The 72,089-nt window shown below is 34.2% G+C and overlaps 1 protein-coding gene across 3 annotated transcripts; it reads right to left on the bottom strand.

The window, feature by feature from the left end:
• Positions 1-58,211: 58,211 nt before the first annotated feature.
• LOC149557646 (uncharacterized) lies at positions 58,212-67,446 on the bottom strand. 3 transcript variants are annotated; one of them, XM_089832246.1, is made up of 5 exons: positions 66,747-67,446; positions 65,445-66,648; positions 60,554-60,748; positions 59,643-60,431; positions 58,212-59,429 (listed from the first exon to the last, which is right to left on the bottom strand). In XM_089832246.1, the coding sequence occupies exons 1-5, from the start codon at positions 67,265-67,267 to the stop codon at positions 58,500-58,502; spliced, it is 3,639 nt and encodes a 1,212-aa protein (XP_089688372.1). In that variant the 5' UTR covers positions 67,268-67,446; the 3' UTR covers positions 58,212-58,499. The 3 variants fall into 3 exon arrangements, with proteins under 3 accessions (XP_089688372.1, XP_089688373.1, XP_089688374.1); XM_089832247.1 differs by having other exon boundaries at positions 59,643-60,416; positions 66,747-67,397; XM_089832248.1 differs by having other exon boundaries at positions 66,841-66,953.
• Positions 67,447-72,089: the final 4,643 nt, after the last annotated feature.

The following is a 72,089-nucleotide window of genomic DNA, read 5'->3' as shown; positions in this document are numbered from 1 at the left end:
TTCTTCTTTTCTTCACTCAAGTATCCTTTCATTATAGCCTTAAGTAGATAATGAATACACTATATCATCAAAGTCTTACTTGTTCTTAGTGCTTCTTTTATACACCATATAACTCAAACATTCTCTAGGTACTCTTGTTATCCTTTCTTTTGAAACCCTCTTTATCAATCAATCAAATGATAGTTTTTAAACTAAATTTGCAATTTTCTTACTAGTATGTAGTAGGTTTGACATCAGTGACAAAGTAATTATTATTCTATGATAGGCTTCATCAATCTCCTCATTTCTATACTTAACAATCTTCTTCAAAAATACTTTCATCTTTCTTCATCCTATCAGCTAGACCAATATTTTATCTCAATCAGATCACCAATCTCACATCCAATAATCCCTTAGAACACTAGTTTTGTCTTATTCACAGGGTAAAAGCACAAACCTATGTCACCCTTTTGTAAAGGAAAAGGCTAACAAAAGTATAACTTTTCACCTTCAATGACATAAAATTTGTAGTATTATTTTGAATTTGAAAATGAAGTAAAGTGATGAAACATGTAGAAATGGATGGAGTTTACCATTATAATTTTTAATAAATATTTGGAATAACAATTGATATATTTTCCTAATTTTTATAGATAATTTTTTCACTACTAAAAAATGTTGAAAATTAGAGGTCTAGTCCCCACCACAAAAGTATATGAAAATAAATGTATTTTACTTTGATCTCATACTATGCTATAGATACCATATATAGCTAGAACAATCCAAAAAAAATGGCTTTAGACCTATATTTTCTCTTTTATAATGATTTAGATTTCAACTCACCTAAAATCAATAGTTTTCATCTCCCACCACATTTTTCAAAACAAATCTATTCTAACTAGGAGAAAAATTATACATTCTTGAAGATGACTCTCGCCTTTAGAATGTCATATAATTTTTAATTTTTTTATATGATTTAATATTTTTTTATTTCTCAAAATGAAAATCTTTTTGAGTGTTAAAATACATGCCTATAGAATTTTTAAATTATAAAATACTATATCTATTTAAAACATTATAAACTCTATATATGAGAATATTCTTGACTCTAAGCTATATAAAATGGTATTTATATATTGTTTTAAAAATATCATAGAAAATAGTAAGAGTTATTGAAATGCCACTTTTTCGAAATAATTTTATTTCCTTAGTAATTGGATACAAACTAGTATAAAACATGCATTTCATAGACATTTCCAATTGGAAAAGTGGAAACCATATATAACTTATCTAGAATGAATTTATCTAGAGATCATATGTTTGAACAAAATTAACTTTTAGATAGAAATACTCAAATTCAATCATACAAGTCAGCCTGAAAGGTGACACAACTTTGTACTTTTACCCCACATTCAAATCCATAATTTAAACAAGGAAAATGATCTTCCTCTATATCCTATCCTCATAATAATTAAATAGGACCTCAATCAGATAAATAGTTATTTGGACAATCATATATTACTGTCTGCTATCAGTAATCAATAGTTATTTCACACATGTGATCAAGACCTCACACACTTCATCATGTTACCAAGCAACTATCTTCTTCTTATAGCTAAATTTTCATGTCATGATTATATCCCTATTAAAAGATATAACATGAAGATCAATAGCTACTTCTTACTTTCTCTATTACGGAACAGTCTTCACCAAACATCACATAACTCATAGATCTATCTTCACAACTTTTCTTGTGCACACAACTACATACTCAAGACTCACTATAGAACATGTCTATAACCACACAATTATCCAACTAATACCAAGTGTCTATACTATCTCAATCTTAGACTAGTGCTCTACTAGCTTTCAGAGAAACAATATTAATACACCAAATAATTGACACAAACTAATCTATCTTCTCCATCCTTTTTCTCTTGAAAATACCAAGTTACCTTGCCAAGCAGACTGAAGCTTGCCAAGTGCTTGGTGGTAAAATAATCCATTCAACTCCAAAAAATCCAAAAATGAGTACTCATGTAGTATATATAGAATGCTCTACTTGACTCCAATTGGCCATGAGATTTCAACCATTGGAAATCAAGCTAGAGCTATGTTTCTACAAGAAACTTCATACAGACCAGAAAACTGGCCAATAATAATAATAATTTTGCAACCCTTATCAAAATGAATCAAATTACTAATTTTCTAATGGATTCAAAAAGAAAAAGAGATAAACTAGCTATCTACATTACATAATTAACTAGTTTAATCCATTAAATCTTGAAAGAACAACTCTTTAGTCATACTATGGTAAAATTTCTTAGAAATTTCTCAAGAGTCCCTTATGCCTCAATCCAATATGAATACCAACCCTTATCTTTGGCATGGCATGGCCTTATATAGGCCTCTTACACATATGGTAGCTGTAAAAACTCTCCAACAATGTCTATGTGCAAAGTTGCACAAAACTTGTCAAACTTGTCATGACAACTTTACAAAAGTGAAAAGTTGTCATGAGCAACATTTTACTTTTTTCTTTCAAATTCTTTCTAGGACCCCAAATGTGTCAATTTGGATCCCTTAGGACTTAATAAGAATATTTTACTTAGTCAACCCTATGACTAGGCTTTCACCCATAACAAACATTTGCTCACCTAAGTCCTATTTGAGTCCCATTTACAAAAATAACTCAACAACTCTTTTTATCCCTCCTAACCTATTTAGATACACCTCATGGACTAGTCTAAGTCCTTATTCTTCAATTTTTTGGTTAATACCATTTACAAGACAAAATTTGAGTGGGGAGAAGCCAAAAACATAGGTGCTCCTAAACCATTTTCCCCCTATCACAACAAAAGAACCTAACCACTAGTGGAAATAAGGTCTAATCCAATGCCCAACCTTTTAAAATCACCTTCATCCACCCTAGTGGCTTCATATTCAGGTTTTCCTCTCCATCTCACTAGGTGTTTCATATATTTTTGGTATTTGGTCTTTTATTTCACCCTTGAACTCAACATTGCATCTACTTGTAGCTTGGGCTTCTCAGGTACATTGAGCTCCTTGGCATCTTTCTCTATTTATGAGATTTTATCATGTTCTATCATATCAAACCCTTTGTATTTGACTAAGTCTTGGATATTGAAAATAGGTGGAATGGAATAATCAGATTAGGAAGATCTAGTTTGTATGCATTCTATCCATGTACTTTTCTAGAACTTTGCAAGGTCCTATCCTTCTCATTTGCAACCTTTTTGTAGCATTCCACTTGATTCTTGCTTTTTCAGATGAACCAAAACTAAATCTCCAATTTCAAACCATAGATCCCTGATTTTTGTATTTGTCTTAGCCTTCAATCTTTGATTAGCTTCTAGAAGTTTTTTCTTGACCTATTCATGTATCTCCTTCATGGACTGGGAAAAGTCATCAGCATGACCACTTACCAATTTTTTATCCTTAAAATCCCTAAGTTCACATACCCATGTGGGATGTAAGACATATACTATCTCAAATGGACTCTTTCCAGTAGTCTTGTTAACACTGTCATTGTAGGAAAACTCTGCCTAAGGTATCATTTGATCCCATACCTATCCATACTCCTTGGTTCAACAGCTTATAAATTTTCCAAGAACGCTAATTACACCTTAGTTTTTCCATCAGGCTAAGGGTGAAAGGCTGATCCAAAATCCAAGTTTTTTCCTAATCTTTTCCATAAGATCTTCCAAAAATGACCCATAAACTTGACATTCCTATCTAAGTCTATGCTTCTAGGTAAACCATGGATCTGACTATCTCCTTGAAGAAAATATGTGTAATATGGTTGGGATTATTAGTAGTTTTTTATGGAACGAAGTAACTCATTTTATCGAACCTATCTACCACTGCAAAAATACTATCCAAGCTAATACTTTCCTTGGATAGACTTACTATACAATCCATACTCAAATATTTCCATGGTCTATTAGGGGTAGGTAAAGGTTGATACAAACTAGTATTAGCAACAGTGTCTTTAGCCTTCTGACATACACCACATTTCTCCACATACCTTCTAACATCTTTTTTCATCTTAGGCAAGTAATAGAACCTTTGCAACAATTCCAAAGTCTTGTTTGAACCAAAATGTCCACTCAATCAACCATTGTTCTTTTCTTGGTTCAGGTCCTCCCTCATTAAGGCCTTAGGAACACATAACTAACTATCTCTAAATAGTAGTCCATCCTACAAAGTGTAATTAGCATATTCACCATGAAAATTATTCTTAAATTCCACACATACCTTGTAGGCTTCTGTAAAATTCTCATCTCCCTCATATAGTGTCTTTAACTCTTTTGTGCCAATGCTTTGTAACTATACCTCCTAAACTATGAGTAGTCTTCTACTGAATGCATCTGCCACTTTGTTACACTATGCCTTCTTATTTTTTATGTTGAAGGTATAGGCATGCATGAAATCCATCCACTTGATATGTCTTAGACTGAGATTCTCTTAAGTATTAATGAAACTAAGGGCTTGGTTGTCTGTGAATACCACAAACTCCTTGGGAAACAAGTAGTGTCTCTACTTTCTAAGGGCTTGCACTAATGGATAAAGCTCTATATCATAGCATGAATACCTAGACTTAGCTTGATTCAACCTTGTACTGAAGAAATCCACTGGTCTTCCTTTCTGACTCAAGACTGCTCCAACTACTATGTTGCCTACATTACACTCCACTACGAAGATAAATTACAAACCAAGTAGTTTTAGGATGGTTTGGGTGGCCATTTCCTTCTTTAACTTCTCAAAAGCTTCAAAAGCTTCCTTTGTCCACTTGAGTTAATTTTTGTGTCCACCTTTAATGGTATCCAAAATGGGTGCACATATCTCACTAAAGTTCCTTACAAACTTCCTATCTAAATGAGCCAAACCATGAAAGCTTCTGACTTTAGTCCCTATCCTAGGTGTTGGCTAGTTTAGTATAGCTTCCATCTTATCTAGATCCATCTTTATGTCTCCTTGCAACACCAAAAATCCTAGGTATACTAGTTCTTATTTCAATAACTCACTCTTTTACAAATTGATGGTTAACTTCTCCTCTTATAGCATCCTCAATACCAACTCAAGATATTTCATATGTTCATCGTTGGTCCTACTAGTTATGAGGAAGTCATCTAGGTAGACTACTATAAACCTACCTATGTAGTCTTTTAATATCCCATTCATCAATCTCATGAACGTGGTAGATTCATTGGTGATCCCAAATGGCATTACTAACCACTCATACAAGCAATCTTATGTTTCAAAGACCAACTTCCACTCATCTCCTTCTTTCATCCTAGGCTAGTGATAACCACTCTTAAGATCTATCTTGGAGAATTATTTAGAACTCTTTAAACAATCCATTAAATCTTTTATTCTAGGTATATAAAACATATATCTAATAGTAATCCTAATTATATCCTTAGAATCAGTGCACATCCTCAACTTACCTCCCTTTTTGTGGGCCAATATGATTGGTACTACACATAGGCTAATGCTCTTTCTAATCAATCCTTGGTCCAACAACTCCTACAATTACCTAAAAATCTCCTTGTGTTGATAAGGTGTCTTTTTGTAGGCAACCTTATTAGGTAAAGATCCTCCTAGCATAAAGTATATTTGATGACTTACTTCTATTCTAGGTGGTAGAGTGGTAGGTATCCCATCACATAAGATGTACTTATCCAACAATTATTTTACCTCTTCTGGTATTGTATTTTATTCATATTCTTTTTCTTCTTTAGGTTTCACTATGATAGAAAACCCCATTTTCTTATTTTGTTTGAGTTCATTCATTAACACATTTCCACTCATCAAAAACACATTATATTCTACTACCTTGTTAGATTATTCTTCCACTAATTACTACAACTTATAAGTAACCCCATCCTTCTTGAAAGAATACATGTTCTTCTTGCAATGAGGCACTACATCCCTATCATACTACCATGGTTAGCCTAGTAGTAAATAGAATGCATTCATTGGTACCACATCATACTAGACTTTGTCTTGGTAACCCACTGTGGTAAATTCCAAGCATGCTACATTCATTAACCAACACATTATACCCCTTATTCAACCAAGTAAACACATATGGGTTAGTATGTGGTGACTTTTTTAGTTTGAGTTCCATCACTAACTCTTCTGAGAGAATGTTATCAATAGACCCTAAGTCTATGATAACATTGTACACATTCCACAGTATCTTACACTTCACTCTAAAGAGAGCTCTCCTATATTTTTGTTCCCCTTTTCTAGGTTCCTTGAATAGTACTCTTTTGAGCATAAGGTTTTCTCCACTCTAAGAGTCAAGGTTAACCTCTTGTTACTTCACATTACTAGAATCTTCTTTAGCATAAGTTATCTTCTTCTCACCTTGCGATGAAGAGGCCTTCTTAAGGGCATTTGTAGGAAAGGTGGCCTAATTTTCTATAGTGGTAACATTTCATGTTAGAGAAATGATAATCCCTACCATTGTTACTAAATCTACCTCTTACATGAGTGCTAGAGCCTCTACCTCTATCATAGTTGCCTCTTCCACATAATTAAGTACTTTGTTCAACAATTTTTGAGTCCTCTGAACTCTTGTTTTCCATACTTCTTCCTCCATATCCACCTATATTCACTTTGGACTATTTTCTCCTTACTCTTGACCTAGATGTTTAATTTTTCTTCTTCTTATTCTTTTCCTCTACCTTGAGTGCTAATTGATATCACTTATGAACTGTGGTGGCTGTCCACAAGTTGATCTCTTCTTAGGTACTCCACCTTAGTCCTCCCAAATATATAGCCACTCTAATAAGTATAAGGATATGGATGCCACATCCATATCCTTTTGCTTTAAATTTTGCCTCTTCTTGTGTAACTAAATCTCACAGTCATCTGGTAGGAAATGCTCTTCATTTTTTGTGACCATAGACTTTCAGGTAGCTATTGGGTTCTTGTTTACTCTCTCCCTTTCCTCTTCAAGGAACTTCCAGCATGTCAAGGCTAGTCCTCTCAACCTAACCTTTTCCACTTTTATCTTTTCTATCTTTGTGATCTCTTTACATTTAAAATGATTCTCCATACCTTCTATCCATTCCATGATTAAGTATGTATCCATCTTGCCACTGAAAAGAGGCACTCGTTCTATGGATTTTAAATGTAGGGCTTTGATGGCCTTCAAAAATGATTCTTTAGTCACTGCAAGGTATGGTGCTAGGATGACATCATCTTCATCTACTCCTTCCCTTTATCCTCATCTATATCTATCTTTCCTTTCACCTTGTCAGTAGTCCCTAAAACTTCATCCAATTTATTCTTCATATCTTCTAAAGCTTCCTCGAGAAACCTATTTATTTACTTCTACTCTGTGACCTCTTTGGCCAATTCAGCATTAGTCACCATTGTTCTCTCACACATTGATTCAGACATAAATAACACCTATCCCAAATCTTAATAGCTTCAATACCAAATTGATGGGGGAAATCCAACTACCATGAACCAAACTCACTCTTCCTTTAGGGAAAATTACTCCCTTATGCCTCTTATTCTTGGATCCTCACCAACCACTTAGAATACTCCTCTACCCTTGCGAACACACCCATTCTCCCTAGATGCTCAAGTCCCCTCTTGTTGATTCCAAATGTCTCCCTAACTAGGTGAGCATTTAAGCCTTCTAGATTTTTTCAATCCATGGTGTTTAGGGTTTCTTTTGTGTTCATATTCTCAACTTCATTATTAATATCTTTAATTTTCTATTTAGTCCTTGTAGCCATTTAGCCCCTAACTAAAGCTCCTATTAAAGTAACAAGAATTTAACTCCCAACAACCTCTTACCAAACCCACAAAATAACATACGATGTGAATACCCTTTTTGGGAAGTTTCAATATTTTTCTAATCTAAGCTTCCCAACTCATTCGTACAGTGCTACACCAAATTACACCTATTTTTAAGGGTTTTAGGGGCTTGCAACACTCAATATGACTCTAGGGTTTAACATGACCAAATAGATTCATCCCCTACACAAATTTTGTCTTAAGCACCTTCAACCTATAAACTATCCATTTCACCAATTGATTGGAACTAACCAATCTATCTTCTTCCATCCTTTTGCTCTTGCAAACACCAAGTTACCTTGTCACACACACTAGGGCTTGCCTAGGGATTAGTGGTAAAATAAGTCATCCAAATTGAAAAAATACAAAAATGAGTTTTCATAGTATATATACAATTCTCCACTTGATTCCAAGTGTCCATGATATTTCACCCATTTGAAATCAAGCTAGATCCATGTTTCTACAACCAACTCTATATAGACTAGAAAACTAGCCAAAACAAACTTATTTTGTACAACCCTTAACAAAATGATTCAAATTACTAACTTGCTGATGGATTCAACAAAAGAAAAACATAAACTAACTATCTACGCTGAGAAATTAACTAGTTCATTGATTAAAACTTGAAAGAACAACTCTTTAGCTCTATTGTGGTAAAATTTCTCAAGAGTCCTTTATGCGTCCATACTATATGAAGGACAGCCCTTGGATTGGTTGCAGCATGACATTATATAGGCTTCCTGCATGTATGGTAGTTGTAAAAGCTACCCAACAATGTTTATATGCAAACATGCACAAAAGTTGTCAAAGTTGTCATGAGCAACTTTTTACTTTTTTCTTTCCAATTCTTCCTAGGACCCCAAATGTGCCTAGTTTGATCCATTGAGACTTAAAAAGGATGTTTTATTTAGTTTCACCTATTTATAGTCATGGATAACCAATTTGACCAAGCTTTCACCCTTAAGCAACATTTGCTCACCTAAGTCATATTTTAGTCACATTTACAAAATCAATTCAACAACTCTTTCTAACCCCTCCTAACCTATTTAGACACACCTCATGGACAAGTCTAAGTTCTTATTCTTTAATGGTTTAGCTAAGAAAATTTACAAGAAAAATTTTGAGTAGGGAGTGTTGGAAATCTTTAGAATAACTGAGAGGGGGCTGAATCAATTATCCAAGGTCTAGATATACAAATAAAAGTTTCCAATGCTTAGTAGACCCATATCCATAAAACCTTATCATGCATGCATCTATTAGATCATGCAAATCTTAAACTTTGTAGGTTACTATCCTAGGTTAAAACAACTTTGAAAAAATGTAAACATGAAACATAATAGATTCAATAACACATTTGGCACAAGGTTTTTACATGGAAACCTAGTTTGGGAAAAAAACACAAGTAAAATGCAACTAATTCTCACTCTTCTGAAGTGATGCCCTATGAAAGCCCAAACATGTTAAAGGTTACAATACACACTGTTAAATGTGACCTAGTTAGAGGAATTCAATCACCCTATTAGGAGTGAGCTTTGTTAGAGGACTTTAGACCATTCACTTGGAATGTATAAAATATTTGCAAATGACTATTTGGTCAACCTTAATCCAACAGATTTACACTAGACTGACACAATGATTAGAAAGTAATAGTAAGGATTGATCTAATAAAAAAATAAAACTTACTTGCAGATTATAGATCTTTGTTTCAGTCCTCTATTATGCTTAGCTTTCACACACTTCAACTCTACTAGTTTGTTCATCCTTCAAGCATTCATATTCTTAAGCCTTATTGCTTTGCCTACCAATTGTAGTCTCTTCTGTTCGGCCATTGAATGAAGCAATACCCTAGACTCCTTGTCTTCCTTAGGTTCTCCAACATGACAACCTTTTCTTTTGACTAGCTCTCTCTATAAAAAGATATTTAAAATCTTTTGTTACTTAACCCCAATTGTCCATTTTAGGGTTACATAGAATTAGGTAGGATACAATGAGTCCTACCCACTTTTCCATTTGGTTCCTCTACAAACTTCTTCTACTATCTTCTTCGAATTCACCACAAAAACATTTGATTTATGATATCTTTGTGATGTCTGATTGCTATTACATTCCCCTTGAATTGAAACTTTAATTTCTATATCCTCCTACATTTGTACTATTTCTTTGTTCTCTTTGGAAATCGTTAAACTTCTTTCTTTTCCTACAAATTCAAGATTTCCTCTTTCTCTATCTGTACCAAATGTCATTGTTTTTATTCTTTCTCTATCTTTACCAAATGTTATTTGTATTTCTAATGCATTCTCCAATGAAATACTATTATGCTTATTCAAACCATCCTCATGATTTGGAAATGACCTCACTAACTCATCTACTAGTCCTCATGATTTTGAAATGACTCCTTTAACTCATCTAGACAATTTCAACAAGTGTTGTTGTCTAAGGGAGAGGACCCAGTACTTTAACACCCTAACTTCGCACTTATCAAAACCTTATGTAAAAATTTCAAATTGCTCTCAGTTTTTTACAGCAACTTACTTGGCAAGTCATCTACTTATAACTAAGGTTTCAAGTCCACGTCACCACTCATGATGCCACATCAGCATGTCTTTTTCCAAGTTGTCCAAAATAGCCAAAAAAAAATAGTGAGACCAATGGTTGTGCATAAAGGGCACCCATAGTTGAACAGTTGATGCAGCATCAAATCATTGGTTAATTTTTCTAACTAAGGGTACATTTTATTCAATTTTGGATAGTTAGCATTGTACTAACGACTTTAAAGTCACAAGTATTTGTACAATGTTGTCAAAAAAATTGGACATTAAGTCAATAAGTGTAGGTATTAAGTGAACAACTCCTATCACAACTATTGAAATGCATTCACGTACTAGGTCCTCTCCCCTACTTACCCTCTTGACTATTTCTAAAAATTGTGATTTTCCTCAAGTTTGGACAATGATCGCAGAAAAAATGTCCTTGGGCGGCTGTAATTTATCCAAAAAGATTCTTTCTCCAATGACTTTCGCAAGAGCTGCGGCTCATTCATCAACTGTCTAAAAAAAATTAATTTTTTTACCAAAACCACTATTCTGGGTGGTGATTTATAAACCCTGATTTGGAGAATATGATATTCACAAATGTCTTACAAACCAAACACCTCTAGCACAGTCTTCTTTAGCATCATTCCGTACCAAATTTAACTTTAATGCATATACATTATCAGAAGATAATGATTTTCAAATGTACCTCAAATATCTTCAATATTTTATCCCAGCTTTGAAATGATATTCATACATTATTTGGTGCCCCAGAAACTTCATTTACATGATCTGCAAAGAATATTTTGATATTTATGTCCTCCTTTCGTTGCCTTCAAGATAGCTACGATCTTTGATTTGTTCTGATACAATGATGATGAATACCTATGATCCCCTACTCCTTACAATGTAAGCAAAACAAGGCTTCAATCTCCACTTTAGAAACAGTAATTCCAATACGTCTTGACTGGGGTTAAAAGTATTCCCAAACGATGCCTCCACAGGTGTGGTACGGTAGAAAATGAGAGTCCAATATTATAAATAATGGGAAAAACAACTATCTTCTGAATCGACTTGCCCTTGGATTATTCCTGCGATTGGCAACAATCAACTTCCACTATGAAGTGGTCAAAGATAAAAAAAATACAGAGAAGACCAATGTACGTATGCTATAGAAAACAAACTTTTAAAATTATATTGTATTAAATTACATACGGTAAACAATAATGAGAAGTTTTTAGAATACTGTAAAAGATTAGTTGAATAAGCTCCAGAAAATGAAGGTTATAATGAAGTATGTGAATTTGGTGGTATAAATTAATATCTACAATGTCACATCTCATCTTTTGGTATCCTTAGTTTTCCTACTTATGCAGTGATGACCTTTGACGGATCAAACTATGTTATGGCATTAGTTAAGGAAAAAGAAGACAAAGTTGATTATGCATTATTTTGTGATTTAGTAGCATTAAAAGACATAATGATGTATTTAATTGTGTGATTAATAGAATGCATGATTAGATTATAATGAATCATGATCTTAATGATGATGTTGTTATGTTATATCATTATATGAATAAATATAGTCAAAATAGTTTATTAATTTATGTTCATGACATATATATGTTCATATTGACTTGTCCTTTTTTACGAGTGTCTGAGTGGTTGTAGGGACACCAAGATGAGAGTGTGGTCAAGTTAGAGGAGTTTAGCTCCTTGGAAGGGGATGATTGGATCTCCTAAGTGACTTACACACACCACATAGCTAAATTTGTTATTATCTATGATATCCATTGATTTGGTTAGAACAGAATTCAAGTGTGTTCTTAACTTATATCTTTCATGATGAAAATGTGAAATTAAAATAGAACAATCATTGTTTAGGTATATATATTTTATTTTATTTTTGATATATGACTTGAAAAAGGATAAGCTATTAGCATGTTATGTAAGCTAAGAAATATTGATGCTCTAAATTATATTAATATAGTTTAACAATTTCAACAAATGAAAGCTAATAGATTTTTAAAAAATTAGAAAATGAGCTCATCATAACTACTTGAAACCTACTCAAAGGATTACCCAAGATAGTTACAGAAAATGAAAGAGAAAACTTAATAGCCCTGTTAGATATAAGGGGGAAGAGGAAAAACCGTTAGACAGAGAATTTCGGAGTTGGGGAAAATAGTGGAAAGATTGGAAAGGAGGAATCGGCCGAGTACCTGTCTCAATTTCTTGGAAGCCAATAAGATTGAGCTAGATATCCTGGTGCCTTCCTCATTGACTTTATTTTTCGATAAGTGTGAAAAATATATTCATGTGTTAAGAAAATAAGAGTCCCTGAGAAAACCTGTTAAGGATTGTTCTTTATGTTGTTTGTATACAAACCTTGCGATTATAAGGATGTGGTTGTTTGCATATAAACATAAAGATTACTCAGATGTTACAGCCTGCAAATGTCAATATCTTTCTCATTTTAATCTCTATCTATCACATTGTCATTCTAATCTTAATAAGTGGTGAATAGGGATGAAGAATAATTGAAATAAATTGTGAGGTGCGTTGATGCTTCCAAAAATTGATTGACTACTGTATGATATCACAGCCTTTTGAGATTACTCCTACGATACCTTATTCTCCTTGAAGATTGTTGGGAAAGTCAAGATTTCCTAAGATCTTAGAATGTCCAACTTCAGTGCAGAGCGTGAATTAAAAAAAAAAAGCAAAATAGGAACTTATAAGATATGCTGTGTAATGTCCCCATTTTAGCAGTTGACCAAGTGTGTGTGCGTTAGCCTTGTTCTACATGGTCCCAAGGGCTAACGAAGGGTTTAATGGGATCCTGGAGTGTTTTGGCCTAGTCATTTCCAGTTTGGGCCAAAACAAAGTTGATTTACTCAGTTTCAGGCATACTTACTATTTTTAGTAAGTCGACAGGACACAGTGCAGGTCAATTTTGGTAATTGGATTTGATACTCCTCGGTGAGAGCTTTCCGATGAACTATCACTCGCATTATTCGAAGTCCGATTGCTAATACATTTTAATGCCTGAAGTTTTATTAAAGTAACGTCTAATTTAATTGTAAAATATTAAAGTGTTACTTTAATATTTATTTTATGGGGATGTGTAACCAAGGGAGACATAAGGGGTATTTTAATATATGTTTTATATACTACACATCTTTTATCCCACATTGCCCATATGAGTTGAGCGGACCCTTGGAAATAGAATAAAAGGAAGCATTTGTGGCTTCATTAGCCAGGTTGAATATGAGAAGAAATTGGTGTATGAGTTGCAACTCCGTTCTTGGCATTTGAGGACGTTTATCCTCTCTTGTAACATTCTAGACGTTATTCCCTTGGGGTTTGACCTTTGGAATTCTTTGTTATTGGCTTCATTATCGAGCAGTTTAGTTGCATTTCCAGCTATAGGCATATTTGGTAATTTGCTCATATCTTCTTCACTACTTGTCTGACGCTTATACTGCTTTGAGGGAATGATATTACGAAGGTAGCAAATTGATGAAAGAACAAAGTACTGTAGCAGCAAGTTCGAAAGCATGGGTTGGAGTATTATGTCAATAATGCTGAAGTAATTTGTGAGTTGATAAATCTGCCATGTGTTTGGTTTTATGAATTCTAAAAATAACATTTTATTGGCAGCAGTTCTTTTCCACTTTGCATATTATTGTAGTTTCTTTCTTGTTTATGTTGTATGATACCAATTCCATGCACAAAACACAACAAACAAATAAACTTTTGATTTTCGAAGTTATAAGGGGTTTAAAACATTAAACGGAGAAACAAGAGGTTGAATGCAAACTGTTTGACATAATTCCTTTCAACAATTTGGTTTTTTTTTGGGACATTCTGTGGTGCCCATTACAGTGGTATCAGAGCTATAAGTCTTGCCATCCTGTGGAGGTCTTATAGGGAATTTGGAACAGCTGGATAGAGGGAAAAGTGTTTGACGAAATGTCAAAACACTAAAATCAGAAATAAATAAAAAATATAGGCTAAGCATTTATGTTTGAGCATGCAACAGGGGCCTTATAATTTTTGTGATACCAGAGCAAGACAAAATAGGATTTCAGATTTGCAAAGCAAACAGTCTAGTACATCTATGCAGGGGGACATTGAATCTAGCCATATAGATACAGAGGAGATATTCTTTGATCAGGACAACAATATGGGTGATCGAGATTACAAGAATATAGGATTAGGCGGAGGCGGGAATGTTAGTCCAAATCAGGGGGACGTAATGTTCAGATAGTTACTGGATACGTTAGAGCAGGGGCAACGTATAGGCGAATGGACATGATGTCGCAGCTCATGGCTAGACAGATGGGTGTCAATATTAATCCAGGTGATGCCAATGACAGAAATAATAAAAATGAGGGAAACAATAACCATGGAGACCAAGGCAACAACAATGGTCCTGAGAATAACATTAATGGTAATAATGGACACGGCAACAATGGGAATGAGGCTGATAACTTCAGACACGTTGCACGCCCAACGCAGACTATGAGCTCGAGACCCCTTTTACCCACCTTCCCACCCAAAGATCCGGTTCAACCAGTAAACAAACCACAGATTACCAAGTTACAGGATCAGTTCAAGAGGGAGTGGGAGGCTAGTGGACCAGAGTTTCAGGCAGATATTTCCCTTAGAGATTATATGGACTTGAGGATGAGACACATGCCTAGAGCAGGAGGGAGGAATCAAAACTTTGAGCTGAGAAAGAAAGTTGGAAAACTTTCTTTACCTTATTATGATGCTTCAGGGAAGATGACTGCACGAGCTTGGGTGCAGAAGGTAGATACATACTTGCAGCTAAATCCTATGCCTGAGGAGGAGGCTATCAAGTATGCGGCTATGCACTTGGATGGTGTTGCACATGAATGGTGGCATCATGGCATGGTGACTTTGGGGCATAATCAGATTACATCCTATGAGGAATTCACTGAAACATTGATTGAGAGATTTGACACTAGGGATCCTGAGTTACATTTCAAGGAGCTAGCACAATTAAAATAGTCAAGTTCTGTGGATGCTTACATTGCCGAGTTTCAGCGCTTGTCTGTACTTGTTACTGATATCTCTCCTAGGAGATTGGTGGTGTTATTTTGTGATGGTCTTGCTGATCCATTACGAGGTTGGGTGAAGGGACATGATCCACTCACCTTAGCTAAAGCAACTAAAAAGGCACAAGATTTAGCCCCTTCGGTATACAAAGGAAAAAACCATTCAATAGATTCTTCCTACCGCAAGGAAAAAGAAAAAAAACCATTTCAGAAAGAGTATAGCAAACCCAAAGAAGGATCAAAAGGACTAGACAATGAAACCTTGAATGAACTTCGAAAGAAGAAGTTGTGCTTCCATTGTTGAGAGCCTTGGGACTTATCTCATAAATGTTCTCTCAAGGCTAAGGCAAATCAAATGGAGTATTTTTCAGCAGAAGAGTCAGAGTCGGAGGGGGAGGATCAGCACTCTGATTCAGATGAGGGTAACACTATAGAGGAGAGCAACATTCCTAAGGATGATAGATCATTGGCATGCTTGACAGGGGCCCAAAAGGCAATCACATTTAAGGTCAGGGGTACTATCTAGGGGCAGAAAGTGATATCTCTTATTGACACTAGGGCTACACATAATTTCATAGATGCATAATTGGTAGTCAGGAGAGGGTTACAGACAGAGGAGCATGATGGGTTTAGAGTCATGGTGGCTAACGGTGATAAATTATTATGCACTCGGAAGATATATAATCTTCGCATCAGGTTTGGAGATGGCTACGAGTTAGAGGATGAGTTCTATGTTGTGGACATGGGAGATTATGATGTCATCCTCGGCATGACATGGATGGCTTCACTAGTTGAGTTCACACTCAACCTAGTGAAATTGGAGATGAGATTCCAGCATGAGGGCAAATCTGTGGTACTTAGAGGACTTTCAGATGGAGGTTGCAGAGTAGTGTCCTTGAGGAGAATGCAAAGACTCTTTCGTCATGATGACATAGAGTGGGCGATAGAGTGCTACATTATGCCAACTTCACCAGAGCCACAAGAAAAGAGTCATCCACCAGATATCCAGAAGATACTTGATAGAAACGCTAAAGTATTTAGTGATATTCCTCATGGGGTTCCTCCTGACAGAGGGATGGAACATGTTATTGAGCTTGAGGAGGGAGCCAAACCAGTTATGATTACTCCCTATCGTCATCCTAAGAAACACAAGGATGAGATAGAGAAGGCGATTAAGGATTTGTTGGAGATGGGGCATATCAGGCCCAGTAAGAGCCCCTTTGCTTCAGCAGTAGTATTGGTAAAGAAGAAGGATGGGACAATGCACATGTGCATCAATTACCAGGCACTGAATAAGAAAACAATTAAAAATAGGTATCCCATTCCTAGGATTGATGAGCTGATTGATGAGTTGCATGGGGCATGCTTCTTCACCAAAATTGATTTGCGATCCGAATACCATCAGATTAGGATGAGAGCAAAGGACATTGAGAAAATAGCCTTCCAATGTCACTATGGCCACTTTGAGTTAATGATTATGCCATTTGGTCTAACCAATGCACCCGCTACATTTCATAATTGTATGAATCAGGTATTCAGGAAGTAGCTGAGGAGATTTTTCTTGATCTTCTTTGATGACATCTTGGTCTTCAGTAAGACCTGGGAGGAGCACTTACATCATCTAGAGGAGGTGTTATCTATTCTGGAGAGAGAGTCATTGTATGCCAAGGAATCTAAATGTGGGTTTGGCATGACTGAGCTCCTTTACCTTGGGCATATCATTAGTGCAGATGGCATTCAGGTTAATCCCGAAAAGATTAGAGCTATTGTAGAGTGGCCTACTCTCACAAACCTTACACAGCTTAAGGGATTCTTTGGTTTATGTGATTTTTATAGGAGGTTTTTTAATGGATTTTCACAGATTGCTACACCCTTGATAGATCTTACCAGGAAAGGAGCCTTCATGTGGACAGGGTTAGCACAGAGGTGTTTTGAGCATTTCAAGCAAGTAATGTCTTCATGTCAGTTCTAGCTCTACCAGATTTCATGAAGCCTTTTGAGCTTCATTGTGATGCATCAGGTGATGGGATTGGAGCAGTATTGATGCAGGGGAAGCATCCCATTGCATTTGAGAGTAGGAAGCTCTGGGGAGTTGAGAAAAGTTATTCTATCTATGATCAGGAGATGTTGGCCATAATGCATGCATTGGCCAAATTTTGATCATATTTGGTAGGTGGACGTTTTCTAATCAAGACTGATCACAATAGTATTAAATACTTCATGAGCTAGCGTGCTCTTAATGACCGGCAACAAAAATGGGTAACTAAATTGCAGGCTTATGACTTTGACATAGAGTTTGTCAAAGGTAAGAAAAATATGGTGGTTGATGCCTTATCTCGGAGACCTCACCTATGTGCTCTGGCAGAGATTTTAGGAAATTGGAGAGATCGGATTATAGCACAGTATGTCAGAGATGCTTGGGCTTTTGGATTGATTTCAGGTACCATACAAGATGATCGCTATGAGGTGATAGATGGATTGATCAGAGTTCAGGACAGGGTTTATTTGATTCTGTCATCACATTTGAGATAGGCGATACTGAAGGCATTTCATGATGCACCCACAGCTGGACATCTGAGGGTCTTCAAGACCTACAGGCAGATCCGAGAGCGGTTTTCATGGAAAGGGCTCAAGGATGATGTTAAGAGGTATGTCAAGAAGTGTGTCGTTTGTCAATAGAATAAGGGAGAGCACACATTTCTTGCAAGTTTATTATAGCCCTTTCCCATTCCTAATAGGAAATGGGAAAGTATTTTGATGGACTTCATCACTGGTTTACCACGAGTGCAGGGAAGGGATTGCATCTATGTGGTGATGGACCGCTTGACGAAGTTTGCTCACTTCTTTGCTATTTCATCCACTTACACAGCAGCACAGGTGGCAGATCTTTTCTTTAGAGAGATATTCAGGTTACATGGGCTGCCCAGATTCATTGTCAGTGATCAGGATAGTAAGTTTATGAGTTCTTTTTGGAAAGAGTTGTTTAGGTTGTGTGGTACAGATCTTACACCTAGCACTAGTTATCATCCACAAATAGATGGGCAAACAAAGATTGTGAATAAATGGGTGGAAAGATATTTGAGGAACTATGTAACTGCACAACAAAAGGCTTGGATCAGATGGTTGCATATGGGAGAGTACTGTTATAACACCACTTATCATATGTCTATCAAGATGACTCCTTTCATGGCACTTTATGGTTATGAAGCACCTAGCTTCATGGATTTAGTTTTGGGGGATAGTAGAGTGCCCAAAGCCAAAAACTTATTGCAGGATAGTCAGGACATCTTTGAAATTGCTCAAAGAGAACATACAACAGGCCCAGAATCAACAAAAATTGTATGTTGATCAGCACCGAATAGAGCATAGCTTCGAGGTAGGGGATATGGTTTACTTGAGGCTACAACCATATAGATAGTCATCACTCAAGAAGAGCAGAGCTGAAAAATTGAAACCTAGATTTTATGGTCCCTACAAGCTGATTTGCAAAGTGGGAAAATTCACCTATGAGCTTGAGCTTCCAAAGGGCAATCGAGTGCACAATGTGTTTCATGTGTCTAGGCTTAAGAAAGCCATTGGTCAGAGTGTAGTGCCTTCTGCAGATTTACCGCCATTGGATGAGGAGGGAAAGCTTGTGTTAGTACTTGAGACTATTCTGGACACCAGAGAGAGGAAGCTTATAAACAAGATAGTGAAGGAGTATTTGGTCAAATGGAAACACCTGCCGGAGGAAGATTCTACATGGGAGAGTGAGTAGGTTATTTAGTAGGCTGGACTGAGATTGCTTGAGGACAAGCAATTTCAAGGGGGGTGGACTGTAATGTCCCCATTTTAGCAGTTGACCAAGTGTGTGTGTGTGTTAGCCTTGTTCTACATGGTCCCGAGGGCTAACGAAGGGTTTAATGGGATCCTGGAGTGTTTTGGCCTAGTCATTTCCAGTTTGGGCCAAAACGAAGTTGATTTACTCAGTTTTAGGCATACTTACTATTTTTAGTAAGTCGACAGGACACAGTGCAAGTCAATTTTGGTAATTGGATTTGATACTCCTCGGTGAGAGCTTTCTTATGAACTATCACTCACATTATTTAGAGTCTGATTGCTAATACATTTTAATGCCTAAAGTTTTATTAAAGTAACATCTAATTTAATTGTAAAATATTAAAGTGATACTTTAATATTTATTTTATGGGGATGTGTAACCAAGGGAGACATAAGGGGTATTTTAATATATGTTTTATATACTACACATCTTTTATCCCACATTGCCCATATGAGTTGAGCGAAACCCTTGGAAATAGAATAAAAGGAAGCATTTGTTTCTTCATTAGCTAGGTTGACTATGAGAAGAAATTGGTGTGTGAGTTGCAGCTCCGTTCTTGGCATTTGAGGACGTTTATCATCTCTTGTAACATTCTAGACGTTATTCCCTTGGGGTTTGGCCTTTGGAATTCTTTGTTATTGGCTTCATTATCAGGCAATTTAGTTGCATTTCCAGCTATAGGCAGATTTGGTAATTTTATCATATCTTCTTCACTACTTGTCTGACGCTTATGCCACTTTGAGGGAATGATATTATGAAGGTAGCGGACTGATTGATGGACAAAGTAATATAGCAGAAAGTTTTAAAGCATGGGCTGGAGCATTATTTCAATAACGCTGAAGTAACTAGTGAGTTGATAAATCTGTCATGTATTTGGTTTTATGAATTCTGAAAATAACATTTTATTGGCAGCAGTTCATTTCCACTTTGCATATTATTGTAGTTTCTTTCTTTTTTATGTTGTATGATACCAATTCCATGCACAAAAGACAATAAACAAATAAACTTTTGATTTCTAGAGTTATAAGGGGTTTAAAACATTAAACGGAGAAACAAGAGGTTGAATGCAAACTGTTTGACATAATTCCTTTCAGCAATTTGGTTTAGTTTTTGGGACAATCTAGGATGCCCATTACATGCTGTGTGTTTCCATAAAAACCAAGATCCACCGAGAATCATTTTGAATAAAGTCATAAGATGTTATTATTGAGGATGTTGTCAATTTATAGACAATATGTTGTGAAGCTTCATGTGTGTTCCCCTATATCGTAACGTATAAGGATGTTTACTTTTATGCTCTAAATAAAGAAATAAGTATTCGGTTAAAAATTTAAAGATACGATGCTTGAGGTATTGATTGCTAATGTAAACAACCCCTTCCAATCAATAACATAAGAATGACCATTATATTATTTTGGAATTAGCAAAGAGAGAAGACCAACTTCAATTCAGTTAAGAATGCAAACTAATTTGAATTGAAAATATTTGATTTCACTTTTCTTTTATATATTATCATTCATGGATCAAATTTAATGGAATTTAGTAGTGGCTGGACATAGTTTGCATGGGTGTTTTTAGTAATCTTCTCTAGTCAATTTTGGATTGGTGTTTTTTATTGTTTGCATGGCAGGGCCTAGGATTTCTTTTGCATTGGTGAGAACAGATGGTTCTTCTCCAACTATGCATGCAATGAGATCTGAATCATTTTATTCAAGGGAGAGCTCTAAGTTGAAAAAAGTTAATGGTTGTTTTCCACGTAGCCATGATCGCCCTGTTTTGGTTATTCCTCCAGCGGCTGTTATGGAGGACATTGAATATTGGACCAAGCATGCTTTGATTTGCAAATTTCATGGAATCCAAATTTCCCTATCTGCTCTTGAGGCATGGATCCGCCACTCATGGCAGGTGGAAGGCGATATGGAGATTATGTTAGCAGGGAATAGTTTTTTTTTTTTTGTATTCTCTTGCATGTCTGATCGTGATCGTGTTTTTGAAGGAGGCCCTTATTTCTACAACCATGTGGGGTTATTTGTCAAACCCTGGCATTCAGGATTTAATTCTGCTGAGAATCTCCCTTCAACAGTGCCAGTTTGGGTTTGCTTGCCTCACCTTCCCTTGGAATTTTGGCATGAAGACATCCTTTGGCAAATTGCTGCTTTTTTGGGGAAGCCGACTATGATCGCACATCAATCCCTTGATAAAAAGGTTATTTCTTATGCTAGAATTTGTGTTGAAATTAATTTGAATAACCCATTACCAGATTCTTTGGAAATTTTTCTTGGGGCTTCTTCCTAGGTGCAACAGTTAGATTATGAATCCCTCCCTTTCCGCTATCAGATTTGTCATGAGTATGGTCATCTACAGTGTTAGTGCCCCCGTAACTTGACTTCCAAAGGAATGGATGGTTCTACTACTGGCAATGGTGGTTTGGCAGATTCTATAGGGAAAGGACAATCTCAGATGGCTAATACTACCAAGGGGATGTATCTGCAAGATGCTATAGGTAAGAGTAAGGCTCAAATGCAAGATAAGGATGGATTTACCCCTACTCGCCCACAAGCTAAGGGGCATGGTCAGAAGAGCCCTTTGAAAGAAAGATTATCTATTAACATTTTAATTTCTTTGAAGTACTGGATAGTATGGTTCTAGAGGAGGGTATTCCTCCTCCTATCTCTTATGATCCAGTTTGCCTAGATGACGGATTTGTTCCTAATGATGCTTGTGGGGCATCCCAAGTTGTAGTATACTAGAACTGTGAGGTCCCTGTAGCTCCTATGATAGAGGCTCTGGCGACACCTACAGTGTTGGAGGATAATGATGTTGTTCTGGCTGACCTGGTTAAGGATGTGCTACCATCAAGTAAAGGCAAGGGATCTCCTCTCCCCTTGGGGTTGATGCTTAGACCCTTTAAGTGGGTTTCTTTTACTCCCCCTCTAAGAAGTGGGCGCAAAAAAAACCTAGAGAGGATTAAACTCACAGGAGATATATTGATTGAATCTGGTTTAGTGAAACCTTTGGATGCTCATTTTCCCAATTCTACCCAATGATGATTATTCTCTCATGGAATGTTAGGGGGTTGAATAGCATCCCTAGACAAAAGGCTATTCATAACATGGTGGTTGATCATAGTCCTGATTTTTTTTGTACCCAAGAGACTAAGCTCTATGTGGAGTCTATGGTCCAACATGCCTCTAGTATTTGGTCTCGTGGCCAATGCCAGTGTGTTGGGGTAATAGGCAGTGCTGGTGGTTTAGCTATATTTTGGGATCCACAGAAACTTTCTCCCCTTAGCTGGGTGTCTTCTTTCTCATCTCTCTCTATGGTAGCTTCTGTTCTAGACTCAGGGGAGGTAATCATGGTTACTAATGTGTATGCACCTATTGATCTTGTGGGAAAGGAGGAACTTTGGAACCATATTCAATATGTTAGAATTGTCAACCTTATCATCCTTGGGTGTTAGCAGGGAACTTCAATTCAATTTTAAGTCTGGAGGAGAAGCATGGTGGTTTAGCTAGACTAGGGCCTTCTTCTGCTCTTCTTCGGCAACAAATATCTCTTTTGCATCTCTCTAATGTTAAGCCTTCTAATGGTCTATATACTTGGAATAATTGAAGGATTGGAGCTGATGCTATCTCAAAATGTTTGGACAGATTTCTTGTTTCTTGCTTCTAGGTTAGTGGCACTCTTACTCTCTCTTTGAAAATCCTTGATTGGAGGGGTTCTGATCATTGGCCAATCAAATTTTTTTCTATTGGGGCTTGTGTTCCAAATCATCCTCCTTTTAAGTTCAAGTTGGTGTGGCTTTGTGACTCTGTTCGTGATTTTGTTTTATGTTGGTGGAAAGATGGTGCTTTTGCATATGGTACTGCAATGTACTCATTTTCTAAAAGGCTTCAATATGTTAAAAGGTAGCTTAGGATATGGAATAGGCAATGCTTTGGGAACCTTCACTCTATGAAGAGGCTTGCTCAAGAAGATCTTGATGTCATCACAAGGGAGATTAGAGATCGCGCTTTCTCTGAGGATCTTGGAAGGGTTGAATCCCTTGCTTCTAGAGCTCTAGAAGAATGGAAACTTCGAGAGAAAATTTTTTGGAAGAAAAAGGCTAGAGTTGATTGTCTCTAGGAAGGTGATCGAAACATTGCCTTTTTCCATAAAACAATGTAATCTTGCTAGAATCAGAGCAATATCTCTTCTTTGGTTAATTCTCAAGGTATCCAACTGAATTCCTTGCCAGATTTTCTCCAGGAGGCTACTCGGTACTTTTCTACCCTCTTTTCTAAGGACTCTCCTCTTACTAATAATGAAGAAAATATTATTTTTTCTTGTATTCCTTCCCTTATCACTCAAGAAATGAATGATTATCTCATGCATCCAATATCTTTGGAAGAGCTAGAGGAGGTGGTCTTTGGCATGCCTAAGGAAAGGCTCCTAGTCATGATGGCTTTCCAGTTGAGTTCTTTTAGGAATTTTGGGACATCATTAATCATGATTTGTTGGAGGTGGTTAAGGAATCTTACTCTAGCAAGAAGATGCTTCGGGCTTTGAATTCTACATTCTTGACTCTTATTCCTAAGAGAGAGGGTGTTGGTTTTGTTGCTAGAAGAAAAATTTTGGATGGGGTGGTTATTGCTATTGAGGCTATTCACTCTATGGCTACTTCAAGGGAGAGAGCAATGTTTGTTAAGCTAGATATGGCTAAGGCCTATGATAGAGTTAAATGGAGTTTCCTAAGGAGTATTCTTCTTTCTTTTGGATTTAGCTCTGACTGGGTTAGTTGGACTATGAGTTGTGTTACTTTTGCCTCTTTTTCTGTTCTTATTAATAGGCAACCTTCTTAGCTATTTGGTGCCTCTAGAGGCCTCTGCCAGGGTGATCCCCTCTCCCCATATCTTTTCATCATCATGGCTGAAGGCTTGGGTAGATTCATTAAGTATTAGGTGTCCCAGAATTCTATTCAGGGGTGGTGGTGGGGTAATGGCTTACCTTCTCTTTTCCATCTTCAATTTGTTGATGATTATCCTCTTGCAGGTCTTGCTAGGATCAAGGAAGCTGAAGCCTTTCAACATGCTTTGGACATTTATTTGATAGCTTTAGGCCAAAAATTTAATGAGCACAAATCTTCCATTTACTTTGTTAACATTCCTGATTCTATTCAGCACAGGATTGTTTGTATCCTGCGGTTTCAGATTGTGTCACTTCCTTTGACTTATCTTAGCATTCCTATTTTTGTTTCTAGGAAGCCACGTCTCTTTTGGAAAAATTTGATTACCAAGCTTCAAGATAAGGTTAATCATTGGACTCATAGATGGCCTTCTACTACTGCCCGATTTACTCTTCTTCAAGCTATTATCCAAGCTCTTCCTACTTATCGATGCATGGTTCAAGCTGCTCCTATTTACTTTCTCAAGGAGTTTGATGCTCTCTCTCAGCAATTGCTTTGGATTGGTAATTTACATACTACTAAATGGAGCTTGATTAGTTGGGCAACTATTTGTAGGCCTAAAAAGGAGGGTGGTCTTGGTCTTTGATCAACTCTCTTGAGTAGTCAAGCATTGGCTGCTAAACTTTATTGGCAATGGTGCTCTAGACAACATCAACTTTGGGCTCATATTATCACTCATAAATATTTTCATTGTGTTGATCCTTGCTCTATTTCTACACTTCCTCTTGAAGGTCGTGGATCAATGGTCTGGCATACTTTGAAGATAGGTTTGGTGTTAGTCAAGAGGGGTTTGTTCTAGATATGTAAAGGAGGTTCTTAGGCTTTGTTTTGGTTTGATGCTTGGGATGGATTCCCTTCCATTTTATCCATGTACCCTCATCTTCAGTCTCTTTGTGACTCTTTTCATGCCACTGGATGGGATAAAGTGGCTCATTACAAGACTCCTTATCAATTGGGACCTTTTTTGGCTACAAATGGAAGCATTCTTCTGATTGGCCTCCTAGAGGTACAGACGTGGATCGTCAATAGCTTTCTCAGATTGTGGCCTCTAGAGAGTGTTCCTCTTTGCTCAGTCCAGATGTTTTGGCTTGGGGAGGTACCTTGTCTGGTAAATATTATGTCTGTGTTGGGTATCAAGAGATAACTAGACAATTATTTGGGGATGCTGAGGTCCCTTGGTGGAAGCAAGTTTGGAATAAAGTCTCTTGGTCCAAGTGTAATTTTTTCATGTGGCTAGTGGCTCACAACCGCTGTCTTACATGGGATAATCTTTGTAGACATGGATTTTAGGGCCCCTCTTTTTGTGTTTTGTGTGGTAATGGGGAGGAGTCTGTCTCCCATATGTTCTTCCATTGCTCCTATTCTCTTTAGCTATGGCACCTTTGGTGGAGTGCTTGGGGTTGCTCTTGTAGGCATGCTTCCTCTTTGCCTGAGTTTTGGGCCCGCTTGGGAAGTGCTCCCTCCAAGTCTTCTCCTTTCCATGCTGCTTGAATTGTTGGCCCATCATTCTTGCTTTAGCATAAATGGTTGGAAAGGAATCGTTGAATATTCCAAGATGTTCAGCTTGGTGTTTTGCATCTTTGGTGGAAGATCTCACATTCTCTTCAGGAAGCTATTCATGTGAAGTGTGAGCTAGATGGGGGTGTGGATCTAGTTGATCTTACTATATGCAATTGCCTCAATTTTCATCTTTAGGATGGGGTTGTAGCTCAGAGGTTTCCTTCTATGTCCAGGTAGCTTCAACATCAGAGGAAGGGTCATGTAAATTGGGATGGGCATTGGACTCCTCCTCCCTATGGAGTTTTGAAAATTAACACTGATGGTTCCTCCTGGGGGAATCCAGGCCCTACTGGTATTGGGGGAGTGGCTTGTTGTAGTTTTGGTGATGTTAAATTCTTTTTTTTGATTCATAAGAGTGATTTCACTAACAATCTCAAGGAAGCTCAGGCTATTTTATATGCTATGGAATAGTGTTGCTTGCAAGGATGGAGTAAGATTATTTGTGAGTCTAATTCCCAGGTGGTGGTGAACTTTCTTTCTTCACAGGAGCTTGAAGATGTTAGTTGGCAGCTGGCCACTGTTGTTAATCAGATTATTCTCTTCTCTACCTCTTTTCAATTCATTAGGTTCATGTATATTCCTCATGAATGGAACAGAGTTGCTGATTGTTTAGCCAAATGGGCTTCTAGTCATGATCCAAGTTGGAATATTATGGATAGGAGCCAACTTTCCTTTGAGATGGTACAAGAATTTGATGATCTTGTTGCTCAAGATCGAGCTCCTTGTTGAGCTCTCCTTGTTGTTTTCCTTTCTATCTTAATAAATTTTTACCCCTCTTTTTCAAAAAAAAAAATTTAAAAAATGGAATTTAGTAGTAATATGGAGTGCATGCAATCAGTTTTCCTATGGCTTCTATTTGTCATGAAAATCGATTGAGAGAATATGGATTTTATTGGTTTTACTGAAAGTCTCAAATTCATTGAAAAACTGATATCATCTTATGGCTTTTGTTTCATCTTAAACCTCAATTTGTTGAATTGAATATGCATGCAACAAATTTGATCTTACCTTAACTTATTATGCTTTGCTCTCATGAATTGGGTATTTGGAACCGATTGATGGTCAAAATTTTGAATAAGTTTCTCTTAGTTTTAATGTAATTAACATTCCATTTGTAAAATGTTTCCTATAGTCCAATTGAACATGAAAATTATCTGTAATTCCATGAGCATTCAAAAAAATTTAAAAAGCTTTTAAGATGAAATCTTAGGTCAAATATAGAATAATTTATAGAGAAGATTTATGCTTCAAAAAGATTTGTTTTTTTGAATATCAAATTTGGATAGCTCATGGTATTTTTCTATGAAAATAAATATAGGGTTTTAGGATATGAGAAGTCACATAACTAAATGAAAGTGGTTGATTGTTTGTTACTGCAATATTCTATATTGAATGGGATGATGTGCAAATTATTGAAATTTGGAATATGTAAACCAATTTTGATAATGGTTTGAAGATAAAACTTGAAGTGAAATTAAGATTGTTTACTTACATTAAGAAAGTAAATCGACTATACCAATTTTAAATAGAATTCCATTCTTCTAATGAATACAACTCACCTTTTCTTCAACATTGGCTGGGTGAGGTAAGATTTTGAAATGATGTATTAAATACTATTTGGCTGTTTGAATATTGTTATTAACAAACATAATATATATTTATTTGGTTTATGTTTTATATTATGTTACCATTCAATGGAAAGATAAGTTCATTAAGGAGTAATGAAATAGAGTTATGTGTTCACTGATAAATCAGATTAGATGAGATATGAGTCTCCTGTTCACCATTGTAAATGAAATTGGTTTTGTAGATAAACCTTAGTGAGGGCTTGAATATTCAAGTTCAAGAAATTATAATAACATTATTGTTACTTACTTGGGAAACAATTTGTGTTTAATTAAATTCCTCTGCATTGGTGGTGCATGTGAATAGCATAATTGTTTGGTTACTAAACATTAGCTACATTCTTATGAGTGTGTTTAGACCTCCTTATGGGTTGGGTGTAATATGGCAATTTGGGAAGGATAGAAATCGATACGGTATGCTTTGTTTCCTTCTATCTACTAGTTTTGAATAGAAATGGATACAATGTGTTTGTTCCAAGTTCTATCAGTTAAATCTAGATCAAAGTTCTTTGACCAAAGCTATTTTTATATTGCATATGGGTAGAATATGTTTGTTATTTTATTTTTTTCCCACATTCTATGATTAGGATACTTAGATATATGTGGCAAGGAGTACATCTTTTGTGGCTGCAACATATTCTTTCGATCCTCTTGTTCTAAGTTTCTTGGCTTCTCATGTCTGAGTTTGTTCCAAGTTCTATCAATTAAATCTAGGTCAAAGTTCTTTGACCAAAGCTATTTTTATATTGCATATGGGTATAATATGTTTGTTATTTTTTTTTTTTTCCACATTCTATGATTAGGATACTTAGATATATGTGGCAAGGAGTACATCTTTTGTGGTTGCACCATATTCTTTCGATCCTCTTGTTCTGAGTTTCTTGGCTTCTCATGTCAGGTTCAGGATGTTTTTCATGTTAGGAATGTTTAGGGTTTTTTTCATGTTAGGAAGGACCTAGGGGGAGCTAAACACTTCATGGTTGGCATGGTAAAAGTGTTGGGCCACACTACCATCTCAAATACTATATAATGTATATGATCGTCTTATATCATGTTATTAATGTGATCATTTTGATGGGATGTAACTATGCACTTATACTTCCATTTTTTTATTGTAGAATTACATGTATGAATTATTTAATTATATGTCATGGATGTGTGACATATAGCTCAACATCATTGAACTGATATTCTAATTGTTTAATTAATAAGTAATATTGTTTATCTTATTTTGGTTAATGACATGGATAATTTTTTGTTAATCCTAATTATGATTTAATTACTTTAATAGTTGATTTTTCAAACTAGGGTTTTGTTTGTTTATTTCCATATTTTTAGCAATTGGATGATGTGGCAATTACTGAGTAGGGCATGGTTCTTACGTACAAACTCTTTCCATTTTATTCTAGGGACAAGGGAGTGTGTTGGAAATCATTTTGTCATAACTGCTATCATAGTTTAGATAAAGATCTTGTTGTTAAAAGACATGCCTATAGGTGGTCTATCGAGAGCTTTCTCCGATCTAAAAAATTATTTTGGTGAAGAAAGTATACATTTTCATTAGTCTGCACATCAATGTATATATTTTAAATTTTCTTAATTTCTGAGATCCATTGCAAATATAATAACACTAGCATGATATTTGGTATGTGTTTTTCAAAGGCAACTCTCGTCATACTAATAAGTATAAGTCATGAATAGACATGTCGCTTCCATTTCTTAATAAATAATTAATATTATAATAAATGTAAACATAGCGATATTATTATTACATTAATTTATCTCATTTAATAATAATAAACCTTACTCTTGAAATCATTTTTATTTCTATTTCTATCTCAACTATTTGAACTTAGGGCCCATTTGGCAGTAGGAATACAAGCGGAATAGGCATATGTAAATTATTAAAATTTTGAATTCTTCATTTGGATGCACCAACTTGGAATTGGAATACAGAATAAAATGGGAATTCATATTCCAATTTTGGCCCAAAAATGAGGTTTTGCAATTCCACCTAAATAGGTTCCAGAATTGGAATATGTATTCCTATTCCAGTTTTATTTATTTTAGAAAACATAAATTTTTGAGTCTATAAAATCCCCATCAAATTCTGGCTAAACCAAACAAAAAATAGGAATATGTAACCCCATTTTCTATTCCAAAATAAGTATTCTAGAATAGCTATTCCTATTCCACTATTCTTATTCTTGCAACCAAATGGACCCTTATAGCAAGATAAGTCCACCATCATCTTTCCCATGGTTTGGTATCTCAAAAACTATTGTCCTCTAGCCCTTGATGAATTCTTTTGTTTGTCTTGGTGTTCTAATGGTTGACATGATGCAAATCAAGATATTCAATAGCTTATTGACAAATATTTAATCGTCATTACCATGATAATATGTTTATGGATTTTAATATCTATCATGCATCCAATAGTCTCCTAATCAATAGATGTAGGATCTGCTTAATTCTTCAAGTGTATATTGACCATTATATGAGAAAAAAATCCATATTTTTTTCCACATGTCACTTATCATTTACATTTTATTGGAATCAACATCGACACTACCTGCATTAGAAACACCTTAGTTCTTCCAAACCATCAAGTTTCTTGACCTTGCATCAGATGATCTAACATTGATACAAAACTAAACTAAACTTGATACATTGTTAGTGTGAATACAGATATTGAGCTCAAACATCAATCCACAATGCATTAGACTTTTGTGTTGTAATCAACATTGGTAGAATAGAGCCAAGCTCCTTAAAAACCAACATGAAGAGAGAATAACAATGTACTGATTACACACTTTGAGTTGTAACCAATGACATACTAACATTCTTCATTGAAATATTTCCAATTAAAGAATTTTACTATCTTCCAAATTTAGCATCGTTCATGTTCAATGTCCAAGTCTTTCACAAAATCTCAATCTCCATAGATTGCTTCCCACTCCAATATGAATTCTCTTTGGTTATAAAGGCATGAACAATATTTTGTCTACTCTTAATCTCCAACCCATATTCTAAGATAGCAACCCATCTAAAATGGCTATCTAACTTCTACAAACATTTGATCTTTCTAAGAAAGATTATGCAAAAAGTATACAAGGACACATATGACAAAAAATAAAGATAATATCAAGAATAGTTCAAAACATTTTCTTGGGAAACAAAATAACATTAATAATGAAGCAAAAACCAATATCAATCAATTCTCAATGCACATATTTCAGCGTCAGTACTGTTACATGAAAATAAATAAACCAAGAAAAGGTTGACAACCATCTATTCAACTCAACATAGAATTCATGATGACAATTACAAGATGGTAATATAACAAATTATGAACACCTAGATCTATCATGTTGGGTGTTGTTACAATGAAGAACTAAAGAAAATACTCTTTCAATCAATGATATATGCCTCTATAAATTTTTTGTAATATGTGGGGGTCATCTAGGGGGCATACACTTGATAAATCATGAAGCCATCTCAACATACATGAATATTCAAATTCCAGTTTGTGCAAACTATTTTTATTTTATTTACACAATCTTGAAAAAACACCGTGTTAGCAACCTATATAGATAGTGGAAAATCTTAGTTACACTCAAATAGTTTTGAAACAAAAGGGACATAACTAGTCACATCAAATATAACAAAACATTGATAAGACATAGATAATGTCTTTAAGTGATGAGCACGTACTTAACCTTGAGCATTCCCAACAATATGATAATCAAGAATGATTTCTCACATAGCTACAAAAGCTCATTAACAACAACCTTACACATTCTCCTTTGTTCCACTCATCAAACTTGGCTATGATAGAATGTTAATTTTAGGACCACTACAATATACTAAGAACAACCATTACAATATGTGTTTTCAAATGCAACATCCTTACCATGTTGAAGTTGATGAAAGAGAGAAGAAGAAGCTATGGAGGCTAGGATTACCATATCCATAGTTCAAACATTCTTGATGAGAAAAAGGAGAAATTTCTATAGTCAAAAGTGAATGAATTATTATAAAGAGGTCAAACCTTATAAAGGAGATCAAAACCCTAAATGCTAAAATCTAGGTTGCATGATAGTAATTAATAAAATAATTAATTATTATGTGCCTAAATTTTAGCTTAACTAAACTAGAGATAATATGTAACTTAATAATTAAATCAACATGATTTAATTAATAAGAAAATATTTTATTACTCTAAACCCCCCCCCTTTAAAAAAAACTACGCAGTAGCTAAAACCTAGAAACTAATACTCAAACTAAATTTGGGTCTTGCCAACAAGGCCTGATGAGGTACCCAAGCACAACCAAATCTCTATAAAGAGGAAAAATAGACAAAACCACATGGAAAAATCCCTACTCCAAAAAGAGATGGAAATAATGGTAAAAATAACTAGTGAAGGACCGAAGAACTCTCCAAATTAGGCAATGTCCTAGAAGATAGGAACAAAAGATAATCATGAAGAACACCACTGAAGAAAGAAGATGAAAATACTACCAAACTACTAATCTAAAGAATCTCCATTGTATAGAACATGACTAGGTAGAGAAGACTAAGTCTAAAGAGATGATTAATACAAGATGAAAGGTATCTTCATGGCCTCCAAAAATAGGAATGAAAGAATCTCTACATGGTAAATGATCCATCTCACCGAAATGCATAGTTATCCAACCACTACAATCTCCTAGTTCATAGGATCAAACACTAAATGCATAGCTCACTATTTTGAACTAAGAAAGAAATAAAAAAATATATAACCTCCTATAATGTTGAGAGGTAAGATATGAACACTAAAATTGAATGCAATATCTCCTATAGAAATAAGACGTCATGAGGCTAATTTCGTGGAAGGAACACTCACTTGACAAAGGAAGATGGAGAATATGGCCAACATGAACCCCCCCAAGCACATTATAATTTACTGCAAGTACAACAAAAAACAAACATGTGCAAGATCCTAATGTTCAATAGAATGGTACTTTATCTTAGTGCATTTGTAAAAATAATACAAAAGGATCTCAACAAAGATCAAAAGAGACACAAGGATGATATAATAGATAGCACAACCCATGATGAATCATCTGAAGTAATGAAAATGATCCCTGGCCCTGAAACAATCAAGATATTCACCAAACTACAAAAACTAAAACAACTAAATAGAATGTGCCTAGAGTAGAATCTAGAAAATCAGCTAGCATCACTAGAAAAAGTATATAAAGACTTTCCAATGATATCAATAATTTCCAAATCAGAGAAAAAATGCTCAAGATATGTCTCCCAAAGTGAAAAATAGAACCTCTATCTTTGATTGCATAAATAGGAAACTAAAGTACATCAAAAATCCAAATGAACTACACCATCATGACGGGCTTAGAAAGAGATTTTTGATGATATAAGATTTGTCAAAAAGTTCTTTTGTATGACCAAAGTATAGCCAAAAAATCATAGATAGATTTTTAGGAAAAAACAAATCAAAGAAGCTAGATGGTTTAACGACCATCAAATTTCAGCTCGAAAATTGTTGATGTCACACATGCACATGTGTCAACACTTGGATTGATATACATTAGTACCTAGACTAATATGCATTAGTACTTGGATTGACAAATGTGTCCTTCAATGATTGTGACATCACATGGTGCCTTTTTGTTTTTAAAATAAAAGAAAGCATGCACTTTTCAAAGAATTTTTTGAATATATTTTTTTAATTTTAAAATATGCAGATTTTTTTAAAAATAAAGTGCTTCTTCTTCTTTCTTTTTTTAAAAAATAAAAAAATAAATCGTCATGTTGGGAAGTGTGTCCAGATCTGGTAGCAATTATTTTCTCTTACCAATCAATTGTGTTGAAATTGGACAAAATTTATATGGAAATATGAAATGTTGGGTGCTATAAATCCAATAGTGAGGTCCATTTGGACTCAAAATACATTGAAAAAATGACTCCTAGATCCAATACAAAACACCTATAAAAATGAAACCTCTGAAATAAAAAATACAAATCTGAAAACCAAACCAAACATCTCATTAAAAGAATAGGGGCATGAAGATGTGGAGCTCTAATACCATGTTGAAGTTGATGAAAGATCCACCCCATAGCTCCCAAGAATCATCTACATGCAAATACCTATCATATGAAGTTAAAAGGAAAAGCTATGGAGGCTGGAATTCCTAGATCCACACATGAGACATTATTGATGACCAAAAAGGTAAATTTATATAATGAAAAGTGAATGATTTATTACAAATAGATCAATCCTTACAAAGGAGATCAAAACCCTAAAAGGTAAAACCTAGGTTGCATGATAATAACTAATAAAAGAATTAATTATTATGTTCCTAAAATTTAGCTTAAGTAAACTAGAGATAAAAAGTGACCTAATAACTAAATAATCGAATTAAATTAATAATAAAATACTTTATTAATATGACATATATTTATATCAAGCATTTGGGTATGTGTAGGATCATGGTGTGCCAAAAAGTGACTATCTAAAAAATATGTAGTTCTAAAATGCCTCAAAAAATTTTTAAATCTATTCTGACTTTCTTCCCACTCATCCTGATACCAAAACAAAATATTAATACCTTTATAAGGCATACTATTTCTTTGGATACCAAAACTACATGGTCAACTTTTAAAATGTCATGAAAACAAGTTTTTGGTGTGTTCTTGTGTCTTTTACTTCAAACTTGTATCTGATAACGTCTTTTCACCCAAATTTGATGAAATGAAAAGGGTTTCTTAAGAGTGATCTTATCATTCCATAAATGCAATGTCTATCAAATTATGAGTTTAGTAAGAAATTATTATTTATTTTATAATGGAGTTATGCATAAAGTGTTGGTTGACACATTGATTAAAAAAAAATATAACTTTCAAATGATATAACATTTTTGAAATTCAAAAGATTCACTACATTATATACTTGTTTTACTATAAGCAATATATATATATATATATATATATATATATATATATATATATATATATATATATTGGTAAAGTTTTCAATTAGTTAAGGTGGTCAAACATAGAAGTTTTTTTATTCTGAAAATTCTAAAGTACAAAATTTATTATTTATTATTTATTTGGAATTAAGATACCCAAAAATATGTGTCACATCCTAGCATAAGTCTACTTCTTATAACTAGAGTCTCATTAAAAATATTATCATTTGATTTTGTTTAAGGTGGTCAAACATACACCTACTTCTTATTTTTGTAATAAAATTTTTGTACTATTGCATGAAAATTCAAAATTTTGAGCAATCAATTTTTTGCTTTCTTTAGATAAGGCCTAGTAGTTTAGAAACTAAATTCAATTTTCAACAGATTTTTTTCTAACAACTTTTTGATTGAAAGTTCATAACAAGTTTAAATTTGAACGTCAAGTTGACATAACCTTAATTTTCTAATTTTTCATTGCCACTTAAGGGCACAGTTTGGTTGGCCATGATCCTGCACATATCCATTTATGTTATGAGAGACATGTCCCAAGGGACATGTCTTTTTGTTAAATATGATAATTTATATAATACAAAAATAAATATGGTTATATATATATATATATATATATATATATATATATATATATATATATATATATATATATATATATATATATAACCATATTTATTTTTGTATTATATAAATTATCATATTTAACAAAAAGACATGTCCCTTGGGACATGTCTCTCATAACATAAATGGATATGTGCAGGATCATGGCCAACCAAACTGTGCCCTTAAGTGGCAATGAAAAATTAGAAAATTAAGGTTATGTCAACTTGACGTTCAAATTTAAACCTGTTATGAACTTTCAATCAAAAAATTGTATATATATATATATATATATATATATATAAATTATGTCTCAAAATTATATTATAGGGTTCATCTGACTGAAGCTACTAAACATCAACAATATAGTTCTTATGTTATAGATTTAATTTTAATTTCACAAGGTATAGATGGTCTTGAATGTATTTTTATTCTCATTTATGTAAATTATTTGAATTCAAATGCACAATTAGTGATATATCACACTATGTATATGCTAAGAGTGAGATGATGCTCAAACACAGGTACCTAAGTATGAGTAGTTATCAAATAAAATTCTACACATTTTGTTCTCTCATTATTTCTAGTATGATTTTCCTTTGACCTTAAATTACGTATTTTATATGAAATTCTGCATAATATAAATCAATAGTATTATATAATTGTTAAAAAAAATACAAAAAACTAATTCTACAAAGTTTTGTTTTTACCAATTAACGATCCTATACATTGACCATTATTTTTAACAAGTGTCACATAGTGCATTTGCTTATCATTAAAATTTAGAATTTAATTTTAATTTTGTTTTATCCCATCAAATTCAAGAGATTAGAAATCATTACAACACTATTAAAGGAACCCTTACAATACTACACTAATTATAATTCAAAAAAATATATTCATAATATCATATGTTGCCTCTTATAAACATAGTATGTTATCTCCTATTAATTATGGTGATATTTAAAATTAAATTTGATTTTCTATTATCTTTAAAAATAGAATTTAAATGATTATAATTATTTTATTTAATGTGTACAACTTATTGTAAAGATTGGTAAACAAGGATGAGAAGGATATGGGAAAAAAGAGTGACACTACCCACTCCATCTATGATTTCCTAGCAAAGGATTGGTTGAAGATGCTCCTTGATAAACCCATCAAAGAGGAGATGGTGGACTTGAATTGGGAGGAGCCTAAGGAAAAGAAGAATAGGGAACTAGACTAATAGACACAATGTGTCTCCTTGTTGTTGGTATAATTTTTACATTTTATATACTTGTTAGGAATATGACTAGTAGGAAGGATTACTCTATTTTAGAGCTAATATATTTTTTTTTTGAAGTATAAAACTAGTATTAATTAGATAAGTGGGAGGTAACTTTTGGAAATTTCTTTAGCATTTTTATACTTTGGGGTTAGTCCCCCTTTCTTTTGGCTGCTATAAATTATTATATCTCATATATAATTATATATTAGTTTATCCAATTGAAGGTACCACATATCAACACCCTCTCTTAGCTAGTGAGGATAAACACATGATCATATATTACCTCAATATAAGAATACCTTTGATCACAAGATATTTAGCATTGTGATATTACATTTAATATCATGAGCATTCCATTCTTTCAAAATATCACCATATGATATTCACCAATTAATCAAATAGGGTTTTAATATCACATCTGATATTAAGGGTATTGATGTCCTAGAATATCAACATCCAATATTTATCAATTACTCAACATAAGGTTCGATATCACATCCGATATCAAGAGTATTGGCCTCTCAGAATATCATACGATATTCACCAAGTATACGCAAATCTAATAACACTGCCATGATATTTGGTATGTGTTTTTCAAAGGAAACTCGGATGCAGGAGCATCTTGGGTTTTCCTTGTAATCCTACACATTTTGTTCATTATGTTAGTTGCTGTCGAGTTCCTGTTTCTATTTGATATCGAGTTCCAGTTACTAATGAGTTCTAGTTTCCAATTGCTACCAAGTTCCAGTTGCTACCGAGCTCCAGTTGCTACTGAGTTTCTAGTTACTATCGAGTTCTAGTTGCTACTGAGCTTTAATTGCTACCGAGTTCCAGTTGCTACTGAGTCTTAGTTGCTATCAAGTTCTAGTTGCTACTGAGTTCCAGTTGCTGCCGAGTGCCAATTGCTATCGAATTCCAATTGTTACCAAGTGTTAGTTGCTATAGAGTTCCAGTGGCTACCAAGTTTTCCTATGTTTCTTGAGTTGTCTGTGTTTGGTTCTAGCTTGGGCTGACTCTACTCACATTTAATTTTGGTATAGGTAGTTATGTTTGCTGAGAGCTGACTTGTGGCTTGTCTATGTTCTAGAATGTTCTGTAAGCCATTTTGGCAAGTATAAATAGTGTGTTTAGGCTTAGAGTGAGGAGACTAGAGGGAGAGTTTAGAAAGAACAAGATATGAGTCTAGAAATGCAAATTTGAAGCTGGATCGTGGATCTAGAAGTTGTATTTGTATTTGGTCGTAACCAAAAGGGCCTTCAGTTGGGCATGTATGAATATATTTTGATGAATCAAAAAAACTATTTCTTTCTTCTCCTCCTTTGGTTGTTGTCCCTTGTGTTTGCTTCCATTGTGTTAACTCTTGCAAGGTGGTTTGGATAGTTGGGTGAACCCTTGGCCCTAGTTATTCACCCTTTTCCTATGTCAATTTTGGTATCAGAGCTTGAGGTTTGTCCTTGTGGAGATTGGATCGTGTAGAACCTTGATTTAGATTTGGTTGTAGGGTGGCATATCTACATATTTGACCTATAACTTGCAAAGGCTTACGATCTTGTAGGAACCTGATTTGTAAAGATGGTTCATGGTAGAGGAAATAATGTTGATAATGCTATATTGGATCAGTTGAGACAAATTGCAGCCATATTAGATGTTGTGGAGACAGCCCAGAGGAGAGGAGCACATCTTGATGATATAAGTGATGATGAAGAAGTAGCACCAAACCCTAATCAAGAACTTGAAGAAGACCAAGATGAAGCAAGATTATTGAGAGTATTGTCTAGAGTGAATTCAAAGCTTACTATAGAAGTTGTTCCTTATGATGGAAAATTGGGCACCAATGTTGTGTTGGATTAGATCTCTGATATGGAGAAGTTCTTTGAGTATGAAAACACTCCTAATAATAGAAAGGTGAAGATTGCAGTCACTAGGTTGAAAGGTGATGCATCACTGTGGTGGGAGCACTTGCAAAATGATAGACAAAGGAGAGGAAAGGGGAAGATTAGAACTTGGCCAAAGATGGTGAACAAGGTAAAGAACAAATTCCTTCTTGCTGATTACCAAGTTAGCTTGTTGAGAAAGATGCAAAATTTGAAGCAAAAAGACATGACTCTGAAAGAGTATACTGAGGAATTATATAGACTAGACATCAGACCTGGACATGTGGATGATGATGTTGAGAAAATTGCAAGGTATATTAATGGATTGAGATATGGAATACAAGATGAAATAAGTTTTGCAAAGTTGGAAAGTGTAGAAGAAGCATACCATTATGCCTTGAAGGCTGAGGAGATCTTGACAAAGAAGTGTGAACAAAGACAAAGAGGTAGAGGTGGTAGATTCTACAGAGGCAGAGGTAGAGCTTATGGTGAAGGTGGCCAATCTGAAAGTTCTATGTAGGATAAAGGAAAATCTGAATGGAAGAATAATGACAAAGGAAAAACCGAATGGAAAAGTGGTAATTCTTACCGAGGAGGCACTAGTTCTTATCGAGGAAGAGGTGATTCCTATTCTAAAGGTGGATTTCATGGTAATTGTTTTAGATGTGGTAAAGAGGGACATAGATCTTTTGAATGTAGATCATCTAAAAGTAGGCAAGGTAACCGAAATGTTGTGATTCAAGAAGATGATGAGGGTTCACCAAGTGGACCTAGGGCTAGAGAATATTTGATGGTGAGAAGAACCTTATGCAATAAGGGAGGTGATGAGGAACTTGTTTTAAGGAGAAATTTTTTCAAGACAAGATGTAAGATGGCTGGAAAATGTTGTAAAGTGATCATTGACAGTGGAAGTTCTACAAATCTGGCATCAGAAGAGCTAGTTACAAAGTTGCAGTTGCAAAGGCTGAAACATCCCAAACCTTATCATGTTTCATGGATCAAAGATGAGCATAAGATATTGGTAAGTGAGCAATGACTTGTGAAGTTCAAAATTGGACAATACTTTGATAAAGTTTTGTGTGATATTATGCCCATGGTGTAACGCCCTACCAAGGGATCCAAAAGAATTAACCTAAAGTTTTACTAAGTTTGCTGAACATTTTTTTTTTTAACAAGAAAGATAGATCATACACATCAAACACATAGTAGCAGAAGAATAACATGTAATCATTAACAAACATCCATAACAGGTTACATCCCTTAAGGATCCCAAGACGATGCGTTACATTTAAATTTAATTAATTCTAAGTTTAACAACTAACACATCCACATGAAAGAATAATTATATAGTCCAATATCCTTTTAATATACATTTTTTCCGAATGCCTCTTCGAAAATCAATTTGGAATGCTCATTCATCCACTGTACATGTCACACGGTATGAAAGGCTTAAAAGAATATACATACATAAAAATAGAAATACATCATCCTCTTCAGATCCATGATACGAACAATAAAATAAATGAAACCATCCACCATACATGATACATCCATACATCAAAAAGATATAACAACCATAATAATGATACATAGAAAGAATGAAAGTAAATGCAGATAAGGAATGCTCCAGCCATGGTGACTACAGAGAGATCTCAATGGTAAGAGTAAAAAGCACTACCACCTAACCTCGTGGAACCTAAATAGCCCACTCCCACTGCACTGAGGAGATAGTCTCAAGTCTCAAATAGGATATCAAATCACATAACACGGGTACTCTCTAAGTTTAGGAAATCCTAAAAGTATACTAACTCAAAGGTTCCAACACATAGATCGACATCTAGACCCAAAGGCACACAAAGACACGTAGGAATCTACTATATCAACGGGCAAGTGTCATCATACGAATCATGTTTGGAGTTACCCGAGCAATCGCTTAGGAATCTTGGGTCCCTAGTGATCCCTACGGCCACTAGTATCCTCTCATACTGACGAGGCATACTACGAAATGCAAGGTCGTAACCAAGTGTTCTCTCTACTCCCATCCTAGTCTGTACTAGCACTCGAGGCATGGGTGAGAACATAAAATTAATTTTATTAGGTTCATTTTACTCTCATTTAGTGTGTATTATCACTTATTAAAACAACTTACAATGAGTTACCCTGGGAGCCACTTAGGGCCCCGGCCCCCATTGCAAGCCACTTCCTGACACTACATATAGATTATCTACCCTAAGCTTATGAATCACAAATCAAAGAATCATAGTAAAATCACCTCATTCATATACACAAGTGACTAAAAAGCATAAGAGATAACCATAATAATTACATCAGTTCTCCATGAGCAATTGAAAAGCATCAAATGATAAATCACAATATCCATCAGTTCTCCAATGAGAAACTAGAAAGTAACCCACAATATCCATTGGTTATCAATGAGCAACCAGAAAGTATCCCACAATAATACCGATCGAAGACTCCAAAATGGTGATGTTAAACATGTCACAACATGACATCATCAAGCACAAATCATCCAAAACACCTCAGTCCTCTCAAAGTGACTGGAAGGTAACTCAAGTATAACTGATTGATGACTCAAAAATGGTTAAGTCAGGTATCTCATAAACATGCATCTTAGCTTCACACAAGGAAACTGGAAAGCAGTAACAACTAGTAAAAACATCCATCATAGAGCATATCAACACATCACCACGGTTGGGTCAAAAATATCGAAAACAAGACATCACAACATCACAATCACATAACCCCAAGCCTCTAGTAAACAACCTAAGACTGGTCAAACTAAATCAACCCAAAACCCCAATGCATAGACAATAGAATAGTCACATAGAAAACAAAAATCATCACATAGTTGGTTATGACTGATAATAGATTGTTGAGTTAATGTAAGGTTTAAGCTCCAGTTTTAGGTATGTCTCAAGTAATAAGCTTTCACAATCAACCCCTTAGAATTAACCCAAGTCCCATATCTAAATGAAAGTCAATTATCCAACTTGGTTTAAATCAATTTTCTAAAATGATCTAAAAAGGCAAGTTATTTATTTAACTTATTGAAATAAATAAGTAATATTGATCTAAACAATATTATTAAAAATAATATTAAAATAGATCTACAATTTTGATATTAACTAATCCATCATTAATTTAATTAAACTATATATTTTTATAATTAAAAAAAATTAAATTGATTAATGATTATCCAACTCAACAATTATTATTTAATAATTAATAAAATTATCAATAATTTTATTAATTAAAGTTTAACTATATTTAAATACATTATAAATAATAATAAAATTTATCAATACTATTAAATAATAATGTAGTTCACATTATAAATCTTATTAACAAAATATTATTAAATAATATTTAATTTAATATTAAAATCTATTAATACTATTAAACTTGTTAATAATTATTATTAATTAAAATTGTTGGTGTAAATAGGTATTTACTATTTACGCTTTACTTCAGTTTACTTAGTTTAGTGCATTATTTTATTATTTCTCTTTATGAGACACTTAGGAGTTTGTGCATCTTCTACAGTTGTCATGTAGACAACATAGTTTTTTGCACTCCTAATTTAGCACATGCTATCTACAACACTGATGTGCGTGTTTCACCTTTGTAGGCTTATCCTCTCATCATCGCACTTACTTTCATGTATAATGGAGGATAACCCATATCTGGTGGACATGTGCCTGGTTGTTTGACTTATCATGATGCTGATTCTGAGGCATTTTAGATGGATCTCAGAGGCCTTTATATTGAGGCACTCCTAGTGTACTTGTACACATAATTGAATACTATACAGTTATTTTGATCATACTCTGGTCTAATTTGTGCTTGTGTTATGAGTTCCTTGGTCTTGGGTAAATTCTTCCCTAAGGTAGATTCTTACATGGTATCAGAGCTGAGGGAGATACTCATCACATAGTCATAGGAGACCTCATTGCTTTATCTCTCTAAGGGACCCGATTCAGATTCAGAGCATCAACTGCAATTGGGAGCGTCTAGAGTCGAAGTGGACCTTGCCATTGCATCCGAAGTGAAGATTCGATGAAGATTGAATATAAATTTTCCTATTTTAGGCCATAGTGAACCGAGAGGCAAATTTTTTTTGCAAATCGAAACCCGAAGGCCTGATTTGAAAATTTGGTATGGTCATATTTCAATCTAATTAATTCATATTTCGGATCATTTAATTCTGTGATTTATTTCTCTGTATTTTGAAGATATTTTATTTTTAAATTTTTTCGAAATTATTTTTTCAAAATTATTTTTCGCCCATTCGGGCATACAAAGGAAAAACTATATTTAGTGTGTACACTTGGTGCTTGCCCGTTGAATGTTCTATAGGGAATATACCTTATTATTTCATAGGCTCTAATATCATTCCGTGGGCTGCACTTTCAAATCTGAAGCATCGGAGAAACAGGCGGCCAGGAACTTCATTTCAGCAGCCACTACGCTGAGAAATCAATGATTATACCCACCAAGAGGTCAATTTTTTTTGGCATTGCATAACTGGCGATGACAACTATCCCACCGACCGAGCTAGCCCTTCCCACTAAGCGGCTTCAGTTGTTTATAAGGTGGTTGGCTCTATTTATATAAAGCGCAGAGTTCTCTTATTTAATAAATGTGGGACTAATTGAACAAGTCCCCATCGGCTTTTAACTGTCGACGAACATAGACTATCCCAGCATCGGCAAAGACATCTGGCTGGTGACGTACCCTACACCTGACACGCGTCACTCACCTTTCATCCACGCAGTAGCCAACTCACCCTCCATGTGGCGCTTCCAACGAGTAGCCTCATAGCCTTGTCCGCGCCACTTGCACAAATATCTGCCAGCTGTCAAATCCAATCAGCGTCCACTTGGCAAACACGTAACTAGCCTAGTCAGCAGTACACATCAGATCCAACCGTATAGATCCGTACAATCTGTACATGCTGACGTAAGCAATCGTAGAAGATGACATCATCATAAGCCTGAGCAGACACTAACATCATCATTTTGGTAGCCTAAATTTGACGACCATTTAACCAATATACAAGGGCATTTTTCAACTGCTGAAATGGTCATTTGGATGTCAAATTTAACACAATGTTTTCCTTTGCAGACCCCTCTTCATTTGTAGTTTTGATTTTGGAGCTCGACTTCAAACAGCCATAACTTGGTCATACGGACTCAAAATCAGGTGCAATTTTTTTTGATTTTGGGTAAATTTTTTTGAATTTTTTAGTGGTGTAGTTAGTTTCAGGTTTGGATGCTCGGATTGGTCAAAAATCATAGTTTTTTACACCTGTACCTATCTAATCTTGAGATTTGCAACTTCAAAAGCATCGTACGGGCTCATGTGGATTCCTTTCTATGTTCTATTTTTTTGAAACTATATATATTTTTGTTTAGTTTTCATATCAGCAATCAAATTGTAGTCTTATTTGGACAAAATTATCACTTTCAAATATAGGTCTTGTTTTGCATTATAATGCTTCATAATTGATGTAAATTTGAGCTACATTGTAATACTCCAGATTTGTACTCTATACAAAGGTTGTAATCAGCAAAATCAGAAAGCCCACTTTGTCCATTTTGGCAAGTGGCCCATTGTAAATGCACTATCTATAAAGTGCCAAAATCATTTATTTTGGGGGGGGAATTTTTGATTGAGTAAAAAGGGGGGGGGTGTGTACGGTGTACTGTGACTCCTTTATCTTGTGTTCTTGCTTTATGGTTTCTTTTTCAAAGTTAACTCCACAGAATTATTCTACTTGGAAAGAAAACATTAAAGAGCCATTGGTAGAAAAAAGTTTATGGCATTATGTCACTAGTGCAGCCAAGAAACCTCCTGCTGATGCTGATGAGGCTCGTAAATAAGACTGAGAATCCAAACAAGAGATGGCCTTAGGAGCCTTGTTGAAAAATATCTCTCATCTTATCAAATTTCACATGAGGAAGCTTATAGATCCAATAGAGGTTTGGGCTAAACTAGAAGCTTTGTCTGAGACAGTAGATGAAGACATGGCTTACACAATAGAGGATAAACTTCTCAAGTTGGATCCTAGAAATTTTGACACAATTAAAGACTATCTTACCCAAGTAGAAATGTATAGGGCACAATTGAATGATTGTGGTGAACAAATCAAAGATGGAAAGATGATCAAACACATCCTGACTCATCTTCCACCTGAATATGCTCCTTTTGTTTCTAGCTTTAATACATAGAAATTAACAATGGGTAGTGCCTATGTTAAGCCTTCATTCGAGAAATTCTTAGAAATGTTGATCCTTGAACATGACAATCTAGTGGGTATGGGAATTCTCAAGTCTTCCAAAACCAAAGTCTTGGTAGCAAATGAAGGTAATTCAAGCAGCAAAAACTCAAACAAGAAGCAGAAGCAATGGAAGGGCAAGCCACAAGATGACACACAACAGTCCTCCTCAAAACAACAATCTTCCACAAGTCAATCTTCTTCTACTCAACATTCTTCTTCACAACAAGAAAAATCTTCTTCCAAGAACAATCAAAAGGGGAACAATTCCAACAAGAAGGAGAAGAAAATATTTTCCTATTGTAAGAGGAATGGACAAGAAGAACATGAGTGCAAAGATAAGCAGATTGATGAATTGGTAAACATTATGAGGAAACACAAAATTGATGTTCCTAATACATACAAAGACAAGGGTTCTTCATCCACTTCAAAGGGCAAGGGCCAAGCTTTAGTTGCAAGTACAAACAATCCAGAGGAATGGGTTCTAGATTATGGAGCATCTCATCACATGGGTGCTTCAAGGAAAAGCAATTTTCCTCTTTAAAAACTTCAAATGTACCTTACACATATGTGGGCAATGATACTCAAAGTAAAGTAGAAGGTAAAGGTAATGTTGAGTTAAAGAATGGCATCTTCAAAGATGTACTTCATGTTCCTAGCCTTAGCACCAACCTTCTCTCCATCTATCAAATCACTCACTATGGATGTGGCAACAAAGTAGAGTTCCTCCCCAACACAATAGTGGTAAAGAATCTTAAAGATGATTCAATGGCGGCAATTGGAAAGGCAAACCATGAGACTAGACTTTATTCTTTCTCACATTTTGTGCCTAATTCTATGTCTCTTGCCTTGTTGACTCATTCAAACACTCAAAGTAAACTATGGCATGAAAGATTTGGACACCTTAATTATCGCTACCTTCAGCAATTAAGCAGTAAGTAAATGGTCATTGGTCTACCTCAAGTCAAGTTTTCAGAGGGAGTATGTCCCGGTTGTGAAGTAGGTAAACATCCCGAAGAGAAATATGACAAGGGGAAGTCTTGGAAGGCAACTACTATTCTAGAATTGGTACATAGTGATGTAGTTGGCCCCTTTCCAATACCTTCTTTTGGTAAGGCCTACTATGTTCTCACATTTATTGATGACTTTTCAAGGTACACTTGGGTCTTCTTCCTTGGTCATAAGAGTGAAGTCTTTGACAACTTTATCACATTCAAAGCTCAAGTTGAGAAGAAATATGGGAAAGCCATCAAGATACTAAGGACAGATAATGGCAGAGAATATGTCAACTCCAGACTTATAGACTATTGCACACATGAGGGGATAGATCTTCAACATTCAGTTGCATACACGCCACAATAGAATGGTGTAGCTAAAAGAAAAAACAGAACCCTTAAGGAAATGACTACTTGCATGCTTCAACACAAGTCTCTTGATCAAGTGTTTTGGGCTGAAGCCATGTGCTATGCGAACTACATTCAAAACCGAAGTTCACATAAGGCCTTAGATGGAATAACACCTTTTGAGGCATGGTGTGGAAGGAAACCAAGTGTTAAGCACTTCAAATTTTTTGGTTCTCCAGCATGGCCAAGGATGCCTCCACAAAAGCGTAAGGCATTAGAAACACAAAGCAAACTATGCATATTTGTTAAATATCCTGATCATCTCAATGTATATAAATTAATGGATGCATACAATCACGAGATCTTCTATGAGAGGAGTGTTCATTTTTAAGAGACATGTCCAAGTTTGGCTTCTTCAACTCCTCTTTTTCCTCCTATGTGGATAGTGATCATAGTAATGAAAGTGACCTAGAAGATGAAATTCCTCCAACTTTGACTTGTAGTACACCACCTTCGCAGGGTCAACAAATAGTTGAGGGTCTTCCTTCATTTTCTTCCACTAAACCTTGCTGGGCACAGCACACCCTTGATGCACTAGGTTCATTAGTGGGAAGTCCTTCTGACAGTCAGAGGACTAGGTCACAACACAAGTCATAGTAATAATATTTAGCATTTGTTTAAAATGAACTCTAAATATATTACTATTAAATTAACTAAATATTATCACGTTCTAAATTTATTCTTATAACTTTCATCTTCAAATTTAATTATTTTTAATTAATTTCTCAATTAATTAAATATTAAAATGTCATAATAATTCTCCATTAAATTAAATCATTAAGTAATCTTTTAATTAGACTTAATTAATAGAAAATACACCAAAGAATCATAAAACAACATATGAAAACCCATCATAGAAAAACACATAGTAAATCAAACAAAAAGGTTATAATCATGAAATTACGTCATTTGATGCATTCAGAGGGCACTTGACTCAGATACTTGTCCTAATTTTTAATTAGGACAATGGCTTAAGGGTTTAGGATTTGGACTTAAGAATTTATCTCCCCTCTCTTACCATTAAGATAATGTGATAGGGTACACTCATCCTGGCAATTCAAGGAAGTCGATACCTGATACCTATAATTTGCATAAAATTCATGCATGTACAAACACAATATTCTAAGCTAAATAGGCAATGGTAGGAAGTGGTGCATTGTGTAGATCCTGACTAGCAAGTGACTACGACTCCCTTCCTTAACCACATCAGAAATGCCATACATAAACAAAAAAAAAACGTGCACCATACACATGCATTATGGGATAAGTATCCATAAGAAAACACATGTGATAATAAACCATCTAAATAATCATCATTGATAACTAAAAACACTGAATAATAATCATACATACATGAAATATAGAGTACCAAGTAATCTCATCATTTAATAAACTGAGTGTAAAACAATATCTGATAATCTTAAAACAATACCACTAACCATCAAACATAAAACTGGTCTAAAAGAGTTTGGCAATGAAAGAAAAATGCGAACTAGGGGCAGGAAGCACACATGGATTGTTGTCATATTTTGTTGGGTAGACCTTGGCAATATGATAGATATGTTGTACATGATGGAAGATTGAATCAATATACTCTTTGGGTAAATGGGAAGAAACAAACATTATTGCCTTTAATCAAAAGTCCAGATGAGGTTAATTGTACTGCTATAAAAATTGGCATGGTTAATGGGAAAAAAATTGAAAAGGAAATGAAAAAGAATCAAGTCTATTTTGCTATAATTCAAAGAAAACTGAGTTTTGTCAATGGAGACCGAGTGCAAGAAAATAGTGTTAACCGAGTGCTAGTCAGTGGTGATTGAATGACAAATGGTAGTATTAACCAAGTGCCAGAAGAAATTGCAGAGTTGTTGAATGAGTATAAAAAAATTATTAATGATGATATTCCTGATGGTTTACCTCTAGTAAGAAGTATAAGTCATTGTATGGATCTAATCCCTAGAACTAGTTTTCCAAACAAAGCACCATATAGATTGACACCTACAAAGAATGAAGAACTTAACAAACAAGTGCATGAGTTGTTGCAGAAAGGTTTGATCAGAGAAAGCTTGAGTCCTGTGATGTCCCTGTTGTATTAACACCTAAAAAGAATGGAGAATGGAGAATGTGTACTGATTCTAGAGCCATCAACAAGATAACAATGAAATATAGGTTTCCTATGCCAAGGATGGATGACATAATAGATTTTTTGAGTGGAGCAAAGTATTTTACCAAGATTGATTTGAACAGTGGCTATCATCAGATCAGAATCAGAGAAGGTGGTGAATGAAAGACTGATTTCAAGACAAAAGATGATTTGTATGAATGGTTGGTTATGCCTTTTGGTTTGACTAATGCACCTAGTACTTTCATGAGGTTGATGAATGAAGTTCTGAAAAGATTCTTGCATAAGTTTGTGATTGTTTATTTGGATGATATTCTAATGTTCAGCAAGAATAAGGAAGAACATCTTGAGCATATTAGACAAGTATTGTAGAGGTTGAAAGAGGAAAAGTTGTTGATTAATCTGAAAAGGTGTTCTTTCATGCAAGAGGAGATTGTGTATTTGGGATTTTTGATTTTAGTTGATGGATTGAGGATGGATCCTAATAAGGTTAAAGAAATTTTGGAATGGCCTACACCTGAGAATGTGGACAAGGTAAGATCATTTCATGGTTTGGCTAGTTTTTACAGAAACTTTATAAAGAATTCCAATGTTGTTTGTAATGCTATGAATGAAACAATGAGGGGAAATAAAAATGAATTCAAGTGGACACATGGGGCTGATAAGAGTTTTGAAACTTTGAAATAAAAGGTTGCTAAATTACCTGTATTGGCTTTACCTGATTTCAATAAAGTATTTCAAGTTGAATGTGATGCAAGTGGTAATGCAATAGAAGCTATATTAAGTCAACAAGGTAAGCCTGTTACTTTCTTTAGTGAATAGTTGAATGATGCTAAAAGGAATTATTTTAATATGATCAAGAATCTTATGCCATTGTTCAAGCATTGAAGAAGTGGAGACATTATTTGATTCCTAAGGAGTTTGTGTTTTATACTGATCATAAAGCTTTACAATGCTTGGGAAGTCAACATAAATTGAATCAAAAACATATGAAGTGGGTTGAGTACTTGTATATTTTTACATTCATAATCAAGCATATGAGTGGAGTTACTAACAGAGTTGCTAATGCATTGAGTAGAAGACATTCTTTGTTGACTAAAATGAAGGTTGAAGTTCTTGGTTTTGATGAAATGAAAAAAAATTATGATGCTAATCCTAATTTTTTTGAGGCATGGAGAGAGTCCAAAGCACCAAATCTAGTAGACCACATAAGTAAGTACGATGAATATTTCATTCAAGAAGGTATGTTGTTCAAAGGTATTCAGTTGTGTATTCCTAGAAGTCCTATGACATTGAATTTAATAAGGAAAAGCATAGTGGTGAATTAGCTGGACATTTTGGAATTGATAAGACATTGAGTTTGCTAAAAGAGAAGTATTATTGACCACAAATGTATAAGGATGTTCAAAAATTTGTAAAGATTTGTGGAGTTTTTCAAGTTGCAAAGGGAGTGAGTCAAAATACTGGTTTGTATACACCTATTATTGTTCCTGGGAAACCTTGGACTAACATTAGTATGGATTTTGTTCTTAGATTGCCTAAAATAGTGAAGGGGTATGATTCTATATTTGTTGTAGTGGATAGATTTTTTAAGATGGCTCATTTCATACCATGTAAGAAGATATCAGATGCTGAGCATGTTGCTAAACTTTTCTTTAAAGAGATTGTTAGATTGCATGGATTACCAAGAAGTATTATTTCAGACAAAGATACTAAGTTTGTTGCTTATTTTTGGAAGACTTTGTGGAAGAAGATGGGTACTGAGCTGAAGTTTAGTTCTACATTCCATCCATAGATAGATGGACAAATAGAGGTTGTAAATAGAAGTTTGAGAAATTTGCTAAGATGTTTAGTTGGGAATAAGCCAAGTAATTGGGAGATGGTATTAGCACAAGCTGAATTTACATATAATAATTAGCTGAATAGGAGTACAGGGAAGACACCTTTTGAGATTGTTACTAGAATGCATCCTAGAGGTATATCAGATTTGAGAGATGTTGCTGGTGAAGAAAAGAAAAGTGCTGCAGGAGAAGAATTTGTTGATTTTATGGAGTCCTTGCATAAGGAAGTGAAATTGAGATTGGAACAAAGCAATCAGAAGTATAAGGAGAATGTTGATTAGTCTAGAAGACACCATGATTTTCAAGTTGGTGATGAGGTGATGGTTCATCTAAAGAAATAAAGATTCCCAGTTGGAACATACAGTAGGCTGAAGATGAAGAAATTTGGACCTTGTAAGATCTTGAAGAAGTTTGACAGTGGTAATGCTTATGAAGTTGAGTTACCTGATGACATGGATATATCTCCTATATTCAATATTGTTGATTTGTACAAGTATCATGAGTCAAATGATGAATTTTTTGTATTAGAAGATTATCCTAAGAAGAAAATTGAAGAAGTTGAACAGATACTGGATTAGAGAGTTGGTAAGAGCACAAGAGGAAAAGATTCCTATGAATATTTCGTAAAGTGGAAGAATAGACCTATTGAAGATGCTACATGGATTTCTCAATCTAAGTTGGATTTAGCTGAGGTCATGACACTTGCATGATTCAAGAGAATCATTTTCCTCTAACCATGGTTGTCTGATGCAGGAGCATCTTGGGTTTTCCTTGTAATCCTACACATTTTGTTCATTCTGTCAATTGCTACCGAGTTCCAGTTTCTAGTTGCTACCAAGTTCCAGTTGCTACCGAGTTCTAGTTTCCAGTTGCTACCTAGTTCTAGTTGCTACTAAGCTCCAGTTGCTTCTGAGTTTCCAGTTACTACCGAGTTTCAATTGCTATTGAGCTTTAGTTGCTACTGAGTTGCAGCTGCTATCGAGCTTTAGTTGCTATCGAGTTCCAGTTGCTACTGAGTTCCAGTTGCTACCGAGTGCTAGTTGCTACCGAGTTCCAGTGGCTACCGAGTTTCCCTATGTTTGCCAAGTTATCTGTGTCTAGTTCTAGCTTGGGCCGACTCTACTCACATTTAATTTTGGTATAGGTAGTTATGTTTGATGAGAGCCAACTTGTGGCTTCTCTATGTTCTAGAATGTTCTGTAAGCCATTTTGTAAAGTATAAATAGGGTGTTTAGGCTTAGAGTGAGAAGACTAGAGGGAGAGTTTAGAAAGAACAGGATATGAGTCTAGAAATGCAAATTTGAAGCTGGATCGTGGATCTAGAAGTTGTATTTGTATTTGGCTGTAACCCAAAAGGCCTTCAGCTAGGCATGTATGAATATATTTTGATGAATCAATAAAAGTATTTCTTTCTTCTCCTCCTTTGGTTGATGTCCCTTGTGTTTTCTTCCATTGTGTTAACTCTTGCAGGGTGGTTTGGATAGCTGGGTGAGCCCTTGGCCCTAGTTATTTACCCTTTGCCTACGTCAAACTCTCTTCACATTACTAAGTATAAGTCATGAATAGACATGTCACTTTAAGGGACATGTCTATTTGTCAATAAATAATTAATATTATAGTAAATATAACCATAGTTATACTATTATTATTATAAATATTATTATATCTCATATATAATTATATATAGGTTTATCCAACTGAAGCTACCACACATCAACAATTTTGTTGATGGTTGTGTGCCTTCCTATTTTTATTTATATTATCATACTTTCCAATTACTTCAAGTTCTTACTAGATTAACATAAGAGAAGAAATTATTTTGATGGTAACTATTTCACTCTTCTTAAGATTCAACCTATTTAACAATTAGTATAAGAGCTTTGGTTCTTTGGAGAAATTTCATATTTAGGGTAGATGTTATAGAACAAAAATTGAATATTCTTATGTTTTATGGATTTGTCTAAACATCATGAAATGAATAGATATGGGCAAACATGATTTCAACCACTTACACTACCTATAGGATTGTGGAGATAAATATATTACACCTTAGAATGGCCTAAATACTGAAGATGAAAGTAGAACCTATGAGAATATAATGTCCTCTTTTTTGTGACATTAGAAAACTAGTGGGACAACCTAATAATATATTAAAATTGACATATGGGAACTTAATGTAGAATTATAATAGGTCAATTAAATAATATGGAGGGGGTTAGTAAGAGAAAAATTGGAAAGAAGGAATGAAGACAAGAAGACCTAAATGAGATGTTGAAAGGTTACAAAGATGCTCCTGAAAAGATGAAAGTTGAGCTCAATTTAGGAGATTTAAATATTGAAGTTGATTTCAAATTTTCTTTGAGAAACATGGAAGCTTGCAAATATCCATTATAGAACCTGAGGAAAAGACCCTTTAGGCTTCTCAAGTGGATTGGACACAAACCTAACTCATCTATTCCATGAATTCACATAAGAGTCCACTTCTAGAATTGTAGTGCATTTTATATTTTTTTCCAATTTGAGTGTTGGCACTCTATTTAAATTAGTGTTATCATCATGGTATTATATTTTTAATTGTATCATAGAATTTAAAAAAATCCAAGGTTTTCATATGACTATTTACAAGTTTTTTTGTTGATTTCGAACCCTATAGAATTTTTGTTATATTTTTGAAAAAAATTGTTAGAAAAAATTGAGAAAAAAATCCATTGGAACATTAGAGCCAATTTTCCTACTTGCCTATAAGGTCTATTGAGAGCACAATTGCATAAAGGTCTAGAATATTATGAGGAATAATATTTTGAAGTTCTCAATTTTCTTATGTGATGAATGATATAGAGAAATATTTATGAGATATCGGTTGAATATCCTATTGAATATTCTTTGAAGATATATGTAATTGGAGGAGTATCAAGAATGTGTTTGGAGGAGTCTAGATTGAAGTCAAGAAAATATTATTGTGCACCAATAAATTAACAACGATTTTTCATGATAAATGGTGGAAGGATTAAAGAAAAAAAACACTATTGAGACCTTAAGAATATTGTGCTTTATGTCATATGTCTAAGGAGACTAGAGTTGAGCCCTTCTTCCATGTGAATGTTGTTCGTAGACATCCCAATTCCTATAGTCTTTAAGTAGATAAAAGAGCTTACCATATGTATCTCATCGAATGGAAGTGTCATCTAGTTGTGAGTGTAAAAGACTTAATTATTCTAAGAAATCCATTTTGAATTAGTTTTACTATTAAAAAAAAATCCTTATCGCTGATTATTTTAAGCCTAGAATAGATACAATATGGTATTAAAATGCTCAATTCCCTTATTTTTGACTTACTCTCATATTATAGTATTCGCTACATAAGTATACATGAGACTAATCCTATGGGGCCCACTAGTTTTAAGGAAGATTTTGTCAATTCAAGACAACCAACTATTTACTAGAAAATATTTGCTGAGAAATGATTATGTTAGTGGAAGTTGTAGAAATTGAAGAGCAACAATATAGAAGAGTTTACTAATAAAAAATAATATACAGAAAGAAGAATATCCTTTGGGAAACACTTCATAGATACTAGAGGAATATATAAAGTAGAAGATTTTTATGCTATAGTTGAGCTGTCAAGGAAGTGGAGATATTAGCTTTCACTTAAAGAATTTATTTTATTTACTAGTCGTTAGGCTCTGTAATAGTTCAATAGTTAGGAAAGTTAAATCAGATGTTTTTAAAATGGTTTGACTTTTTGTAGAGTTACATCTTTGTTTTGAAAGACATGAATGGGAAGTCTAATAGATTTGTAGATGGCCTTATCAGGAGATAGATTTTTTTGAAAAACCATAGATTGAGATTGTTGGGTTCAAGAAACTCAACAGTTTCTTTGTAAACGATCCTAATTTTGGTGAAGCCTTGAAAAAGACTAATAACATATTACTCTAGGAAGATATATCTTATTTAACTTCATAATCCTAGATACAATGTTATTTAGAGGTAGTCAATTGTGCATTCCAAAGATCTCTATAAGAGAGAATCTTACCAAAAAGAAGTATAGTGGAGGGTTGGCTAGACATTTTAATCAAGATAGATTCATTTCTTTGGTTAGTGATAATTGAGTAGTGGCCACAACTACAAAATAATGTAAAGAAAATTGTGCACAATTTCATGATATGTCACATTAAAATGGGAATCAAGTAGAATACATGGAACTATATTAGATTCTACCTGTACTAACAAAACCTTGGGAGGGTATTAGCATAGACTTTGTTCTTCACTTGCAAAGGACTCAAAGAGCGCATGATTAAACTTTTCTGGTATTAGACATGTTTTTAAATATGATACATCTTATTCCTTGAAAAAGATTAATAATTTTGTTCATCCAACATAATTATTTTCCATAGAAGTGGTGAGAATATATAGTCCACCAAAGAGAATATTTTAATATCAAGACTCCAAGTTCATTGGATACTTTTAGAGAATATTGTGGATGAAGATAAAAATAGATTTGATATTCATCTTATCACATCATCCTCAAACCAAGGACACAAAGAAGTTGTGAATAAGAGTTTGAGAAATTTTTTGTGTTGTTTGGTTCGAGATAAACCAAAGGAATGAGATTTGACTTTACCACAAGATGAATTTTCACAAAATAATTCTATTAATAGGAGTATTGAATCACCATTTGATATATTTTATGGAAGTAGTCATAGAAATGCTTTCAAATTAATGAATTTGGACAAAGGGGAGACAAGTAGTATCAAAGTTGAATACGTTGGAGAGCACTTGAAGAACTTATATAAAGAGGTGAGAAAGAACATTACTAATATGAATATAGAGTACATAGATGAGGTAGATGAGAAAAGGAGGGATAATAAAATTTAAATTGGAGATGAAGTTACGAGTCATTTGAGAAAGAAGAGATTTCTAGTGTGAACATATAATAAGTTGAAGATGAAGAAGTTTGGACCATCTAAGATACTAAAGAAGTATGACTCATGAAATGACTTTGATGTAGAATTTCCTAGTAAACTAAATATTTCACCAAAGTTTAACATTTTAGATCTAATAAAGTATCATGAATGAGGTGCTCATGATGAGGTAATAAAAGAATAGTGGAATATTCCAACAACTACTTCGATTACAAAGGAGATTGAAGACATAATGGATAGTTATTTTGGCAAGAGCACAAGAAATAGGACACATTACGTATATTTGGTCAAATGAAAAGAAAGAAATGTCAAAGATTCATCATGGCTATCAAGGGAGTAGGTTAACCATCTTGGTTTTCTCTAAACACTTGAGATGTAACAAGTTCACTTGTAAAATTATCTCAGGTGTCTAATGTAGGGACATCCTGGATGTAAGAGTGATTTTGCATCACCCATACATATTATCTAGTTTGTTTATCAATAAGAACCATCTTAGTGTAGAGATTTATTTCTAGAAACTTATTATATTTTCATAGGCGAGTTGTTGGACCTCAAAATGTTACATTTTCTTCCTTGAAAGTTCACTTTAGATATATCAACCTACTGATAAAGTTCATTTCAAGATCAGGTCCAATTTCGTAGATGTTGAGATATTTGGGTATTGGTAGTAGGATACAAAAACTTTAAACTCAGTTTTGAAGGTTTTAGGGGCTCCAAAAAGGTATTAAACCTTAACTAATAGATCCTTCACAAGTCTAGTATTGTATATGAGTTTGTGTTATTTCCTAAATGGGGTCACAAGGGCCTATTGGGTCAACAACCTATGAATTATGGAATTCAAAACATGTTATCTAAAATAGAAGAGAATAAAATTTATTAAAAAATTATTTTGCGTATCAAAAGTTGTTGGGGCCTACTATAATATTAAAAAAATGGATAATAATGTTTGAGGGATAATTAACCTCAAAGTTTAGGGTTTGAATTTCTAGAACCTTCTTGGTAAGTTAAAACTTGCCTATATAAAGAAGGCATGCTGTTGTCTTCTGAATGTTGTAATTCTACTTATTAGAGATAATAGAAAGTCTGATTCTTCTTCTTGCAAATTTCTTATTTCTCTATTCTATTGTCTGTTTTTGTGTTAATAAGGGGAATACCCTTCATTGTAGGAGGAAATATCTATATGTGTCAAATAATTCATAGGTCATAGTGCTGGAGTTGATAGTAAGCTCCATAATTCTTAGAAATCACTTGCAACAAAAATTATTATCACATGAAGAGAAGATTACACATGATTGAGTGTTATGATATCTTGAGAGAGGAATTGGTCAAAGAAAGAATTATTAGTATGTGTCTATTGAATTGATACAATAGACCTACTTTAATGGATATAATAAATGATTATAAAATCATAAAGATGCAACCCTAGATGAAATTATAGGAAATTCAAGGATTAAAATAGACCATGAAAATTTCTCATTTTATTATAGAAATGTTCATTAAAATATCTTATCTTGATGCATCCAATTTTTCCAGATTTTTTCTTTTCAATAAGAAAATTGTAATGATAGACTAGTGATGCCTAATCCCCTTGGTTAAAATATAAATTATTCAAATTTTCATACCTATAGATGTCTGTCCAATAAGCCTTTCTAATAATCAAACACATCATGAAAATGTTGGCAGAAAAGAGAAAGTTTAGAAAATCCCACCACTTAAAACCTACTAATAAATAAAGGTCTCAAACTATGGCATGTTATTTTTTTAGCGATTAGATTTAAATTCCATCACCTACATATACTCAAGAATGATATATGATGGATTAATTTTTTTTATCTCTATCTGGTGTTAGACTTTTGTTGCACTTATTCTAGTAGTTTATCTCTTAATTTTATGACCTTTAGCACTTTTTTCCTCAGTAGCAATATTAGCTATCAATGTTTGTTGCATACTATCCCATAATTAATCAATATTGAACTTTACTCGCCCAAGTTTAATGTGCATATAATTCATTAAGTGACCCATATGGACTCATGGATTTTGCATCTTAAATGTTATCAGTGTAATTTCTACAAAAAAACTTGGGTAGCTAATATTGCATAAAAGGATGAATAGAGGACCCTTTTGAAATTCATGACATAATGAAATAGATAATCATCAAATAGCACTAGGTGGTGAAGGTTACACTCTATGTTGAATTTATAGAAAGATCATATAAAGAAGAAAAGAAAGTCTTAATATTTCTCTTTTAACTTTGAAATATTAAAAATAAAAATTAATCCCTAAATATAAATCCATATGATTTTTTTTTAAAAATGATGCAATAATATAACTACATAATATTATATAATTGTAAAGAAATTAAAAATACAAAAAGCTATTTCTACAAAAAATAAATTATTATACCAATTAACAATGCAATATAGGGACCATTATTTTAACAAGTGTCACATAGTGCATGTACTATTCCTTATAATTTAGAAAATATTTATACTATAATTTTAATTTATTTTTATCCCATCTAATTTATGAAATTAGAAATCAATAACATATTGTTAAAGGAACCTTTATAATACTAGAGTAATTATAATTAAAAAATTATATACTCATGATATATATGCTACCTCCTATAAACATATTATGCTATCTTTGTGATATTTAAAACTAAATATTGTAATATTTTTAAAAATAGATTACAAATTATTAGAACTATTTTATTTAATTTCTACAACTTATTGTAAAGACTAGAAATATTTTATTTAAAACTCTAATGTTTAACTAATCAAGAAATATAATTGATAAGTAATCAGACCTAATATTATGAAATTAATTGTTTAAAAAACACTCATACTAATCTAATTACAATCATATTCATGTTTATGAAAGTAATAAAATAAATGTGTGATTTTATTCGTGTGGGTTTTGCTATATAGATGAGGAACAACATGACGTAAGAAAGGGTCCACATCTTGGAGTATTATAGAAGTTTGTCCATTTCCTTCATGTAGCTCCAAAATAATGACAGCACACTATAAGGTCCCACTCAAAATGAGGTTTTCGATTTAAAATTTGTTTTGATTTTCTTCTTTATATTTATTTTTTTCTTTAATAAGGTGAGGGTTTGTATTTGGAATTTAGAATATAGTACCATATTATTAGTTTTGATTTTCAATCAATTCATTAAAGATGTTATAGAGTTTAAGGATGACATGTCAAAGAGTGTGAAGATTGTACAAAAATATAAATAGTCAAATTTAAAAAGCTTTAGCATCTCGAAGAAGTTAAAATCTAGTGAAAATTTAATAATCATGATAATTATTTCATTTTGTAATGTATAATGCGACAATCTTTCCTACAAAAATGTAATATGGATGTAGCCTCCACAAAAAGGAGTCTTATGACCAAACAAATTTAACCAATGATATTAGAGATAAATATTTTTTACAATATATAAATTATATAAATAAATATAATTTTGTTTGAAATATGTCAATTAGGGAAAAAAAAATTATTGATAAAAACCAGTTAGATATTTGAAAAAAGTAAATTCAATAATATATTACATACAACAAATAGAATAACACCTAAAAATCCCTCTAAAATATGCTACATATTATTTGCTACTAATATGCTATCTCTTTCAATGGTGGTGATGGTGAGTAGAAGATGATAGCGATTCACACTCGAGGAAAAGTTAAGATTTCAATAAAATCAGCCCTTTCCACTGCTCGATTTCCTCCTTCTTTATAAAATAGAAGATGACATTGGTTTTCCCTCGTGCAAGAGCTGGGACAATTTACGCAGTCGCATCTCTTACATTATCAGCAACTACACTCTCTTCTAAATTATCACTGAAAGATGGCACCAATACCCATTCTTGCCAAATCTGTGTGGCCATTTCATAAGCGGCATCTGTTTCGATGTTACTGACTTCCGCCCTCTCTCCTGCAGTGCAATTAGAAGATGACCCTAATTCCAACTCAGGAAAAAGCTCTGTAATGAATTGAAAGCTATCATCTCTTTCAATACCAGCAACATCCCTGTCCTCTCTTTCAGTACCGGAAACTTCCCTTTCTTCCGTCTCCTCTCCTACATTATCCTCCTCTGAGGATGTATCAGTAACTTTCCTCTCCTCTCCGGCGTCATTACAAGACGACATTGTGACGATTTCAGAGGTAAATCCTCTTTCGATACTGACAACTTCCCTCTCTTCTTCTGTAATGTCACTCAAAGATGACAGTAACTTCCACTCGCGCAAAAGCCGTGTGGCGATTTTAGGAGTAGGATCTCTTTCAAGCAGAAGAAGTTCAACCTGCTGAAGTAACACCGGACTCCCGCATTGGGACAAGTGATCTGATACAGAGTAAGAACAGCTTATCGTCCCACCTCCAAAAAATGGTATAGCAGGGGATGACCACCCTTCTTTGCAAAGACACACTCGCAGAATATCCTTTCCGCTCTCATGATCTTCAGTTGCACAAGAAGGAAGTTTGAAAGCTCGAAAATATGGGCAATCAGGGTTTTCACCCAAAAATGTCATTACCACATCCATTTGCGGAAGACGGACTCTCTGATTAAGGTTGAAGACAAAGCAAAATAGAATTGCTACGGTTGAGTTGCCCCTTTGCAGCGTATGATTCCTTTGGCCTACAAGAGGTTGCGTATCACCAGGCAACTCCTCTCCTGAGGCCACCGACAAATCCAGTTGCTCCAGATGGTTAAGATCCTGTCATTCAAACAAATTATAGGATTAGCTCTAACACAAATTTGCATCTCCAAATGGATATCTCTATCCCCACATTAATTAAATTACAAAGCATCACTCTAGCTGTACAAAATCGAGGATTAAGGATCTTGTGATTCAAAACACACCAAGTGAAGTAAGCGAATTTGGAGATTATAATTTAGCCACCAACGAAAACATTCAGAAAAGACTGACCTTCAACAATTCGTAAATGTTCAGATGAATATTATCACAGCCTATCATACACAGCCTTTGCTTTTCAGGCAAATCATTATGATAAGTACTTAGCGACCATATAATTCCTCCTGCTTTCTCCTCACGATATGAAGAAGCCGAGCATGCCAGATACTCTGTTCTTTCACCATAAACCCTAGTGAAGGAGAGATTCTGTAATTGTGAGCAGCCTGAAGTGCGTACACAAGTGACGGTTTGCGGGAGAGGATCCAATTTGACAAGTTGCCTACACCCTTCTACATTAAGATTTCTCAAAGATTTACAACTTTGCAATTGCAGAAGTCGAGTTATGCTTTCGCAGTGAGATAGATCCATTGTCTCTAACGACTTCATATCATACATGAGAGATATTACTTGCAATTTTGAGCATCTTCTGGCATTGAGACTACTAAGCCCTTTTGGAAGAGGAGGAAATGCTGCAAGTTCATTATTCCAGGCCATCTCTAGATGCATTAGAGATTTCAGATGTTGAAAGCTTGGAGGAAATTCTGACAAGGAATTGTTGCTGACGTCGAGCGTCTTTAGCTTGATAAGATTTCCAAAATCTTCAGGCAGGGCCTTCAAACTGCATCTGCTTAGATAAAGCTCTTCCAAGCACGGAAGTTCACAGATCTCTTTTGGGAGACAGCTCTGTTTAGTACCGCTCATATCAAGGTATCGCAGATATATAAGTTGAATAATGGATTTAGGAAGAACAGTTGAAAGAGCAGATGTTCCATTTTGGTCGCTGTCCCTCTGTATTGCAGCCATCTATCAGATGACAAGTGTAGTAAGATCATGCGCAATAATGTTATCCCTGGAAAGCAAAAAATGAATAGCACACTACACTTTTGGTCTTTTTTACACCAAAAATAGAGCAGGAAGTAACTGACCTTGGGACTGCAGGTCTTCAATTGACAATCGGACAAGATCAGATATTTTAGATTCGTAGGAAGCCTCTGTATCTCAGTTTTTAGTTGCAGTTTCCACAACAACAAGAAATTTAACCTCCACAATTGTGCGAAATTGTCTATACGCTGAAGTTCCATTCTCTTTCTCCACAGAAGGCCCTCTACTCTTGAGTTTTCCTGTTCAAGAAGAAAGACAGAGCATCGCTTATAAGTGAAGTTTATGACGGAGGTCTGTAAACAAAGCTTGTCATGCGCAGACAAATGAAAATGTATACTTTCTTCGCCAAAATGTCTTATTCAGATCCGGGTCCCGGCGGACCACCTACAGACATTTTTTTTAATAACAAAATCTCTCTCTAAACTACGATAGCAGTTACGACAAAATGACCCCCAACACAGCCACCACGGGCCCCACAGAATAAAAAAGAAAGAGGTTGTAGATATTAATTTATACAACCAAATTCACTTGCTCCATTGCTAACACCATTTTCTGTGTTCTGTAGCATAAGCACATTGGTCTTCTCTGTATTCTGTGTCTCTGCCCGCTTCATAGTCGAACTTGATTGCTGCCAATCACAGAAATAATGTAAGCGCAGGTCGAGTCAGAAGACAGTTGTTTTCCCCATTATTTGCAATATTGGACTCTCGTTTTCTACCGTAGCATCGTTCGGGAATATTTTTTACCTCAGTCAAGAAGTATTGGAATTAGTGTTTCCAAAGTGGAGATTGAAGCCGTGTTTAGGTCGCATAGTAAGGAGTAAGGGATCGCAGGGACTCATCATCATTGTATCAGAAGAAATCAAAGATCGTAGCTGTCTTGAAGGCAGAGAAAGGAGGACATAAATATCGAAATATTCTTTGCAGATCATGTGAATGAAGCTGCTGAGGCACCAGATAACGTATGAAAATCATTTCAGAGGTAGGGAAAACTATTGAAGCTATCTGAGGTACATTTGAAAATCGTTGTTTTATGATAATGTATTTGCTTTAAAGTCAAATTTGGTACTGAACGGTGTTAAAGAAGACTGTGTTGGACATTGGTTTGTAAGACATTTGTGTATATCATATTCTCAAAGTTAGGGTTTGTAAACCACCGCCCAAACAGGGGTTTTCCAAAATATAATTTAATTTCAGCCAGTTGATGAATGACTCGCAGCTCTTGCGAAAGTCACTGGGCAAGGAGTCTTTGTGGATAAATTAGCGCCGCCCAAGGACAGTTTTAATGCGATCATTGTCCAAATTGAGGAAAATCGTAAATTTTAGAAAAGTCAAGAGAGTAAGCAGACAACAGGGATTGTTGAAATTGTATAGATGAGTTAGTGAGGTCATTTCAAAATCATGAGGATGGGTTGAACATGCATAGTAGTATTTCATTGGAGAATACATTAAAAAATTATAAATGACATTTGGGAAAGATAGAGAAAGAGGAGAACAAATGGCATGTAGTACACATAGAGAAAGAGATCTTGAAGTTAGAGAAAGAAGATAAGGTTTAACAATTTCGAAAGAGAAGAAAGAAATAGTATAAATTGAGGAGGATGGAAAAATTTAAGTTTCAATTGAAGGGAACGCAATAGCATTCAGACATCACAAAGATATCATAAATCAAATGTGTAATGTTATTATTGGGAGAAGTATGGTTATTTTGTATGTTAATGTCTAAAGAAGCAAGCTAATGTAGTCAAGTAAAATGCAAATTTTACTAAAAGAAGTTCAAAGATTGTATTCATTATATGTCATGTTGCTCAAGAAAGTTCAAGTGACGTTTGATTTTTTGACAGTGGTTGTAATAGTTATGTGATAGGAAACAAAGACATATTTGAAAGCTTGGATACCTCAATCAAATCAGAAGTTAAGTTGGGCAATAATGACATAGTGGAAGTAACTAGAAAAGATACAATCAATGAGGTAGAAAATCTTGGTAGGAACTATATTCTTGATGTTTATTATGTACCTTGCTTGAAGCATCATCTTATTTGTGTCAGACAACTTCGCCACTATGAGTATAGTCTTATTTTTTAGAAGAATGTGTGCACTATATTTGATATTCCTCCTAGCAACATGATGATTGCAAGAGTAGAAATGAGCAATGATAGACCATTACCACTTTAGATGAAGAGAAATATGTTGAACAATTTGATGAGTTTCAAGGTAACAAGTTAATATCAATCATGGAAATGGCACTTGAAGTACAGTCATCTGAAACTCAAAGGATTGTATTTGTTGCAAAGAAAGGAAATGGTAAGAGGAGTACCCCCCTATTGAAGAACCATTGAGTTTGTGTGAAATTTTTATTTTGACTAAGCATCAAAGAGAAAAAAAATTCAAAATCGATGTCATATAGAGCATAAGCACATATAGAAATTATCCATACAAATATATGTGGTTCAATGCAAACACTATCATTAAGGGAAATTTTTTATTTTTTAACACTAACTGATGACATTAGTAGAAACAAATGGGTTTATTTCCTTAAATATAAATGTAAAATATTTGCAAAGTTCAAGGAGTTTGAAAAATTGGTTGAGAAACAAAATGAACTATGAATCAAAGTATTAAGATTAGACAAAGGAGGAGAAACAAAGTCAAATGAGGGTTTAGCTATTTATAGGTATCATTAAATAGATAAAATGTTTACTACAAGTAACACACCACAATGAAATAGTTTTTTAAAAAGAAAGAATTGAACAATAATGGAGATAAAAAGGAGTATGTTGGAAGGTGAAATAAACCGAATGAGTATTGGGTTGAATTAATAGCTTGTGCAACTTATATTCTAAAGAGGAGTCCAACAAGGAGTATGACAGATAAAATTCCATAGCAAGGATGGAGTGGTATATATCATAGTGTTTCGTATTTCAAGATATTTGGTTGTATTGCATTTGCACATCTACATAAGGAAACACAGAGTAAATTGGATGATAAGAGGGAAAATTGTATTTTTATTGGTTATGATGAATAGTCTAAGGCATATAGGTTATTTAATTCTATAATTAACAAATTCATTGTAACTAGAGATGTTTTTAAAAATGAAGAATCTTGGGATGGCAACATAGACAAGACATTTATAGGTGCAACATCAATACTTTATGATGGTCAAGAAGCATAAGATGAAGAAGATGAAGATGATCAAACAAATGAGCAAGGATAAACTTCTCCAAGATGACCACAATGAGATCACACTCAAATGAGTGTTGATCAAGAAGAATTGCAAAGTCTACAAGTAAGTAATGATTCAAATCCTACATTTTCACAATTGAGATCAAGGCTTACAAGCAAGAAAAATAGATGTTTGCAAGATATTTATGAACAAGGAGATAGAATAGACTTTCAACTAAAATATGCTTTATTCTCTCACGGTCCTATATAAGTTGAAGATGCAATTAAAAAAGAACAACATATTAGCACAATGAATGATGAAATGTAATCTATTGAGAAGAATGATACATGAGGATTAGTTGATTTTCCTAAGGATAAAAAATGCATAGGTGTAAAATGGGTTTACAAAACTAAGTTTATGGTAAATAGAAAATTTGACAACTATAAGGTAAGACTATTAGCTAAAGGGTTTGTACAAGAATATGGAGTTAATCATAATAAGACATTCTCTGGTAGCTCAACAAGATGTTGTTAAAATTGTACTAACTATTGCAATTCAAAACAGTTGGAAAGTTTATCAATTGGATGATACATAAACCTTCTTTAATAGATGTTTGGAAGAAGAAGTTTATGTGCAACAACCACCAAGTTATGAGATAAAAGGCTTTGAAGACAAATTTAATAGGTTAAAGAAGGCACTCCATTGAATGAATAAACCAGCAAGAGCATGGTACAACATGATTGATGCATACATGATAGAGAGTGGTTTAGTAGAAGCACTAGCGAGCCTACACTCTACACCAAAGTCAATGAACAAGATCATATTTTAATTGTTTGTCTATATGTTTATGACTTCATCTTTACAAAATGTTTCTATTGACATGGTTAAATCAGCAATGAAGAAGGAATTTGAGAAGAAAGATTTGGGAATGATGAAATATTTTCTTAGCATTGAAGTTACAAAAAATAACAAATACATTTTCATTTGTCAAATTAAATATGTAAGATGTTTTGAGAAGGTTCAGTGTGACAATAGGCACAAAACTAAGTAGAGAATATAATGAGATGACTTTTGATTCAACTATATTTGAAAAGTTGGTTGGTAATTTGACGTATTTCACAGCAATTAGGTTGACTATAATGTATGGAGTGAGTTTGATATCTAGATTTATAAATTCATCTAAGCACTCACATTGACAAATAGAAAAGAGAGTATTGAGGTATATTATAGAAACTATGAATCATGACAATGTGTATTCTAGTTTAAATATTTTCAATTACAAATAGTGACTTTGCAAGGTGTATTAAGATAAAATGAGTACACACGAATATATATTTCACCTTGGTCCGAGCATTAAGAAAACAACCTGACGTTATTATCTCATCAGCCAAAACATAACACGTAACAGGTACATTAATATCATGTCAAGCACTATGGATGCCGAAAAAAGAGGAGCCGACTACATTGGTCTATGAAAGAATCATGTTTTGTAGATATTTCTAATTCTTGTTTCCAGAAATTTCTACTGCCCTTTATTTATAGAAGTGATACAATAGATTTTAGTACAGTATAATAAAAAAATCTGGCTTCCATGCCGTAGCAGATTGGTCTCCCCTGTAATCTCTGTCTATACGCACTTCAGAAATGGGGTTTTCTAGACTAACGGTAACGTAAGAATGATTCTGCCCATAACTGGTCAGCTTTACCCTTTTAGATTAGATGCTAACTTTCCAACTACTGGCTAGAAAATGTCAAAGGGAGGATGAACAGTACCTGGATGGTCATAGCAGCGGTTATAGTATGTATGTCCTCCTCCTGCCAAATTCTACTGCGATCGGTTGGATAGCTCAACGATTCCTCTCGGACAATTCGCCAACCCATTCTTCTTATCTCCTCATGCATAGAAAATTCGCACAAGTACTGATCTGCGAGTTCCTCTTCATCTATGTCCTCATCCGGGTCCTCGCAATATCTGTACTCGTGTACTGCAATGAGTGACTTCTCTTCAAGAATTTTCAGACTTGTAGAGACAGACTCACACCCTAAGGCACACCAAAATTTAGCATAAAAACACATATCAAAGGCCCTATTGCGAAGGGAGAGGCTGCTCTTGAGGTTGACGAAGAAGCAGGCTATGTCTAAAAAGATGCGTTTCACTTCAAGGGCCAGACTGTCGTAACTTATTTTGAGAGTTTCAAACACGAGATCGACGTTGCCGACCTTTTCAAGTTTGTGTAGGGTTTCATCCCAGTATCTATTCTCACGTCTATTGTACAGGTGCGCGCCTACAATCTCCAAGGACAGAGGAAGACCCGAGCACCCCTTCACAATTCTCTCCGTCTTATCTTCGTAACCTTTCTCCGGTTGGTCACTGAAAAAGGCATGCCGACAGAATAACTCCACGGCTTCAGCATGCTCAAGTTTTCTCATGGGATAAATCTCATCAACTTGTTGCGCCTCCAAGACATGCTTATCTTGGGTTGTTATGATGATTCTGCTTCCTTCTCCAAACCAGTTACCAATGAGAGCATTCAACTGCTGCACATTGTCAACATCATCCAGAACCACCAGTACTCTTAACGAGGCGGCCAAATTATTTCTCTGAGTTATTCCATCATCAATCCTGTTCACCTCTTTCGGCATTTTCCGCAGATCCCTGTCTATTTTCTGCTTCAATTTTGTAAGCCTCCTCTTGGACCCCTCTGCTTTTACATCAGGTACAAAACAGGAAGCATGAAAGCGACGATGGATCTTGTTATAAAGGGCTTTTGACAGGGTGGTTTTACCCAGACCTGGCATGCCCCAAATACCAAGGGTGCGCCTACCATGAATTGCCTTATCACCGAGTCTCAACAACTGTATGACCTCCTCGCAGAGAGATGTGAGTCCCACAGGATGTGGGGCCACATCTAATACTCCCAAATCCAATGTCTGGAGAACGTCCTTCACCACTTGCATCACAAGCTTTCCTTCGTACCTGCCACATTTCAGGCATTTGAGAAATCAATTTTATTTCTATTACATGCCTCCCCTGATCTACAAACATTAAACACGCACATAAAAAAGAACAAGTACCCAAAGGACGTTTCTTCGAGAAACCACCCAGATAAGCAAGAAACTTCATGTAGCGCATTCCTCCATCTTTGGATCTCCCCTTGGCTATGCCTACCTTTGCTCACATGTCTATCGAAAGCCTCCGCATATGGACCATCTCTATGAGGATATCTCACATGTGATGGCTCCACATTATAAAAAAGAGGGATCAAGGCTACAGTGTCTGCGCTTCTGGAACTGATCTCCCACATAAGAGAAACCTCCCGGAGACACCAATCAGAACTTGCGTAACCAGGGGAAAATATGGGTATATAGATGCTGGAGCCTTTAATGGCTAGTTCAAGGTCCCGTTCAATATTTTTGCCCTTTACCAATTCCTCGCTGTCTCTAAAGACGCGCAATCCTGCAGTGGATAGAGAATGATAAAGATGATCAACGAAGGTTTGCCTCACATCGGGTCCGCGAAAGCTCAGGAAAACGTCAAATGATTTACTCTCACTACTGAAATTTTTTTGAGGTTTGTAAAGACTGCAATTCGCCATTTCAAGAACTTGAATAATGTCAGGAATATGAGAGGAGGTCCTGGAGGATGCTATTACGACACAGATGTAGAAGCTTACAACTCGGGTTCTAATAAGACGTCAGTAAAAAGTTGGAATTTCCGCGAAATTACAGAGGAGGACCGCAGAGAGAATCTTGCTACTCCTCATAAAGATAAAGTCAAATGCAACAGTTTTGACCCAGTTTTAAAATAATTTTTAATTTAATTTTTAAAATCAATAAATTGCCGATTTGATGCGGGGATAGACATCAGCAACAGTTTTCACTAATATGGGTCAGATGTGACAGTTGATGAGAAAGAAATATCAATTGCCTAGCGCTTAGTTGTGCTAAAACATTCGAACGATTTCCATATTTCCTGTTGGAATTTAAATATGATGATTTACCTCACGAAGCACAATTGCAAATGACAGAAATGTTGTTGGATATTAATTTATCCACCAACACACCGTACCTCCACTGTCCACAGCCCACACTTCGTCATCAATAGCAGACAACAAAGAGTCCTCAAGTCTTCAAACTCTACTAGCAGCCCATGTGAGGAATGCGGTACATGGAGTTTCTTGCTTATCTAGTTCAATCTTCACGACTCTTTGATTTGTCATCATTACACTCTATAACATCTTTAATGAATTGATGTAAAATCAAAACTAATAATTTTGTACTATATTCTAAATTTACAAAACCTCATCTTATGAAGAAAAAAACAAATTTAAATAAGAAAACAAAATGAAAAACAAATTGAAAACCTCGTTTTGAGTGGGACCCTACAGGGTGGGGTCATTATTTTGGAACTACATGAAGGAAATGGAAGACTTCTATAGAACTCCAAGATGTGGACCCTTTCTTACCTCATGTTGTTCCTCATTTATTTATATAGTGGAACCCACATTAATAAAATCACACATTTATTTTATTACTTTTGTAAAGGTGAATATTATTGTAATTAGATTAGTATGAGTGTTTTTTTAACAATTATTTTTATAATATTAGTGTTCATTACTTATCAATTGTATTTCTTGATTAGCTAAACGTTAGAGTTTTAAATGAAATATATTTAGTCTTTGCAATAAGTTGTACACATCAAATAAAATAATTGTAATCATTTGTATTGTATTTTTTAAAATATTAGAATATTTAATTTTAAATATCACCATAATTTATAGGAAATAGCATAATATGCTTATAGGAGGTAGCATATTATATTATGGATATATATTTAAAAATTATAATTAGTGTAGTATAGTAAAGGTTCCTTTAACAATACTTTAATGATTTCTAATCTCTTAAATTTTGATCCGATAAAACAAAATTAAAATTATAGTATAATTGTTTTCTAAATTATAAAGATAAGTACATGTACTATGTGGCACTATTAAAAATAATGGTCCATGTATTGCATTGTAATTGGTACAATCAGAAGTTTTTATAATTAGTTCTCTGTATATTTTAATTTTTTTACAATTATATTATATTTTGTAGTCATATTATTGCATCATTTTTTATTTCATATGGATTTATATTAAGAAGACTTTTATATAAAATCCCTAATTCAAGGTCAAAGGAAAATCATATTACAAATAGTGAGAGAACAAGATGTGTAGGATTTTATTTGATAACTACTCATAGTTAGATACATGTATTTATAAAACATCTGATTCTTAGCATGTATATAGTGTGATATATCACTAAATTTACATTTAGATTTAGATAATTTTCATAAATAGGAATAATAATACATTAAAGACCATTGGTACTTTGTAAAATTAAAATTAAATCTATAACATAAAACCTATATTGTTGATTTTTAGTAGCTTCAATCAGATAAACCTTACAATATATATAATTTTGAGACACACACACACACACACACACAGATATATATATATATATATATATATATATATATATATATATATATATATATATATATATATATATATATATATATATATATATATATATAGTTAGTCATATTTCAAAATAAACATGTCCCTTGGAACATGACTCCTCATAACATATGCTTGATATAAATATATGTTAGAGTAATAAAGTGTTTTCTTATTAACTAAATCATATTGATTAAGTCACTTATTATCTCTAGTTTACTTAAGATAAACTTTAGACACATAATAATTAACTCTTTTATTAATTATTATCATGCAGCATAGGTTTTTCCCTTTAGAGTTTTGATACCCTTTATAAGGATTAATCTCTTTGTAATAATTCATTCACTTTTGATTATATCAATTTATCTTTTTGCTCATCAAGAATGTCTCATCTATGGATTTGAGAATTCTAGCCTCCATAGCGTTTGGTTCTCTCTTTCTATGACAGGTGTTTGTATGCAAATGATTCTTCAGAGTTGTGGGGTTGATATTTTATCAACTTCAACATGGTGACAATCTTGTATTTGAAAACACATATTGTAATGACAGTGCTCAGTATATTTGCAACAATCCTAAAATTAATATTGTATCAGAGCTAGCTTTCCTAAGTGCAACAAAGGAGAATGTATAAGCCTATTGTTAATGGTTTCATAGCTACATGAGAAATCATTAAAATATGTAATTAGCATATTGCTAGGAATGCTCAAGGTTGAGTACATGCTCATCACTCAATGATATTATCTATGTCTTATCAATGTTGTGTTATATTTTGTGTGGCTAGTTATGTCTTTATTGTTTCAAAACAATTTGAGTGTAACTAGGATCTGTCACTATCTATATAGGTTGTTAGCACTATGTTTTCTCAAGATTACATAAAAAAAAAGAAGGTTTGAACAAACTTGAATCCAAATATTCATGTGTATTGAGATGACATCATGATTTATCAAGTGTATGTGCCCTAGATGAGCCCCACACATTTCAAAGAATTTAGAGCAACATATATCATTCATTTAAACACTATTTTCTTTAGCTCTTCACTGTAAAAAATCCCAATGTGTCAATTATGGGTCTTGATAATTTTTTATATTACCATCTTGCAATGGTCATCATGAAATCTATGTTGAGTAGAATGGAGATTTGTCCACCTTTTCTTGGTCTATTTATTTTCCTGTAGTAGTGTCAGATCTCGAATGTGTGCAATGAGAATTGATTGATATTGGTTTGTGCTTCATTTTTAATGTTTTTGTGTGGCCCAAGCATCTATCTTGGATTGGCCTTGATATTATCTTTATTTTCCATCATGTGTCCTTGTGTACCTTCTCCATAGTCATTCTTGGCAAGATCAAATTTTAGTAGAAGTCAAATAGCCATTTTAGATCAAGTGTTATCTTAGAGTGAGGGTTGGAGATTAAGAGTAGACAGAACATTGTTCATGAAGATTGATGCTTCTCAAGATATTTAAACACTTAGTTCTACCATCCTAGTTTTCATCCATCGCCCAATCCAGTAATAATGTTTCGGTTAATTAGATGAAGAACACGAAGGATTCACATAATTAGCGATAATTTAAATTAGTTTTCTATAGGTTGTTTCATATTTCATTTTGCATTAGAAACTCCATTCCAATAACACCTTCTTGTACAAGCAATAAATCTTTTAGTTTGTCTCTGCTGCAAGTTTCACAAATTTTTGCATGTAATAAAGGACAAGCAAAAAATAGTTCAATTTGTGTGACAAGTAGTGATTCTAATTTATTTTTCATCATAGTTTTCCATAGAAGAGTTTTATATAAGATAGTTGTAAGATGTAATTTTCACATGAATGATGTAGCAATAAAAAATTGTTTTATCTCTACTATAAAAAATAGAGTATCCTCTATTGAAAAATTGAGTTATTTTTCTCTCTCCTTGTATATTGTTTTTGTTGGTTGTCTTTTCTTTTCAAATTGTTGTTGTTCAAATCCCACATTTGGTATCAGAGCTAAAGGTGTTTGGAAGATAGCAGCATGGCAAGCAATTTGCACATCCTAGAGTTTGATGGAGTTGATTACCAATATTGGTCACTTAAGATGAAGACTTTTTTTATTGGAAAGGCTTATTGGGAGATCATTGATTCCGGATATGTAGAGCCTATAGATTGGGATACTCTCCAACTTAATGACATGATATTGAAAAAAGAAGTAGAGAAGAGGAATGCAGTGGCGTTGTTTCACATTTAGATGGCTCTTGAGAAGGGCTTGTTTCCCAGAATTGTTGATGCAAAGATAATAAAAGAGGCCTGGAAGACTCTAAAAGATGCTTACCATGGCAATGCTTAGATCAAGGTTGTGAAGCTACAAACCTTGAAAAGAGAATACAAGAACTTGAGCATGAAGGAAATAAAGAATGTGGGAAATTTTTGTGTGAGAGTGAAACATGTGATTTTTTGAGATAATGGGTATTGCACGCATTGCATAATATTGTTATATTGTATTGTTTTATTTTATTATGTAATGTTCCACCTAGATGGATGTGCAACATGGAAAGATTCCCATGGGATATACTTGATGAGTTGTATTGTAATAGTGAGATAATATTTTATGTAATTATTTAATATTGTGGAAAAGAAATTAAAATCTAATATTAAATGTGAGGCCAAGAGGCTAGGTAGCACATGGTTTATGTAATACTACTTGGTGGTTTTATGAGACTTGCTACTATATAAGCAACCACAAAGGTAGTTGTCATGTAAGAAGTGAGAAGAAGAAGGAAAAAAGGGAAAGAGTTGAGTGGGACAAGTCTTGATAGGTTAGCCAAGGGAGCATTTGTGAAGGTTGGAAGCATGGCATGCGATTGGTGGATTCATGCTTGGTCACATAGATTTCTCGGTTATGGCTATGGCTTTAAAGACTTCCATGATTGTATTGCAATAGTAT

Source organism: Cupressus sempervirens, chromosome 5 (assembly GCF_028749045.1).
Source record: "Cupressus sempervirens isolate cs-2001-9-10 chromosome 5, ASM2874904v1, whole genome shotgun sequence".
Lineage (NCBI taxonomy): Eukaryota > Viridiplantae > Streptophyta > Pinopsida > Cupressales > Cupressaceae > Cupressus > Cupressus sempervirens.
This window is presented reverse-complemented; position numbering and strand designations above follow the sequence as displayed.

Excerpts from the sequence above, each read along its gene's own strand:
- LOC149557646 (XM_089832246.1), bottom strand. The coding sequence starts at position 67,267 with ATGGCGAATTGCAGTCTTTACAAACCTCAAAAAAATTTCAGTAGTGAG. Across the intron at positions 66,649-66,746 it reads CTCGAAGAAACGTCCTTTGG|GTACGAAGGAAAGCTTGTGA; the intron begins GTACTTGTTCTT and ends GAAATGTGGCAG. Across the intron at positions 59,430-59,642 it reads ACATTTACGAATTGTTGAAG|GATCTTAACCATCTGGAGCA; the intron begins GTCAGTCTTTTC and ends TTTGAATGACAG.